Below are 72,089 nucleotides of genomic sequence, written 5' to 3'. Positions count from 1 at the left end.
TTGATGGCTACGTGTGAACTAACGTCGATTGGATCTACAGCCGGAACTCCATCGAGGCCAGCAGGGGGTACAATATTTCCTGGTGCAATGTTCTCATTTTTGTCGTGGTGGCTGAAATCATTGTCAATGTGTTTAGGTGTTGACTGAGAGTTTGACAATTTTAATCTTGTAATCAAAGACACTTCAAAGAACAAGTGTAAAATAATATGTGTTACGAAGATTTGTACCAGGTGATCATTATTATCCTTAGCCCCACAATGAACGCCAAACTGTTTACCCTTAAAATTGGATAACAATTAAATGTATAAGTGATTTTAAGGATATGTGATTTCACTTGACACAAACTGAGAAATATTGAATTAATATTAGAAATTAACTGTAAAATAAAGCAAACCAATATAAAGCACAGCTTGGCCCTCGAGCTAGATTACCTTCGAACTGAATGAACGTGTAATTGAAAAATATGAACTGAACAACAGAGCTTGAGAGAGAAAATGTAATATATTGCTTTGTTATACGTGAATATGATATTTACAAAATGATTAGAACTCCCTTCATATAGTAGAGGAGTTCTACTTATGGTACAATTCTAAATACAGAAGAAAATCCCATAATTGGGTAAATAACCGGTCTTGACTTGATACGCGCCGAGATTTCCGCCACGATCCTTGCCTGATCACGGATATCTCGGCCTTTTGTTATTCGACTTAGCAGACTTCCTTCGATCTCGCTCGATCTCTATCCTACTTCGGTCTCGATCATGGCTGGTCTCGATCTTGATCAGCCATTGATCCATGAGCTTAACAATCCATCTCCGTGCCATTGTTTGATACAACGCGAGGTCGAGCCTTGGTTTACCGCCCCGGGTTCGATTAACCATACAAAATTAGGCTAGCCCGATTTTGACCGTATACATGAGGTTAATGGTACACCATTAGTTGGATAAAAGAAATTGTTTATTTTCGAGTTTTTTTATGATCAAACCTAGTGGTGGCAAAATGGATAACAAAAACAATTATTCACCTATATTATCTACTGAAAAATAGGTTTGATAACGAACTTTTAAAAGTGGGTCAAATATGGATAAAAACCATATTATCCACTTAAAAAAAAATCAATGGATAACCATCGGGGTAACTTTTACCTTTGCAAAGACTCAAATTGGGATTTCCTCAAGTTTGACAGGCTAGTAATTCTCCCAAAAGTGATCATATTCAAGAAGCCATGGATAATATGAATATTCATATTATCCATCGGTTAACTCATTTTCTATCCATATTAAATATGGATCGCATAAGATATTTTATCTGTTTTTACATTACCCATTTTAATCCGTCCATATCCGATCTGATCTGCTCATATCTGAACCATTGAGTAAATTATGTAGGAGTAAATTTTATTTCTTCCTCGACATGTAATCTTTCTCTTTTTCCCTTTTTCTGACTAGTAACTTTCTGAAGTTCACAAGTATCTGTCATTTCCTAGCGAAAACCTGGAATACTTTTTAAAAAAAGGAAACGAAATATCCCAGATCTTAATACAAATAATTTTGAGAAATTCTACTGTACACTATTTAAGCCATTCAGCTTGTCATGGCACTGCAACAATACTAGGTATGGGAGCTAAATAAATACTCTCTCGGGGCTTTGACAGTTACAATTCCCCTTTCAATCTTTCATAGTATAAAGCTTCATTGCCCTTTTATTCTGGTTATCTTAATAATGACAGATGAATAAGTACATGCCACGTAGAGTCAGGGTCATGTGAGTCGCTATCAGTGGCAGAGTCAAGTATAAATTGATATTCTTTTGTCCAAATATTACACTGTATAATTAGGTGAAAAAAAATTATATATATACTACTATATTAACTTCTCTTGGTTTTTTACGAGTTTATTTTTTTATATTTTGATCTCTTTAATGAAAGTAATGACGACTCCACTGGTCACTATTGCGCCCTCTGATAAAAGCTGCTACATCTATCTCGGTTCACTAAGATACATAGACCCCGTGAAAATTCAGTAGCTATATTTTCAAGAAATTAATTTTCAAAATTTGCATATTATCCAAATTTCAAGTTCTTGGTTTTACTATCACCTTTCATCAATTAATTAGTGTCACAAATAATAAAAATGGACCCGTGACGAAAGATAACATTTCTAATTATAAATATCTTCATTTTAGGCCTAATTTTTTACCCGTATATTGGGTTTTTTCCTAAGCCTTTTCAATTTCTTTTATCACTATTTTATGGAATTTTTTAGATAAAACATGGCGGCAAATCTTTATTGTGTAGTATTTAACTTGTCCCCATTTGCTTTATTATTTACAAAGAGTAGCAATTTCTTAAAGGAAATGAATATGACATCAATGTCCAAGTGAAAACAACAACAAACGCCGTATAATCCCGGGGCGTACGTAGGAAATTTTGTAAACAGTGTCACAATTTATAGAAGAATAGAAATATAATTTTGTGTATCATATTTTTAAATAAGAAATAGTTTTAGTCTATTAGTTTTGTTGAGTCTTAAATTGGAAAAAATCCTGAGTTCAATTTTACTTCATCACAATTTTTAACCACGAAGGCTCTGTCAAATATTTGCAAAAGAAAAATGTGTTAGTTGAGGTTTGAACTTTGACCTCTTAGAGGAAAATCAAGCACCTATCCAACACACCAAGATACAATTTATATTAAGTGGTATTATTTTTTCCTACTTATCCATTTTCGTACAATATTAATACATATATTGAGTAAAATTTTCCGACGAAACAGTGTCGTGTGACACCGCTTCGACAAGCGTGCATCCACCCCTGATATGTAGAGTCTGGGGAGGTTAGTGTATGTGCAGATCTTACCCCTACCTTGTACAGGTAGAAAAATTATTTTCGATAGATTCTCGGTTCAGGCCAGCATAGTTGTAGTGTTTAAAGCAAAAGAAAAAAATAATATATATCTCCTATCCATCTATATATATATTAAAGCAAGAAAGTTACCATATATAATTGACATTATGGTTAAGTCAAGTGGCAAGCTAATAAATGTCAATAGTATATGGTAACTTTATTCTATATTTGACAATATTTTTAAATACAAACATAATATAACATAATATAATACTACATATATATATATACACATATATAATACTACATATATATACATATATAATACTATATATATATATATATATACACACACACACACGGAATTTGAATAGTATATTAAAAGATAATTAAAAGATAATTTTGAATTTATAGATAAAGTTCTAAAATTCGAATTTAAATTAAAAATAAAATTTATCTTTTTTATCATTTCATCATACTTAATTCGATTAATGATAATATGCAATCATGTAGGAACTTTTGTTTTTTTATAATTATTTAAATACTACTTCGCCTCTAGCAAAAAAAAAAACTACTCCATATAACTATAAACTCTTTCACATTTAAAATCTTATAAGTATAGTTCTTTGAAACACTGTAGCCATATTTGAATAAATTGAAATTCTTTTAAAATAAATGTAATATATAGAGTACACGTCTATGTTTATTTAAATAACAAAAAAGAGTTTACAAAACCAAATAAAAGTTTACTTACATATATAATAAAGTAAATATACATGCTGGAGAAAGAAACATAACAAAATCAGTCAATATTAAAAAAAAGTTAGTTTCTTTTTCCTTCTTGAAGAATATTTGTTTGAAGAGTCAATTTGCATAAATGGACATCAAACAAATAACAAAACTTTGGTTATACAATTGCTATCATTAATTTCAATTTAGCACATTCAAGGAATTGAAGGGTATAAGTTGAAACCCCTTCATTTAACTGTAGTCAAGCCAATATTGCAAGGGTATAATATTTATTTCGTTGAAGAATATTAGTTTTGAATCATTAGATTATGTGAAAGGTTTTTTTTTTCAAACTCAACAAAAAATAAATTGGTTTCTAATTGATGGTTTCTATAGCGACTTTTAAGTGTAACAAAGAGTATATATAAAAAAAATTGGTATGAAGTGAAATATTTTTTTATAAAAATGTAAACAAATTATTTCGAAAAAACTCTTTAATTTTTTTTTAATTCAAAGATAATAAAAAGATAAGATATTTTTTAACATTAGTAGAGAGATTTAAAATTATTATAATAGAAGTTATATCATGGATAAACTCAAAATATCAGAATCTTATGAAATATTTACATAATATCCGGCCATATTTATTATTTACTTTTTATAGCTAATATAAATAGATATACCGACAACATACGATTATACACATATTATATATGAATTATATATAAATTACACATCATTTAATTTTTTAATTTAAGTGGTCGGGTGAGCACCGATTTAGGCTGAGTAGATAAAGCCAAAAGAAAAACATGAAATAATTTCAAAACTCATCCTTTTATAGTGAAAAAAATATTTTTTTGTAACAAAAGAAATAATGACATAAAAATAAGATAAAAGAAAATAAATATTGAAAAAAATGTTAGAAAGATCTAAAAACGAGAAATAAAAGATGACAACAAATTTTTTCTTGTGTTTCATCATTGTTGAGTATAAAAAAATTTGAAAGTTAATCTCACCGATTTCAAATATTTTTTTTTCAACTCAAATACATAGATTATAAGATAAGGATGTCTTTGAATATTTTTTTTAATTTACATTATTTATCGTTTTAAAAAAATCACTATTACTAACAAACTGATATGATATTCGAATTTGAATTAGAATGCAATTTGAGTAGTTTGCATTGAGGTTAAGCCAAGTATGGTGTCGAAAAATAAACTACTTGATAATTTAAGATAATATATACAATGTTTTATAATAATAATCAACTAATTTAACATCTAATGATTCAAAGAACAGATTTTTTGTATATATAGGATATTAAAAATTCAAATTCTGGGGCTAGAGATATCGATAAACTTAAAGTGGAGTCATACTGAAATAAATCCGGCCAAAGAATCATTTAAATTTTTAGATAGCCGATAAAAGTGAATTTTAAATTAAGGATAATATCTTCACTTGCATCATTATAAAGATAATCGTTATTATAATATATATATATATATATATATATATATATATATATAATATTTTAGAAATTGAAATTTCAAAGTAGAAATATTTTTTTTAAAATAAAATCATACAAAATAAGAGTTCAAATCGTAGCATAAGAGTCACGTTGTAATCAAAGAATCATTTATATCGTGTCAACCTTTGTGTTTTGCCATAAATATGAATTACTATTTCACTTTGTGGTTATTTTTTAGTTCTAATGACACCTCTGAGAATAGTGCAAAAATAAAACTATCACTACGAGAATTGAGAAAATGTTAGTCTTTTTTCATGTAGTATTTCTTAATTAATATATGACGATTATCTATAATTATTTAGAAGGTTTAAATGTTAAAGTTATTTACATATAATTCAAAAAACTCAGATATTTAACATGGTTAGTGTCAAATATCAAAATGGAGTAAAAAAATTCACTAGCTAAAGAATTTTTTATATTTGTAGATAGTAACTAAAATGGTTTGAATTAAGAATAATATTTTCAATTACATTATTATAAAAATAATTATTATTGAAAAATAATATTTTAGAAACTGAAATTTTGAGAAAGAAATATTTTTAAGAGATATCAACACACCAAATAAGAGTTCAAGTAGTAGTAAAAGAGTTAAGTCTTATCCAAAAAGTCATTCATTGTCTCAACATCTGACTATTTTTAGGATCCAATGACACCGGCAAGAATGGTATCAAAAAAGAAAAATAGAAGAAATGATTAATATTTTTTCATGTAATTAATATCTAATGATTATCAATATTTACGAAGAAAGTGTAAATTTTAAAATTATTTACATACAATCCAAATAATTTAAATATTTGACATGATTAGTGTCCGCGCGTCCGCGCGGGTACTAATACTAGTAGTAATGAAAAGGTCACGAGAAAAACATTAACAACAACGGGATAACAAGGTCCAAGTGAAATACAGGTAAAATATGTCAATTTGGAATTCACAGAATTAGCAACGGATTGCCGGCCGTGCCGGCTTTCGGGCCCGGTAAAAACCTAAAACACCAAATGGAAAGGAATGAAAGAAAGAATTGGGTTTTGGGGCAGTCAAAAAATAATGGAGAAATTAAATAAGCTCACGAGTATTCCCCCATGTCCACTACTTAGCCAGCAACGCCATTAACTATTTATTTATTTTTAGGTATATGAAAGATGTGACTCTTTTAGAGGAAGGCAGGCCATGACTAGGCAAAAGCCAATAGTACCAACAACTAAAAGTGGGGAAAATATACCATAAAAAGTCAAAGTTGAGAGTGCAAGTATTTAAGACAAACATGAGAAAGTTGGGAGCATAACTTTTTATTCATTTTGATTACTAAGTCAATATTTAATGCGATAAGATTAGCTTTCACGTTAAATATTTTATTGGTAGTTTTTATTTTGTAGGCCAGACAATCTTAGTTTTGACTATTGTACAACAGTTTAAAGACAATCTAGTGTCATTATGGCAGTCTGCTTAGATTAATTATCCTTGATTTGTTTCTGTGTTTATTCCATTATAGTCGATAATCAACAGTATTGAGTTATAATTAAAAAAAACGATAGCCACAAAACTACAATTCATTAACCATTAACTTTTAACTATTAAAAATAAACAAGATCCACACTCATGAATACAAAACGAACAATATAGATGATGTTTGGCCAACAGAATTTTAAAAGAAGAATAGCCTATTCCTCTGTTATCAACTAGAATAGAGATCTGTAGACGAAAAAAATAGAGAAATTAAGAGTGGACACCTAGTAAAGTTATGACATTGAAGTCTGATTATCTGTTTAAATTCATATATGAAAGGTTTTTGGAGCTTATTCTCAATATTTAAAAAAAAAAGAAAAGGTATGCAATATTACGACCCTATCATTGACTTGGTATATTCTCACATTTTTTATTTGTTATCAGTAAAGACGGAAACGAATTCAAAATTTTAAGTTAATGGGTTCAGCCAAGGATTTGTTAAGACTCTCTTTGTTATCAATATTGAGTTGGAATGGCTATCTTTTAATTAAAGATTTGGTTCCACCATGTGCCTTTACTGAAAGCGTTTGTTAGGAGTTTTTATGATTTTGAGGAGAGGGCAACCAAAGACAAAAAGTGACTGTCTTTTCTTGTTTTTCACTTTTAGCTGAAGGGTGATGTCAACTCATTATGATTTAATCCTAATTTAATCAATTGTAATGATGATGCGTTATGACTCTGCTAAGCATTTTAACAAACAGTAATAGTGCATTAATTTCTCAAGAACATGGGGGAAGTTTAGTGTGCAAGCATGTTTATCCTCTCCGAAAATCCATCCTCAATCATTTCCATTTGGCATACAGAAATATTATCCAATTCATTCTACAAGGAATTGCATTCTCAGAATTGAAATGCAGCCCAAACCAAAGAAGAGGCGCAGCCCAAAACTAGGCAATGGATCTCTACTCTAGCAGTTCCTTTCACACTGTAATAGCAAAACAATCTTAGTTATGCTTTTGCTCTATCTTACCTGTCAAATCCTTCCTCAATTGCATAGTTAGAAGTAGAAGTAGAGGCGCCGTTTGCACCCCCACTTCAGAAAAAAGTAAAAAAGTATGGATGAAGTAAAAAAAGGTGCATAAGGAGGGAGAAAGAAAAACTGGTTATGAAACCGAAAAGCTAAGTCTCGTTACTATGATTGAAATCTCACCAAAGTGGTAGTTTTGTTTTACATATTACAGTATTATCACTCTCTGTCAATTATCCGAAACAATCTCTCTATCTTCACTATCTTCCCTAGTAGAGTTAAGCTCTGCATACACACTATCCTCTCACACCCACCTGTGGAATTATACTGGACTTATTGTTGTTGTGTCACTCTCCGTCAATTGTCATGTACATATATCAAGTATGTATCAATCTTTGATTTTAAAACGTTTGGCCTTGGATTTGAATTCATTTTATTCTGTCTGTAAGAAGACTGCAATATTACAAACAAATACCTCATCTACGAGCCTCAGCTCTTCCGTGGCACTTCTTTTTCTTACCATTACTTGCAATATGCTAATAATCCACTAGTAAGATGTGTGCTGTATATAATTAGGGGTTGTTTGGTACGCGGACTAAATTATCTCGAGATTATAGTCCTAGGATTATAATACCAGGACTAATTTATACCACATGAGAGATGGGATAAAATAATCCCACATTTGAGGGGATAACATGGGATATCCTTGATCAAGTCTGAGATTAAATTTATACCTCCAACCAACACGGTATAAATTTAATCCCACGTCTTATCTCACCTTATCCCTCTTACCAAACTACCCTTAAGGAATTCCAATGAAAATAGACTGCGCAATTCAAGCTCATCAAATCTTTTTCTGAGCACACGTATTAACTTCTTTTGGTTAGAATCAGAACTTATACAGCAACAAGATGAAAAACCAAATTCAAGCCTCTTGATTTTCTAACGAGTGCCATCTACGAGAAAGTGAGTCCACAACACTATATATCAAAACTATCAAACATGGAATCCACCACATCAATTCCGACAGACACTTCTACTTTTGGTGAAATCAGAATATATTCTAACAGAACACCAAAAGAAGAAGGGGAGCTTGGTGCAATGGTAAATATTTCAAGCTATAGAAATGGCTTTTTGCAAAAATACAAGGTAAGACTGCATAATGTCATCCAGCCTTCCCTAGACCCGTGCATAATAGAATCTTAGTGCACTGTGCTACTCCTTTTTTAAAACACAAAACAAATTCAAGATTCCACATTTTCCAATTATCCATTTATGGGAAGTGCTTCACAAAAGCTATCAAACCTGGAACTCACCACATCAATTGCTATGAATTGCAAATTACAAAATTAAAGAGGTGTGCTTGAATTAAAGAAATTTTGACTAGACAATTGAAGGATTTGGTATAGACAATTAAAGAGGTGTGCTGGACTCTTCACCATCTTCCTCGCTATAAATTGCAAATTGTTAAGCCACTCGTGAAAATGTAAGACACATCTAGCTCATCAAATCTTCAACAATGAGCACGCACATTCTCTTGTTTTGGTAAGAATGAAAATTTAAACTAACAAAGTGCAAAACCTTATCATTTTCTTTGCTATAATTGGCAACGTTGCTTGGTAAAAAGGGTGTGCTAGACACAATTAAAGAAATTCCAAAAAGAAAATGTAATAGTAGAAACACAGTTCAAGCTCATCAAAATCTTCTTATGAGCATACATATTCTCTAGTTTTGGTAAGAAAGAACACATACCAAAAAAAGGCAAAACCAAATTCATGATTCTTGATTTTCCAATGATTTCCATTTATGAGAAAGTGCATCCACAATACCATCAAAGCTACCAAAATTGGAACTCACCACATCAATCCCAACACCCAAACTCTCAGCACCAGCAGCTGTGACCGGGCCGTGCGCCGCCACCACCATTCTTGGACACCTCCTCCTCACCATTTCCCAATCCAATCCAAATTCCTTCAAGCTCTTCAACAAACCCTCCACTTCTCCAGTACTGGTAAACACAATCGCATCAAATCCACATTCCTCTTCACTCCTTGTCACCACCTCCACTGCACATTTCGCCCCCGCCCACCGTGTCTCATATGCATCTAATCTCACTGGAATCCAACCCTTTTTAGCTAAATCTTCAAGGAATTTTGGCACTACAGGTGGTTCATCCAACCCAATCACTAACGGAACTGGACATAACACTTTTCTTCCTTGGCCTAATCCTAGGGCATCCACTAGCCCAGATGGGGTTGCAATTGGAGGAACCAAGATTCTAATTCTCTCAGGATTTTCACACATTTTCCCAATGAAATCTTGATCCAGGAGCTCAGCATCCTTGCCCAAAGCTGCAATTGTGAGGATTTCTCCATGTGGGGTTAATGGGAGTGCGGAGTTAATAGATAAAGCTTCTGAAAAAGCAGTGATTCCAGTTCTTGAAGTGAATGCAAGAGCTGAAAAATCTTCAAGAAGTGAGTAGGGTTCATTGCTGGTAAAATTGAGGTAGTGGTTAATAGAAGAGATGGTTTGTTGGGTAGATTCAACAATGAGAGTAGGACACCAAAGAGGAGTCCAGCCTTTGAGTTGTATGAGCTCAGAGAGTCTACCTGCGTAGTTTTGAGGAGTGGTGAAAGCAATGACACAGTTTCTTTTACTGTTTTCAGGGCTTGGAATTGGAAAAGGATATATCGGAGGATGCTGCATCTTTTTAGAACCACCACTATCATTCCCTTATCATTTTGGGAGTTTTATCTATATTGGAGTAGTTCGCCGGGAGTTAAAATTCCTGTATGGTATAGAAAAACATTGCGATAAGATGTCTCTTTCTTTTTTTCCTATGAAAGGCGCGCGATGTGAAATTGTGATGACGATTGACGGGGATAAATAACGTCAATATTAGGAAAAGGATTTATTGTAAATTGTAAAAACCTAGTAATCCCATCAACCCGTGGTGTTGCCGTGTTGGTTGTACAAAATTTAGTAAGCGTTTAGGGCCCTTTTTGTACGAGGTATAAAAAGATAGTAATTAATTCTGAGATTAATTTATTTCATGTTTGTTTTAGATAAAATCGTGATATAACTAATCTCGAGATTGTAGCATTTTTTTATTCTTATGGGAATGTGGGATAATTAATCTTTCGGATAACTAATTTCGTGATAATTAATTGTGGGGGATAATTTATTTTTCAACCGAACAACCCCTTAAAGATTTAAACAATGTTAGGTTGAAATTGAGCGGAAAAAAAAGTATTTAGAATTGAAATTGGAAAAAATATCCGAAAGTTTATGTAACTGTGTTTGAATATAAACTCATTTAATTAAAAAATGAAGATTTGATACTGAAAACTGTTGCTCCTATCTTCTCTTGAAATATTCTTCAAGTAAGTTTTTCAACATTTCACCAAGACTTTAAATATTCTAGTTCTAGTTAATAGTTGAGCATTCTAATGGCTAAGGAAATTTTTTTAAAAAAATACTAAAATTCATATGTGCAAATACTTGACACTTCCTCACAGTGGCGGACCCAGGATTTTGTGCAAGCAGATTCAATCTTAGAAGTACATAACTTTAGTCGTAAAATCGTAGTTGTCATGTGGGTTCAAATAAAATATTTATACAAAATTTATGCTGCTTTGATCATAATTTATACATATACACAGTATTGTTTTTTGGTGAGTGCGTCCGCCAGTTCCTCAGTGAAGAATGATTCTTCCATATAATCTTTCAATAACTAGACATTCGAACTTTTTTCTTCAAACAGTTTTACTCCAAAAACTTCTCCCCAAAGGAATACTGTCCAAAACTAGTCTATTTATGTTCAATCTGGTTCTAGCGGTTGACAAAGGAATACTGCAACACATTATTACCATTCCTTGTACATAATCTGTTTCGCGTGCAGCCAAAGGAAGGAACAAGGCACTATAGCACCCAGTAAGTCCGCAAATACTTTTCCAGAATTGAAGTGATATCTTTCATTTTGACCAAATGATATTGGAAATCTCAAAATGCAAACATTACAGCTACAAGGATGATACCGTGATACTGAACCCAAAAATCTTATCCTGCATCCTCAATTAAGTGTCTAGCCTCAGACTATCAAAATCATTAAAAGAAAAACTACAATTGACTCAATACAATATGACCTTCAACACGGATGCACCTTACAGATTTCCTTTAACTGATCGGAAAGCACCAACTCTATTGCTTGGGCTTCATGTAAGATCTACTGAAACTCCTTAAGTTTTCCAAGGCAGTTCGAATTTGATCAGATATGGTCATGTACAGACATCTCTGTGCTGCCTCGTCCAGTCCACCAAGGATGGTTCTGGGCCACCGCCCACTGGAAGATGATGAATCCCGAGATTGAGATAGAGCCATCTCTCTCAGTTCAGGTAGGTTGAATTCCATTGGCTCACCAACAACTATTTTTATCTCCCGGTTCCATAAAGGAACTGGAGGTCTTCTCCCACAAGCATAATTCTCTGGCATAACCTGAAAATTGATCAAAGCAAAGAATGTCTAATCATCCCAAGGATCAACTTTAAAGTTAATCAAATAAAAAGCTGATTCAGAATCATAATCCACACTTAATTTGGAAACAAAAATATGTATCCCTGTCCATAGAAATACAAAGGATAGCTGACAGTAATGACCGTCATGACACTTAGGCCACTCTTATTCTCTTTTCTTACGTTGGAACAGGAGGGAAAGGAGAAAGCAACTATGGCATTGGTAAGGCATGTCACCTTGTTAGTGAAGTTGACAAAAGAGTCAATGGACAGTTTAACAACATTGAAGCAGTGCCACAAATCCATCAGATTTTGAAAAACACTGTTAATACTGCATTACCTCTAGTCCTCTAACCTACACTACATTTTTTCTACAATAAAATTAGCTCCACCGAAAAGCGGGGGAAATTTAGCAACCAATGAACAATATATAAATAAACAGGTATAGATTACAGAATCACAACAATCCGAACATCCCCAAGAAGGTCTGCTTCTTGTGCATAATGTATTACCACCAAAAGCAACTAAAACCCAATGGATCCATTGCTATTTTGCATTGTTCAATTCCCTGTGTATGAGCAGACTATGTCAAGAACCTACCTTTTCAAAACCATGATGGACAATAGGCAAGACAATTGGAGTCACAGGGGCACGAGCAATGAGACTGGCAGTTCCCCACTTCAATCGTCTTATTGGAGCATCTTCTTGACAGACCTTCCCTTCTGGAAATGTATGCAACTGCCCATTTGGAAATTAGTCTTTCACCGAGCAGTGGATCATTTCAAATGCAACATTTAATACTAGAATAACACGATATAACTTTTGGGGAGCGTGTATTCATTTTAGTGCAATACCAATTGGGTAAATGATAAAACCACCCTAATCAGATGCAAAAATTTGAATTGTACATAACCCCTCGAGTGTAACAAAAAATTCAATTGATTTAAGCAGAAATCTGCAGAATTCGACACCAACGTTCATAACCAAATGAAGGGTCCATGGTATGGGGTAAAAGAAGCATTACCCAGGCTCCGTCACTCAAACGATCAAGAGCTTCATTCATATGTTCTTGATAGATTCCACCCCCTCTTGTTATTGGTATACATTTCCCTGCACGTCTCCACACCGTGAGAAGCAAGCCACACTAAGAACGACGCCTTTTTTTAATTATATGATTCTTGTGAGTCTGCAAGTGAACCCCAAAACCTCAAAATCCCCTAAGGTCCACCAAATAAGAGTCCTCCACTACTTGCTTTAACAAGGGAAATATGAAATATTAAATTGACTATTATACATGTCAGTGGAGAATAAACCACACAAGCACACATCCAAATCTAAAATTATTCTCAATATGGATGCATGGGTGCAGATAGGAATAGCTGCTCAACATGGAAGCTTGTTGTACAGAAGCATGAGTGCAGATCCGAACAACTGCTCATTATGAAACTTAATATCCGTGTAAATGGCAAGAAACCACATTAGCATGCATGCAGATACAAAAAAGTGCTAATATGGAAGCTTCATATCCACGTAAATGGCACAGAAACCACATAAGCACGGTTGAAGATTTGAGCTAGTACTAAGATGCAAATTTTTTAAGTGAATGATCTCCAGATATTCTCAAAGTCCTTGATTGAACATCATTATGCAAAAGCATGCTCCATCCTTCCTAGAAGAACATAATTTTCTGCTGAAAATGCATGTCCACTGACAAAGCATTCATTTTCACTTTTGAGTTCTAGGGTAGTCTAATACAATATTTTCATAAGTAATAAAGTAAGGCATGAAAATACAAGAACAGAAGTGTACCAGACCAACAGATTACACACCAAGCCGGAAAAAATATGACAACGCTGTATTTTTAAAGCATATGTCTTCAGCTGCGAGTACCCATCTCGCCAGCTTCGCATCAGAAATTGGAAAACCTTTGAATCCCCACATAACTGGGTCATCCAACCTGCAGTTAGACACACAATAGAAATAAGAGACGGTAACTAAAAAAATCAAAGTATCCCGGAAAGTCACTAGACCAATGATCAAATCAATAATCAGCTATGCTTGAACCCCAAAATGGGGTTGGTTATATGGATCCTGTATATGCATTCCGTTATATGATGGCACATTTCATTCCAAAAATCAGCAAAGATTGAAATAAAAGGACGGGTAGTCTTATTATCCTCTCTCCCTTTAACTGACTGCACACAGACAAATTCTGTAAATCAATGTCCATTAACTGAGATTATAAGTAACCAGAAACCGGATTTCCCAAGCCAACTAAGAATGTCTACCTCAGTACCTAGGACGATAGTTAGATGTTATGACCATTTTGTGATCTCCACAGAATCTGAAACCTAAATGGCTAAAAGCATTCAAATGAATAATGGGTGTTCAACTCAGCAATCAATAACGAAGTAATCAATTTTCTCTACCAACTCTTGTATGCCCAGCAGCTTTGTAATGGCTATTTTATTCAACTTGAAGAAAAAAAAAACAAGTTTCTCAAGCAAATGTCTTAATGTAAGCATATATCAGAAACAAGGTTTTCTGAATTAAGAAGAGAATAAAGTGAAAGATTTATTAGGATGGAGAAGAGAGCAAGTGACTAACGTGGACATGTGATTGCTGACGGTGAGGAGAGGAACACCGGCAGGGCGGGATCGAACGAGCTGGAGGAGGGTGTCGCCGTTGTGGACAGTGGTGGTGTTGAGTAGATTCGCCACCGCCTTCGCGAACGAACCTACCGCCGTGATCACCATTTTCCTCGGAAGACCACCTAGGTGGCTTGCTCTCGCCGCCCACTCCATCGTCCGACCACCCACCATTTCTCTAACACTGATATTCAAGCCCGCCGGCATAAAACTTCTTTTGTTTGGGCACCAATTTGTCTATTTGCCAAGTGTTATGCGAAGAAAATGCCATGTGACTATTTTAGTTAAAATTAGGTAAAATTAGTTTATCTTTTTGAATTTGAATTTCAAAATACTGAAATATCTACCCTTTTACATTTTTTAAAAATTAATTTACCAACAACGATTAATTATGGAAAGTTACCAAGTAATAAAATTTGGGAACGATTGTGTGCAAATTCTAATGATGATAATTAGTTTATTTTTTAAATTTGAATATGAAAATACCAACAAGATCCAATAAAATATCTCTTCAACCTCTTTGTTGGTCATTTTGAGGAAATACAAGATCCGCAATTCAATATGTGTATTTTCAAATTTAGAACCTATGGCACCTGTCAAATCCACAAGAATTTGACAATACTGAACTCGTTGGTAATTAAATCTTTCTCATATTTTTTCAGTTTTAGTTTACTTTTCTTTATATGTTTTCTTATGATTGTGACATGAAAAAAAATCTCAATCTCAATATCTGATGTATCTAAAATTTTAGTCCTTGCGGATTAGTTTAATTAAAAAAATTAATTGTCAAATATTGATGAAGAATCAACTTTTATCATATCATCTTCTTCACTTTCTTATGCATTTTAAGCTTTTCATCTCATTATGGAACATACATTCCACCATTTTCATATTTATGAGTAGCTGGAAACATTTTCAACGGACAGGTTATAGTTTGAATACCAAGCTCATCTTATAATTAGGAGTAGTTGAAAATTAAGCTCCTAAACATGAGTTCCAGGAACTATGAATTTATGATCCAAATCACTCCAATTATAGTAAAAGTTGAAGTTTAATATTTAATTTGAATTTCTTTATTTTGTTAGTTGCATAACCATTTAGGTGGAATGTTAGTGTGACGACCCAAAGGGCCATCACTTATTTTCTTACCCATTATGTGCTTCTGAGGCCTTGAAAACCTCATTTAGAGTCGCTTCGATTTGCGTGCGCAGTCCAGGAGCGTAGCTGAAAAGCTTAAATACGAAATTCTGTGAAAAATGCTAAGTTTTGATATTAAAATGAATAAATTTGACTTCGGTCAATATTTTGGGTAAACGGACCCGGACCCGTGATTTGACGGTCTCGGAGGGTCCGTAGGAAAATATGGGACTTGGGCGTATGCCCGGAATCGGATTCCGAGGTCCCAAGCCCGAGAAATAAATTTTTGAGTGAAATTGCTTTCTTGAAATAATTAAGGAAATTATAAATGAAATTTGATTATAAGACTATGGTATCGGGCCCGTATTTTGGTTCCGGTGCCCGGTACAAGTCTTATATATGTTTTGAATCACTCCTGTAAAGTTTGGTAAACGGACGTCGTTTGACGTGATCCGGACCCTAATTGGGAAATTGATGTTTAAAAGGAAATCTGAGAAAAATTCATTGATCTTGAGGTTTAATTCGATGTTTTTATTTTGGCGAATTGATTACACGAATATGTTCGGATAATGTTTTTGAGATTGTGTAAATATTTGGGTTAGAGTTTCGAGGGCTCGGGTGAGTTTCGAGTAGGTTCCGAGATGCCTTAGGCTTAAAAAGATCAGATGTTGCAGGTTCAGAAAATATTGCAGGTCTCTGAACCCTCTTGCGTGGTCCGCGAGAAATCGCGTGCGGCCGTGGAAGGGCCAGCGCGGCCGTGGTCGCCTTTGAGCGGTCCGCAGTGGATGTTGTGCGGCCGCGGTCGGCTTTATGCGGTCCGCACGAGGCTATGATCTGCAGGTCTTCAGGGAGGCCTGTGCAGCCGCGGTCCTTTTTGTGCGGTCCGCACAGGGAGTTTTAGAGGAGTATAAATTCACGTGAATTTCAGTTATTTTTACACTTTTCAAAACTCCAAAACGTAAGAGGCGATTTTCTAAACAACTTTCCTTCTCCAAAACGATTGGTAAGTGATTCCTAACTCATTTTCTTCACTTCTTAACATCTTTTTACTTGATTTCAACTTCAAATCAAAGATTTTCATGGGGAAATTGGATGTTTTGGGTAGAACCTAGGTTTTCTAAAATTGGGGATTTGGACCTCAATTTGAGGTCTGATTTCAAAACAAACCATATATTTGGATTTGTAGGGGAATGGGTAACCGGGTTTTGGTCCGAATCTCAAGTTTCGACCAAATGGGCCCGGGGCATTTTTGACCTTTTTGGGCAAAACCTTGTAAAACTTATTTTCATGCATTGGGGTTGACTCATTAGCATTTATTGATGTAATTAAGTAACTTATGACTAGATTCGAGCGGATTGGTGGTGGAATCAAGAGGTAAAGCTATAATTGAGACTTGAGTGGTGTTCAAGACATCGAGGTAAGTGTTTGGTCTAACCTTAGCTTGAGGGATTAGGAGTGGAGTCATATTTGCTACTTGCTTCTTGTTGAGTACGACGTATAGGCATGGTGACGAGTATCTATACATTGGTGTCGAGCATGACCGTGAGTCTTAAATTGAAAGTGGTTGTGTCCTTAAATGACATTCCAGGTGCTTTAATTAATGATCTTCTATATTGCGCAAAGAATTGTTCTATCCTCGCAGATCTTATTTATGTTTGAGCATTGTCATTATTTGGGCTGAGTACAAGCTAAGTTAAGATTGGTTATAGCTGATTCACCCTTGCCGGGATGATTGTTTCGATATCTTTGTTCCCTTACCGGGAAACTATTATATTGCTTTTGTTCCCTCGCCAGGAGGTTATTATATCGCTTATGTTCCCTTGTCGGGATTTCTTTTAATTGTATAATGAAATGGGAGCGGGTGGTACGCCTACCACAAGATATTATGAAATGGGAGCGGGTGGTACGCCTACCACAAGATATAATGAAATGGGAATGGGTGGTACGCCTACCACGAGATATGAGAAATGGGATCGGGTTGCACACCTGCAATAAGATGAAACTGAAAGTGAAAGTTGCCTTTATTTTCTTCATTTGTGATAGAAGTTATATTGCTAACTTCCTTATTATTCCCTGTTATTTTCTTTTAATTGCTATCCCTGAAGCATGTTTCCCTTCCCCAGCTTTAACTGCTTATTACTTGTTTACTTTTCCGCCATATATTGTATAACTACACAGGTTTATCTGGAGTATAGTCCTAGCCTCGTCACTACCTCGCCGGGGTTAGGCTAGACACTTACCAGCACATGAGGTCGGTTGTGCTGATGCTACACTCTGTGCTCTTTTGCACAGATCCAGGTCTTGGACAGCAGCAGTAGTGCGGGAGCCAGCCTTCAGTCCAGTGAGACACCGAGGTAGCCCTGCAGGCGTCCGCATGCCCGGCGTCTCCTCGAGGTAGCCTTCATGTACTCGAGACAAACAATTTATATTTTCTTTCAAACGGTTGTATTTAGTACTCTTAGAAGTTCATGAGTAATGTGACACCAGTTCTTGGGTAGAGGCATATGTTGATTCTCGCATTATTGTTTCGTCTTCTTTAATTTAAGTCTTTCGCATAATTATTTAATTCTGTTGCTTCATGTTATCACTGATAACTGTTAAAAGAAGTAATTGTTAATGAAGTAAGCAGTTAAAGATTGGCTTGCCTAGCTCACATTAGTAGGCGCCATCACGACTCCCAATGATGGAAAATCCGGGTCGTGACAGCTAGATTTTGGTTGGAGCCTTATCTTATTCAATCTTTGAGAAATAAACAAAACTTAAAATGTCTCAAGCATCTTAAATATATCCTTCGTGAAGTAGAGTGTTTCAAAAATGCCCAATGAAATGTAACCATTAATCTATGATTCGTTATCTTCCTACTGTCTTATCAGCTATGTTGTTCGGACACTCCAAAAATATTGTCGCATCCGTGTCAGATCTTCCAAAAATACGCTAAATTTGGAGGATCTGACACGCACCCAACAACATTTTTGCGGAATCCGAATAACATAGCTTATCAGTACTCATTGAGAACTGAAGCAATCCCAATTATAGTAAAAGTTGAAGTTTCATATCAAATTTGAATTACTTTATTTTGTTAGTTAATTAATCATTTATGTGGAACGTTAGTTTTGCGGGCTTGAACCTTATCCTTCTTTCTTTCTTTCTTTTTGTGAGCCGTCGAATTCTCTTAATGTTTTATTAATGAAGCAACTTTTAAGGTGCTTAAAAAAATAGTATATCTGCAAGAGTGGATCTGTATATTTTTTGACTTAATTTTTTTATCATCTTATTAATAAAAACTGTATATTTTATTTATCTCTTTTATGTCTTATTTGTTTGGTATACCAATTGCTATATCTTATGTAGATTCTTCAGAAATTTATTAATTATTATACATTCTTGCTTTATACTAACTTCAATTTTTTCGTTGATTTTTTTTGTCAATATTGTTGTAGATGTTATTGGCGAAATTGTGAGTTATGGAGATGTACATTCTATCAAACAAGAAGATAGAATCTGTATGTTCATGAACGTACGTTGAGATACAGGATTATGAGTAAGCTACCCAATATTAATTAAACTAAATAAATATTTCAATAATTTGTTATTTTTATTCACGTGCTAACCTTATAGTAATTGTAGGAGCAATAATATTTCTGCAACTTTTTTGTTATGCTTACTGATGACGAGGATATTATAAACAAATACAATCCTTCTCCACGTGCAGAGATATTCAAAGTATGTTTCTCTACTGAAATATTTCTCAAACTTTGCTATTTGTGATTGAAGAAAATTTTAATTATGATATATATTTTTTATAGGGTCAGGATTTCAATAATAACCAAGTCATTCATGAAGATAACGAAATCATGGTGATTTTACAACTCACCATTAACATTTTTTTATATTGTTGATTCTTTTAATAAAATTATTTGCAGGTGTATACAATAATAAAACAATATGAATTATAGTTTCACTGTTGATTTTCACAACTTTTTATATTTTAAATATGTAGGATTCTATTGAAGATACTAACTTTATCGACGTTGCAAATACACCTGCCAATATGAGTATAACTAATGTCATATCAGTGGTTGAAGAAGATCTGTATGCTTAGTTGTCAGGAAATAAGATCAAGAAAGTTTTTAAGAAGAAGATATCATAAGGTGTTTACATATGTAACAAATGCAGAAACGAAGAATTATTTGATTAGTTAGTTTAGTAGTTTCGTTTGTTATGAAAAAGATATTTGAATCGTTTCCTGTTTTTTCTTGTATTTAACTTTTCCTGTTTCGTTAGTTTGGTAACTTCATCAGTTATGGACAACTTGTTTGAATATATCCACGCTTCATTCAATTTTTGAACTTCTCTTATTTAGATACATACAATAGTCCATACATTTTTAACTTAGTGGAAAGGCTACTTGAACGTGCCAGTGTTGGTTATTTTTAACTCATTTCACTGTTATATTGGTTCTCTATGTAGTCGAAAAAATTTCCTGGTTGATATATTTCTCATCAAGCTATCTAGAATTGATGTGAAACTGAAGCTTTATTGTATGACGGATAACCTTTAATTGATGTGAGGGTAAAGTTATCTCATTCGACTAAAGTAAATTGTCAATGAATTGAATGAGTATGGCGAATTTAAGCCATGCAGAGGATGGTGGAGTTGAGCTACTATTTTATTAAATCTCTCAATAGTTGATCTATTAGTTTGTTCACCAGAAAGTCTAGCATTGAATGCAATTTATTTTTGCACTAAGCCATTGATTAGACACTGATGGAGATGAGTTACAGGAGCTAACTTTTTTTTAAAGTAGTATTAATTATTTTGGCAAAACTTTATAGTACCATATTTTCTAAAATCAACTTAGAGTTGAGATACTCTTTTGATTATATTTTTTAATTTGTTGCAAAGCGTAGTTACTTTAAATTCATCTTTTCCTTCTTTACTATGAAAATTTTGATAATTTATGTCATTTATATTTACTGAAGCTTTCACCAAATGGGGTGACATACGAGAAGTGTGGAGCCTAGAATATTAGGGCCTAGAGGGTTGATCTTCTACTTCCAGCTGTTGAATTTGGTATTACTATGTTTCGATGAATTGAGTATCTAAAAAAAGGATAACAGATTGGTTAGTAAGAGGAAGCCAAAGGATTTGACTTACCAATTTTCGGGAGCTAGACTGTTATAGCGTAGAAAAATTATAGAAGATCAGTATAAGAATTGACAATCATGACTAATATAGAATGATCAACAGTCATCAATTTAATGTTATTGATGCACTTAAATTACTTTAAAATATAAATTATATAGTATTCTCTTTTCCTCTAAATAAAATATTAATTTATACTGGACTAGGACTATCTCAACTAATTGAGAAGCGTATCTTTAATTAGACGATGCACCTTTTCAATTGCGGTGATTAATTATGCTTCGGACGATGGGAATGGTATTAAATAAGTTGACGCAGAAACTTTTATTGTTCTTATTTTGTGAAGGAAATAAACTTCAATCACTCCAGAAAGAAATGTAAAACTACTCTTGATTATCTATATTGATTTTATTTTGGATTTGATATACGTTTTATCCTTGACCTTTGCATGAGTGCATAAATATTGGTGGTCCGTAGCATAGATACACTCCTATAAAATTCATATATTTATTTTTTGGTTTAATTTTTTTGAATGTGATCGCTAAATTTCGTCTGCAATATAGACATGTTTCTACAATATTATTTTTTTCCTTTGAAATTATCCGCGCATCGCGCGAGTACGTATACTAGTATTATATTAAAAATGGAAAGTCCAACAGTTAAAAGTTGAATTACTAAAATACTCTTTTTTAAAAACCCTAATTAGTCTATTAATATAAATAAATAAATAAATAAAAACCTTGCGCATATATATATTCCAAACCAACGCTTGGATACGAATGGATGCGTTCCTAGGAGAGGAATTCGATTAATTGCGTCAAATACTGGTGCTTCAATATAAACTGGAACAACATTAATTCCTTTGTCCAAAAGTTGCTTGGTTGCGAACTATATATTCTCCATAAAGAAATTTATATCTAAGCATAAGAAATTATAAAATAATTTGTTGTACAAATTGTATAAAATAAATTGTTGTACAATACTTGTACGTTGTCTTTCATGTACTCAAATTCTCACCTAAATTGATAATGTACATATTTTCCTGCACATACCAAAATTTTGCTTTTGATAATATTATTGCATTACAAGTCATGACTTGCGAAGCTAATGAGACTTAATTTGTTGCTTTCAAATCTAGAGTTAGTGTATATTTTCTAATGGTTTCTTTGTAGCTTAATTTCTACCTAATACTATTGCATAATAAGTCATGGCTCTAAGCTTATGATACTTTTAAATTTGTTGCGTTCAAGTCCAGCCTTGATGTACATTTTCTATTATAGTTACAGTTGTAGATTAATTGCTCCAGGGGAAATGGTCTTATTGTTTGCTTAGGAACACATATTTTAATTATAATTTGATATTAATATTATTTTATTATTTTACCAACAAAATTAATTATTTTATTCAACCATGTATTATATGACTTAATATACACGTGCAACGCACGTGCCGAGAGACTAGTTACCGATTAAGGGTGTGTTTGTTACGACGTAAAATAGTTTTCAGAAAATGTTAAAATATTTTTCTAGATATCACATTTTCCTGAAATTGGGAAAAATAATTTCTTTAGAAAAAGTTTAGAAATACATTTTCCAAAACCTCCTCTACCCTCGCATCTAACCCCAACCCCCTTCCCTTCTCTCCCCTACCCCATCTCTCCCACCCCTCTCTCTCCAAATTTTTTTTCTTAGTTTTTTTTTTCTGTCTCCACCCACCCTGCTAACCCCTCACCTCCCGATGCCCTCCTTATATTTTCAATTTTCTATAAAAAAATTCTATAGCACCATCACAAACCTCCCCCTCCCCCAACCCCAACTTCTTTTTGTATTTTTAATTTTTTGTTTTTTTCGTTTTTCTGTACCACCCACCCACCTCACCCCTCACCCCCTCAACCTACCTCCCCCCATCCCGGCACGGTAAATATTGTAAAATCTTACTCGGTACTCTCTTCTCTTAATCTGTAGACTCGTGCAATTTCTATTTTAATCAAATAATGGAACTGAACTTACCCCATATATAGTTTTATACTTTTTTTTAGAGTTCACTCTGTTCATCTCTTCTTGCCAATCTTTTACAGATCTAAATCTTTTTCTTAATATTTTTTTTTCTCTAACCACACCCTGGACACGACTAATTATATATACCCATTTTAACCACTTTCTGGTAATTTATTGGGTTTAACTTAACTGGTTTCTCCTAAGAATTTACAGATTAATCCATCAAAAATGTTAAGGAGTTGGAAAATTAACCATATACTTAGAGTGATTTTTTAGTTATTTACAAACTAAGTACTAAGATATTATACATAAAATGTAAAGCTAAATATAAACATAGGAATAAAACAAGGTAATATCTAGAAACTTAATTTCATTAAAACAGTAACTTACATGTTTACAGGAGAGAGGTTTCCCTTTCGGGAAACCCGAACGATTTTTACTGGACTTTGGGAATTAGAAAATAAACACACTGGAATATTAACCTTTATTTATTTTATAAGCTTGAGGTAAACTCTACTAAAGCATACATAAGGAATAAATTACAAGGTGTTTTGAGAAATGGTGGTCGAAAGTGTTTTAGGGAACGGTGGTAGAAAGATGTTTAGGTTTTCTGCAGAGGGTTTTCTTCTTTTCTTGTTGTTGTTTTTTTGTTCTTGTCTCTTCTCCTTTTTATAGCCAAGTTTTTGGAGTGGATTTTAATAACGGACTTCAAACATTTCCAAGAACCTTTCTTTTCGAGCTTTGTCGGGTACTTCATTGGCCCAATCGTCACATAGCTTGAGCAGAGATTTCTTTTTGTTTGTTATTTTGTAATTATTTTTTCCACTCAAATAGTCTTTCAGCACTACTTTGTGTCACTTTGTCTGTCGTTTTCTTCCTTTTTCACATGTCATCTACATTATTGTACTGATTTAACTGTATTGGTAGTAAAAAAGAGCTACACGTAAAAAATTAGACTGCTAACATGGCATAACACATAAGAGCAATAATATAGCGACACGTGACAGTCTTATTTGATAGAATAAGAAAAGGCACGGAAGGGAAACACCCACGAGATAGTACCGAGCCTAACAACTGGCAAAGATTGAATCAAGATAATAAAAGGGGAAGATTCATGAACCTTCAATTAATGAGGAGAGGAATCAGAATCGTAGAATCTCGTGAACAGTTACGATTACCAATTATAACGGATCGTTAATACCATTAAAGCTCGTAATGATTTAGCTATAAATGGAAAGAACTGTTATATGTGTAAACCTCTATATAAGAGGAGAGAATTTCACTTGTAAGGACATCTGAGACAATAATGAAATATATTCACTTTACTTTTCTGCTTTTCTCGAAATTCTCTATATTGATTTTGCAATCAATTATTTCCTTATTTATTCTTGTTATTTTCCTTTGATACCATTGAGAAAGTGAGGCAAAGCTTGGTTATCAGAAGCCTGTTTTCTTCTAAAATTAATCTTTTACCAAAAGATATATTTTTGGTTAAACAAATTGGTTCCGTTGTTGGGAATCTGATAATCTTCCCGCTTTCAAAATTCATTTTTTTGTCAAACAACCATGTCGACTGCCAACGATAACAACCAACAGAATCAACTGAACCAACAGAATCAACAAGAGGATGGAACTCCAATCCCTTCACCCCAAAACTCTCCCCAACACTCCCGAGAGGGTCACCTCAAAGATCAATATCATATACGAATAATCAACAAGGGGACGATCAAACTGCCGAAGACACATTAAAACAGCTAATTGCATAACACGTCAACAATGCCCTTCAAACTTTCGTTAGTGGATTGCCAACTGTACCACCAACTCCACCTCCAAACAACACTACAGCCATAGAAAAACCACGCTCGGAACTTGCTAATTCAGGCAGCGGAGGAACTTCTAGCGAATCTCGCGATGGAAGGTCAGGTACCCCAAATAATTTTGATTTACAAAGTTTAGTACTAACTTTGCAGAAGCAGCTCAAGGAGCAGAATGATCGCATAGAATAAATACTTGGTGTGCCACCCGTGATTAAAGGAGTGGATATCGACAAATATTCACAACAACCCTGGAAGCCAAGTGTCGCTCCCTTGCCAACTCCAAAAAAGTTTAAGATGCCCGATATTCCAAAGTATGATGGAACAACCGACCCACCAGATCATGTAACCGCATTTACAACTGGCGTGAAAGGCAATGATTGAACCAAGCAAGAAATTGAGTCGGCGTTGGTCAAAAAATTTGGCGAAACACTCACAAAAGGAGCACTAACATGGTATTCTCTTTTACCGGAAAATTTTATTGATTCTTTTGCTGAGCTTGCAGATTCATTTATAAAAGCACACTCGGGAGCTCAAAAAGTTGAGAAGAGTATGGAAGACATCTTCAAAATAAAACAAGGAGATACGGAGCTACTCAGGAATTTTGTGGATAGATTTCAGCATGAAAGAATGATATTACCGCGTGTATCTGATAACTGGGCGGCTATAGTGTGAAAAAAGCTCAGAAGCCATGAGGAGGATCAAGGAAAGCTTACGAGAATTCCCTACTACAACTTGGAATTATGTTTACAACAGGTATAGTACGAAGCTACGGATAGAGGAAGACACTATCACCTATCAATCATGAGGAAATGAAAGAACAAGTTCGAGGCAACCAGAAACTAAAAAAAGGTCCGGTAAGAATAGGTATGAACCTTACGTGGGACCAGCAGGACGAGATTCACGTTCTAAACAAGAAACCCGAGGTATGGTTCTAGATCAAGAGATAGAGATGCAGGTTCATCATCCAAGTTTGGGAAGGAGCGAGATACGCTGGATAGCAATGTTAATACGAAGGCAAAGATTGGTGATTACAGTTTCAATATTAGCACTTTTAAGTTGGTAGCTGTTTTAAGAAGTATGGGAGATAAGGTGCATTGGCCAAAAGAAATGAGATCGAACCCTCACAGAAGAAATCCAGATTTCTGGTGCGAGTTTCATAGTGACCACTGTCATAAAATAGCAGATTACAGATTGCTACAAGGTGAAATAGAGCATTTATTAAAATAAGGCTATTTAACCGATTTATTTAGTGAGAAGGGTAAGTAAACGTATATGAAGAATACACAAGAGCCACCAAAGACTCCGTCACCAAAAAGAACGGTTAATGTGATAAGCGTGGGAGAGGAGGTCAACAGTGTGATGTGTACGACTATAAAAAAATGTCAAAAGTCACGGTAACACACGGGAAGCGAGTTCGCCAAGTTTTGGAAGAAGACAACATAACGTTTGATGATGCAAACGCAGATGGCGTGATGATCCCTCACAACGATGCACTGGTAATATCTTTACTTGTACATGATACTAACGTGAAACGAGTTTTGATTGATCCAGTTAGCTCCGTAAATATCATTCTTTTAAAAGTGGTAAACGAGATGCAAGCTGATGACAAAATAGTGCCCAAAACACGTACCTTATTTGGATTCAACAATTCAAGCATTGTTACAAAAGGAGAAACAGTGCTTACCACATTTGTAGAAGGAGTTGTCAAAGATACTAAATTTTAAGTGATAGATACGGACATGGAATATAATATGATTCTCGGCAGACCTTTCGATTTATGATATAGATGATGTTCCGTCTACTTTACATCAGGTTATTAAGTTTCCTTCATAATGGGGGATTAGATAAATTCGTGGTGTTGATACCCAATTTTTTTCATAATATTTTTCAAAACTATGCCTGGGCATCAATTAGTATCTTTCATACAATTTATGCATTTTAAAACATTCTAACTAATTTCTCCCAATATTTATTTTATAAAAAAATCACTAATTGCATCACAAACAGTTTTATAATAATTTTTGTGGCTTAATTTTATTATTTGCATTTGTACCAAGTTTCAATTATTGCACAAATAGCCATATTTATATTTTTAGAATGTAATTGTAATTACTTTGTAGTTATAGCTTATGCATGCATTATTACATTATTTTATAGGAAAATAGCCTTTTATATTTATAAAATATTAAGTAATTATTTTAAAATATTTCCAGGCATAAAAATAATTTTTTACAGCCTATTAGTTATTTTTAAAAATGATTTTATCAATTAAATAGGATATTTAACAAATGGTCCCTTTATTTTCAAATTTAGCCTAAATACCTAGCCCAATTTTAACCCCAATTTCAAATTAAACCAGGCCCAAAATCTACCCAGCCCAAACCCCTTATCTACCCGACCCACTTCTTACTAAATCCTGGCCGTTGATCATTTTGATCAACGGTCCAGATTCTTTCTTACCTAAATTAAACCCCAATGACCCCCCTCCCACCCAGACCTCTCATTTCCTTTCCTCTCACCGCCATCATCTGATCCCCTCCTCTCTCAAGTGCTCTTAAATCCTAACCCTAACTCACCCTCATCGCCACCCATCTACTACCGTTCATTGTGGTTTCTCACCACCATCAGACCTCTAATGGCCTATCCTATGTTGGTGTTGTCATCTCTAATGTCCTCGAGGGACCGGGATCAGTCCACTTACACCTATGGCCCTTTCTTGCTTGTTTCAGGTTGTTCCGATTCGATTTCGAGTAAGATCTTCCTATTTCGCTTTAAACCTATGGATTTTTAAGCCTACTTCTTCATCTCTGTGTTGTTCTTCTCGAAACCCTAATTTCTTCCTTTGAACTTCTCAGATCTGTACAGATCTGAGATGGTTTGGACTTATTTCACCGAGTTTTTTATGAAAATCTTCTGGTTTTACGAATGACTTTCCATTTTTTTCTCAAACTAGGGTTTCTTGAAAATCATTTTATTCAAAACGTTTTGCTGACTTTAAGTATTTAATCTTCTATTTTTATGTGTTTTTGACTGATTTCGAAGAGTTTGCTTCAACCCTAACTGGCTTATACTAAAGCCCTAATTTTTCTTATATTTTTGCTTCGATTCTGAGTCTTCCCGTGCTACTTGTTACGTTGTTTGTTCTGTACTTTGACTTTCATGATCTCCCTTTTACTCTAAATTCAATGTCTTGTGATTTTTACCCTAGTTCATCTCTATTAGGATTTTTGATTCGATTTCTCGGCTAATTTCTGTACGTTCGTGAGATTTTATTTTAGCCTACTTTTCTATTTGTGGTAAACCTATATTTCTCTCCTTAAATCAGTGATTGATTTGAATTCTTGATTTACCAATTTGTTTCGTTAAGACCTATGTGTTGAGTCCTGACTATTCCTTTCTTGCCTTATTTGAATTGTCTGCGATACTTGCTGACTCTTTACATGATTTTCTCCTTAATTAAACCTTTGACTATTTTATTCTGAAGTTCTTTATTTTTAGTTTGATTTGAACCCCTTTCCTTAATAAGGCCTCTGATTCTTACTTCTTTACTCAGTCTGATTGTACCTCTTGCCTTAATTAGTTCCTGTCATTATCGTTGGCTAATTTTCCTTAATTAAAGGAGAAAACTATGTTGAATCTTTATGTGATTGATTCTGAAATTCCTTAATTGTTGATTATTGATTACTTTACCTAGTTAATATCACTAGAAAACTGTGTTAGTTAATATAACTAGAAAGCATGCCTATAGAATCCAAAATTGCCCGCTTTGAAATTGTTTACTGTTTTAATGCATTCCCGATCAATGATCAGATACCATGCTCATAGGATATCACTATCACACGCCTAGGCAAGCCTATAGGGTGACTAAAATTCTGCAAACTGTAAAGCTATGCTTTGTTATTCGTGATTGTTCATATTCAACAGGTCTAAAATCAGTAGGCAAACTGAATAGGTCTTTGACACTTTGGTCCAAATTCAATACTGCATATTCTCTACTCAACTAGATATCCTGTTCTAAGGCTTCTCTTAAATACTTGAAATTGTGTTTAAGACGTGCATTTACTTGCTCTTTTTGTGGAGGTAAAACTTGAGCCTTTGATTGTTCCATCTTTGGTCCAGTCCTAATTGTTTTGGTTGTCGCCTAGATTTTTCTCCTTTAAGTACCTTAGGATAGTCTAGAACTACCCAAATTAGATGTCCTAAATACTTCAGGGCCACAAGGAAGGGACGGGTAGTGCATGCATAGGATATCTTTTAAGGTTGCTAGATCGCTTTAGGTTATGACCAAGGGGAGGGAATTGGGTAGTAAGGATATGACGACTGCACGCTAATATCACGTGTAGCCCCTTATTGAGGAGTGATTACCGGGCATTGCGTGGGTATGATCCTGTAGGCTAACCAACCTAGGACTCCTCTTTCCCAATTCCTATGTGTTTAGATTCTATGAACTTCCTTTTCTTTACGTATATATATATATATATATATATATATATATATATATATATATATATATATATATATATATATATATATGCAAGATTGTTCAAACCTCCCCTTGCTTCCATGACTTGAATCATACATGTACTTAGAACGTCAAAACATGCCTTTATTTGCGAATATATATTAAAACTGTTTATTTATTAAAATGACTAATTTACATAGTTTAAGTTCGGTCGGGACCCACCGTTGCGGATCGCGAGGGGTGCCTAACACCTTCCCCTCAAGGTTATTTCGAGCCCTTACCCTAATCTCTAGTGATGTAAACTTGTAATATGAGTTAACCGCTCTAGGTGCCCTAACGCACCTTAATTTGTTAGGTGGCAACTCTTCAAATACCCAATTCCTAGAAGGAAACGAGTTATTCCCCCCAATGAATGTCGAAACCCGGACTTCCCCATAAAAAAGGGAAAAAAAGGAGCGCGACACGTGGTGATCAACAGGCTTCTAGAAATATCAGTTAAGTGGTGGATTCGATCATAAAGAACGATGTTGCAGACAAAAAATAGCAATTATAGAATTCAGTTGAGGATTTAGCAATACAAACCTCAACTAGAGATGGGAAAACGGATGTAGATTCAAGGCATGATATCATTCAAAATCCATAAGAGAATGAAAACATCAAAACAAAAATAGAAGAACTCGAAGCAGTGGTGTTGTTTATACATTGGCGGGGCAGAAAAGTTTACATCAAAACCAACCTAAGCGTAGAAATAAAAGGGAAGTTAATTGAATTCTTAAAAGCTAGCGCAGACTGCTTTGCTTGGTCGCATTCAAATATTACAGGTATACCACCGGAGGTGATGGCCCATAAGTTAAATGAAAATCCATCATATCCAACTGTCAAACAGAAGAAAAGGAACCAAGGATCCTTCAAAAATCAGGTGATTCAGGATGAGGTATAAAAACTTTTAAAAAACGAATCTATCTGAGAGGTACAATATCCTAATTGGCTAGCAAATACTGTAGTGGTAGAAAAAAAGAATGGGAAATGGCGTAATTTATGGTGTCCCAAGTCATCGATTTATTTTAAATCCCAAATCGAGGAAATTTGACTCTGTTTAAAAGTTTGCAAACACATAAGTCCGGGTAAGAAATTCTGTTAATCCGAGAGGAGGTGTTAGGCACTCCCGAATTATGTGGTTTTAGCACAGTCGCTTTAATCATACCTAACTTAATTAAATTGTTTAATTACTCATTTTAGAACATATGTACATTTATCTTTTACCACTTTTTTAATTATGGCATTTATGGAATTAATCTTGAAACGGATTACATGTGTGTAAACCCGTTTTATTTGGGGCGCTAAAACCATGTCACATGTACGTGTACACATTTATCGCGCTTTATTAATTTAAGATTGTTTGGCCGAAGTTGCGCGAACGCATACCTCGATTTAATTTTAGAAATCGTAATTATGTCACGCGAACATGTACACAATCACGATAATAAGTTAAGTCGCGCCTAAAAGTATATCTACGAGTATTTAGTTTAACAATCGTAATCGTGTCATGCGATCGTGTACATAATCACGATAATTTGATTAAATGCGTACTTAAAAGCCTTTCTACCAGTATTTATTTATTTTAGTTATTCCTAGAGTGGTTATATTATGGACAAACATTCCAAGGCAAAATGACAGTTTGAATCTCAAATGAAAATCAATTGTAATTGATTGGGTTCAGCTATTGATCAAACTACAATGTCATAAAATAGACAAATACGATATGTGGTTTTAGTGTTACGGCCGAGTGGAATTACTAATGATGATTGAATTGATGATCAAATTTCTGCCTAATTTACTACTAAAAAGATGGGCTAATAGCTATAATAGCATTGTGGGGTTAGTTGTATTTAAATAGTGGCATAGGATCTTTAATGGGCAAAAGCAAACTGCATTTAGATTTTGAGGTGAGGCTCAGATGTGCTAACCCCTCTTAAAAAAAATATCAGCACATAGAATGGGCTCGAAATTGATCCCAAGTAGATGGGAAAACTCCAATAGCCCACTGTAGATGGGATTCTTGGAACTCGCCAGACATGTGCCAACAAGATCGACACACACTGGAATTAAATAGAAGATAACAGACGGGCACTTTAAAAGAAGTGAATACACAAATATACGAATCTTGGAAATATACAGTGCCAATGTCTAGCGTCAAAGAATTTACAAGTTCTGAATCATAAATTCAATCAGTCTAATTATAATTCATGAATAATTACGTGGATCCTAAAAATAGAATAACAATGATAATTTAGACAAGAACTTTGGCGTGAGATCAACATTCCACACTGCACTGGAGTACACACGTCTCTAATGTTCCCTTCTTTACTTCAATACTTATTTATTTAGCCAAATAAGTTAGCAATTAAAACCTAAATTAGAGCTATGTGTGTAATCACCATTGATTCTTTCCAGCTATCATGCAGAACCAATAGTTACTAATTGATAAAATTTACAGCTTAAACGACCATATGATCAAACATTGGCTATCCAAAACCCATAACTCTAACTGGTAACAACATATAGACTTTATAGCTAAAGATCAAATCATGTAAATGATTAATTTCATACAAATCCACAAATAGCTTCAACTAAAAAGATTTCAATTATTGTTTAACATGATACGCATAGTAATTCAACTCATAACAAAAAACTGCATTCTAACAATAATCAAACAACACGCAACTTGATAAACACCAAATAATAGCCATAACAATGGAACTTGACAGGGCAACAAACACCTTCATACTTCAAGCAAAACTGAACTTTATATTATTTGATCAGGGGTAATACCTAAGTAGTAGCAAGAAGCAAAAAAAAAAACAGAAAATAAGTCTCCGAACTTGAGAATAAAAACAAGAAATAAAGCAGCAGTAGAAAACTAGCAAGAATAAATGAACATCAACAGATAAAACTAAAGAAAACCCAACTTCAAGAACCCCAGAAAGTTTTTCTACTTAGAGATGAATATGAATGGAGTGTAATTTCTGAAAATGTAGTCAATTTCTGTGTAAAACGGTCTCCAAAATGAAGAAAAAAGTGTAAATTTTCAGAGTGTATTTCGTGTGTGAAGTCTATCTAATTTTCAGAGTGTATTTCGTGTGTGAAGTCTATCCAATTCTGCAAAAAATGCCCCTCTTATATAGGATATGTGAGAGCCTTATGAGGGAATGAGATAGGGTACAAAAGAATCTGCTAGCCTTTGCTTAAATTCAGGGAAATGACATCTTTTGTACCAGAAAATGGACAGCTGTATCTAAATTCAACATATTTTCTAATAGATATTGGGAAAAATGCCCCTTTCTATAAGTTTCTTTTCATTTAATCTTTTAAACTTCTGAAAATTCAGTAGATGTTGGAGTCGATGAAGATGACAGACAAAAGTGAGGCCATTCGGTTTGGGCGTGAGGGTTTGAGCAGTTGGTATTTTAGGCCTTGGGCCTAATTGAGACTTGAGGTGGTATTTTGGGCCTTGGACCTAATTGGGACGTAAGGGTTTGAGATTGGGCCTTCTTCAGATTTGAAATCTTATAATCACCCTTCTTCAGCTATTGTAAGAACATAGTGCACAACACATGTCACTTTTGTATTTTAATTATTTTTCCCATACTCCCCATACCTTTGTATTTTAATTATTTGTTCTATCCTTGTATTTCTTTGATGTGCAATATAGTATGTTTCCCTAGAACATCCCTGTTGTATATAAAGTTGGGGCTTGTACACTTAATACAACACAATTTTTGGAATATACAAAAGCAGAAATATTCAATTCGTTCTTCATTTCTTTCATGGTATCAGAGCAGGTTTAATTCTGCTATCTTTTTCTGCTTTCTCAGTCATAAATCAGTTCTTTTTTCTTCTCTTAAGCTTATCTGCTATGAGTATTTCACCGGGGTCAGCTGATACTCTAGCCTCTGCTTCTGCTGCCACCACTAATGTTCCTGCACCTGCAGTTGCCATTGCTTCAGGAGTGATTGACTCTACTCATCCTTACTACCTTCATCCTTCTGACTATCCAGGGATGAACCTTATGTCCTCAGCTTTTGATGGAAAAGGATATGGAGGTTGGAGAAGGGCAGTTATCATTGCCTTGTCTACAAAGAACAAGCTGGGATTTATCGATGGTACTCTTATTATCCCTAAGGCTGATTCTGCAATCTAGCAGGCCTGGGGTAGATGTAATGATATGGTACTTTCATGGCTTCTCAAAGAGATAGCTGAGAGTGTGCTCTATTCACAGAGTGCAAAGGATTTATGGAGTGACCTGGAAGACAGATTTGGACAGGCAAATGGAGCAAAGCTGTTCCAATTACAAAAGGAATTAAGTTCAGTGATGCAAGGTAATTCAAGTGTATCAACTTACTTCACCAAAATGAAAAGCCTATGGGATGAACTAGATGCACTCAATACATTTTCTTCTTGTGTTTGTGAGTGTGAGTGTGGTGCAAAAGTCAAAAGCTTGAAAGCACACCAAGATGAGAGACTATTACAGTTCCTAATGGGACTAAATGACATATTTATTGGGGTAAGGAGTAACAATTTATTGTCATCACCTTTGCCTTCCATTGGACATGCATACTCTCTTGTGATTCAAGATGAGAAACAGAGGGAAATACATGCTACCCCTGCATACTCAGGGGAATCTGCCTCATTCATTGCTACAAGCCAACCAGGAAATTTCAGAAAATTTAATGAGAACAGGATACAGAAAACAAGTTTTGAATCTAAGAAGTATTTAGGAATTTGTTCCTATTGCAAAAAACCTGGACATAGCATACAGAAGTGATATAGAATTCATGGGTTTTCAGCTGATTTCAAGTTCACAAGGGAGAAAAGATTTCAAGGAAGTGCCCAGGCAAACAAAGCTTCTTTTTCAAATGAAGAAAATGAACAGGGAGCAGAAAATACATCAGGAGTTCAGAATCTCATCAAGGAAAATGTGGCTGAGCTGCTGCAGCTTCTTCAGCAAGTGAAAGTGGGACAAAACAGTGCAGGAACCTCTGATGTTGCAGCAAATGTGAGCTATGCTGGTATGAGCAATTTATTTGAAGACTTAGCCTGTTTAATTCAAATCAATAATGAGTCTTGGATATTGGATAGTGGAGCAACAGAACATATGTCTTTCAACAAAGATTTTTTTACAGATTTAAAAACCTTGGCTAAACCTCTCATGGTAAAACTCTCAAACTCTTACAAAGTTCAGGTCACTCATTCAAGAACTGTCCCTCTTTTGCCTAATCTGATTCTTCGAAATGTTCTTTACATTCCATCCTTTAAATATAATCTGTTGTATGTGCACAAGTTGTGCAGACAACTCAAGCAATATGTTTTATTCACACCATTTTCATGTTTTCTTCTACAGGGCCCTTCAGTGAAGAGCCCACTGGAGATTGGTAAACAGGAAGGGGGGCTCTACATTCTCAGATCCAGTTCACCTAAGTTTAGAAGTGTTTTTATTCCAAGAAGAAATTCTGTTTCCAATCATGGTTTGCGTACATGTTTTAGTTTTTCTGATTCAATTGTAAAAGAAAAGGTGTGGCACTACAGATTAGGCCATATGCCCTTTAGCAATATGAAAAATGTTTCATCAGTTTCTATATCCAAGTCTTCCAAATTCTTCACTCCATGTGTTATTTGTCCTATGGCAAGGCAGTCCAAACTTCCTTTTCCCTCTAGTTCTATTTCTACCAAGAAGGTGTTTGAGTTAATTCATGTGGATATCTGGGGACCATACAATAGTGCTACATATGATGGCTTTAGGTATTTTCTTACCATTGTTGATGACTTCAGTAGAGGCACATGGACCTACCTACTAACTAACAAATCCAATGCATTCACTATTCTAAAAGGTTTTTTAGCTATGGTAGAAAGACAGTTTAACAGCAAGGTGAAAACTATAAGGTCGGATAATGCTTTTGAATTAGGAAGTGGTAAAGTTTAATCAGAATTTTTTGAGTCACTAGGTATTATTCATCAAACCACTTGTGTGTCCATACCACAACAAAATGGAGTTGTGGAAAGAAAGCACAGACATCTTTTAGAGACATCCAGAGCCTTATTATACCAATCACACCTGCCTATATCATACTGGGGTGACTGCCTTCTTACAGCAACCTATTTGATCAATAGATTTCCTTCAAGTGTCTTAAAGCTTAAGACTCCTTATGAAGTTCTTTTTTCAAGCAAACTAAAGTACTCTAACCTTAGATGTTTTGGGTGTTTATGTTTTGTTCTACTGTCTCAAATCAAAGAACTAAGTTTGAACCAAGGGCTATGCCTTGTGTGTTCTTAGGTTATCCTCATGGAAAAAAGGGTTACAAAGTGTTGAATCTCGAGATTGAAGCCTTTCATTTCTAGAGATGTTGTATTTCATGAAGAGTTCTTTCCATTTTACTTCTATTAAGTCTAGTTCTTCTTCTGAGATTTCTTTACCCACTGCTCCAACTTCTGCAAGTCATCAGACTGAACCTTTCCCTTTTACTATCAGACCTCACACTAAAGCTTCCCAAGAGGCTACTGAATCATTAAGTGGCTTCTATTCTCCCCCCATTTCTTCAAATCATCCTATTACACCTAGTGCCTCTATCTCTCCTTCTAGTCTCTCTCCAGATTCTCCAGTAACATCTAGTCAACCACATACATCTGCACCAGTTTTTCCTTCTTTAGCTTCTGATTCTATGATGGATGTTCTTATTAGGAAATCTACCAGACCACACACAACTCCATCTTATCTCAAGGATTTTATCTGTAATGCACTCCAACTCACAGATGTTAGCAACTCTTGCTTTCTCACACTAGTTACGCCTACTTGTATATCCTTTAGTGGATTATCTTCTACCAATCAGCATATGCTAAACACATTGTCCAATATACAAGAACCTACAGACTATTTACATGCAACACATCACCCAGGGTGGCAAGAAGTAATGAATAAAGAGCTTGAGGCACTTGAACTTAATAAGACTTGGGAAGTGGTTGAATTACCACCCGGGAGGAAAGCTTTACCATGCAAATGGGTGTATAAAGTTAAACACCATTCAGATGGGAGTGTGGAAAGACTAAAGGCAAGATTTGGTCATTAGAGGAGACATACAAAAAGAGGGAATAGACTACAATGAAACTTTTTCACCTGTGGTGAAGATGACCACAATCAGATGCATACTAGCCACTGCTGTAAAGAAAGGTTGGGGTCTATACCAGCTCGATGTGAATAACGCTTTCCTACATGGAGATCTAAATGAAGAAGTGTACATGAAATTCCCATCCGGGGTTGTACCTACTTCACCTACTCATGCGTGCAAGTTAAAGAAATCAATTTATGGACTGCGACAAGCATCTCGTCAGTGGTATGCTAAACTTACCACTGCTTTGAATTTTAAGGGATTCACTCACTCATTCAACGACTATTCCCTGTTTTTAAAAGGTCAGCTTCCTCCATTTCTATAGTGGCTATCTACGTGGATGACATGCTCATGACAGGAAATGACAACACAGAACTACATGCTTTGAAAGAATTTCTCAATCAAGAATTCAAAATAAAAGATCTCGGGGACTTACATTTTTTTCTAGGCATGGAAGTTGTCCGAGAAACAGATGGACTCCTCCTTTCTCAACGCAAATTCACTTTAGACCTTCTCCAAGAATTTGATTCTCTCCATTTGTCACATGTTTCTTCTCCACTCGATTCATCTACTCGTTTGTCTGCTCACACAGGGGAACCAGTGCAGGATCCCACCTTATATCATCATCTGCTTGGCAAACTTAACTATCTCACTCACACCCGACCAGACTTATCATTCACTGTCCAGTACCTCAGCTAGTACATGCAGGACCCTCGACAACCACACCTAGATGCAGCACTCCGTGTGCTTCGCTATCTGCTCAAAGATCATGGGCTTGGGTTTTTTATGTCTGCTTCCTCCTCATTCAAGCTCCTAGCTTTTTGTGACTCCGATTGGGCCACCTGCCCGGACTCGAGGAAGTCGGTCAGTGGTTTTTACATTTCCCTTGGTACTTCTCCGATCTCTTGGAAATCCAAGAAGCAAACTTCCATCTCGCTCAGTTCAGCAGAAGCAGAATACAGATCTATGCGGCGAGTGGTTGCAGAGCTCACATGGTTGGTTCGTCTTTTTGGGGATTTGTCAATTCCTATTTCTCTTCCAGTCCCTCTTCACTCCGATAGCCAAGCAGCAATTCATATAGCAAAAAACCCTGTTTTTCACGAATGGACGAAGCACGTTGAAATCGATTGTCATTTTGTACGCGACCAATACATTGCTGGGCTGATTTCGTTATCCTTTGTTCGATCTTCTGCCCAGTTGGCAGATCTCTTCACCAAACCACTCAACGGACCTCTTCATCATCATCTTTTGGGCAAGTTGGGTGTGTTTTCTACCCCTCCAACTTGAAGGGGGGTGTTGAAGTCGATGATGGAGTCGATGAAGATGACAGACAAAAGTGAGGCCATTCGGTTTGGGCGTGAGGGTTTGAGCAGGTGGTATTTTGGGCCTTGGGCCTAATTGAGACTTGAGGTGGTATTTTGGGCCTTGGGCCTAATTAGGACGTGAGGGTTTGAGATTGGGCCTTCTTCAGATTTGAAATCTTATAATCACCCTTCTTCAGCTATTGTAAGAACATAGTGCACAACACATGTCACTTTTGTATTTTAATTATTTTTCCCATACTCCCCATACCTTTGTATTTTAATTATTTGTTCCATCCTTGTATTTCTTTGATGTGCAATATAGTATGTTTCCCTAGAACATCCCTGCTGTATATAAAGTTGGGGCTTGTACACTTAATACAACACAATTTTTGGAATATACAAAAGCAGAAATATTCAATTCGTTCTTCATTTCTTTCAGTGAGAGCCTTATGAGGGAATGAGATAGGGTACAAAAGAATCTGCCAGCCTTTGCTTAAATTCAGGGAAATGGCATCTTTTGTACCAGAAAATGGACAGTTGTATCTAAATTCAGTATATTTTCTAATAGATATTGGGAAAAATGTCCCTTTCTATAAGTTTCTTTTCATTTAATCTTTTAAACTTCTGAAAATTCACCTTTTTTCCAAAATCTGATTTAACTTAATTAAGTTATTGCACTTTAATCCCTCATTTAGTAGTTTCCTATATCACTACCCTAGATTCCCTAATTTTGATTTCCAATTAACCCTTAAAGTTTTTGTGATTACCCTTTCAACCCCTTAATTTCGATTGACATTCAAGCATCAAAATTGACCAATTAAGACCAATATCAAAGAACAAATAAAACAGAAATAAACTAACTAATTAAACTTGGCTAGATTACTAAATTAAACAAACTTGATTCAATTAGCCTAAAACAACATGCGATTAAACTAGTGACCATACAATTAACTAAACAAGTGAATCAATTTAACAAAACAATCAAATTAAAACCTAACTGATAATTTCAAAACAGAAAAAGTATCAAAGGAACAAGAGAGTAGAGGTATACTGATTTTGGGCTAGAAGATGAGTTGACGACTAAGGCGAATCAACGAGCGATGATGGCGACGAAGCTTTGGCCGGTTAATGGTGAGTTGGGAAGAATCCGGTGAGATTCAAAATGAACCAAACTAACTCATGTAAGTTTGAGCCAAAATGTGCTTGAAATTTCCAGAAAAACCATATTTAGGTTTTCTGATTTTCTTATATTTGAAATTAGCCGGATTTGAGAAGGTTTTTGGAACAATTGATTGTGAATTTATTTTGAGCATGAAGAGAGGAGTGTAGGGTATAATTTTGGGATAGTTTGAGGTGACGCCGCCGTCGTGGGCAATTTTCGGCGACGACAGATAGTAAATATGAGAGAGAGGTGAGGCTTCTAGAAGTATCAATTAAGTGGTGGATTCGATCATAAAGAACGATGTTGCAGACACAGAAAAGTAATTACAGAATTTAGTTGAGGATTTAGCAATATAAACCTCAACTGGAGATGGGCAAACAGATGTAGATTCAAGGCATGATATCATTCAAAAGCCATAAGAAGATGAAAACATCAAAACAACAATAGAAGAACTCGAACCAGTGGTGTTGTTTATACATTGGCGGGACAGAAAAGTTTACGTTGGAACCAACCTAAGCGCATAAATAAAATGTAAGTTAATCGAATTCTTAAAAGCTAGCGCAGATTGATTTGCTTGGTCGCATTTAGATATTACAGGTATACCACCGGAGGTGATGTCCCATAAGCTAAATGAAGATCCATCATATCCACCTGTCAAACCGAAGAAAAGGAAGCAAGGATCCTTCAAAAATCAGGTGATTCAGGATGAGGTACAAAAACTTTTAAAAATCGGATCTATCCGAGAGGTAAAATATCCTAATTGGCTAGCTAATACTGTAGTGGTACCAAAAAAGAATGGGAAATGGCGTAATTTATGGTGTCCCAAGTCACCGGTTTATTTTAATCCCAGATCAAGGAAATTTGACTCTGTTTAAAAGTCTGCAAACATATAAGTCCGGGTAAGGAATTCTGTTAATCCGGGAGGAGGTGTTAGGCACTCCCGAATTATGTGATTTTAGCACAGTCGCTTTATCATGCCTAGCTTAATTAAATTATTTAATTACTCATTTTAGAACCTATGTACATTTACCTTTTACCGCTTTTTTAATTATGGCGTTTATGGAATTAATCTTGAAATGGATTACATGTGTGTAAACCCGTTTTATTTGGGACGCTAACATCATGTCACGTGTACGTGTACACAATTTATCACAATTTATTAATTTAAGATTGTTTGGCCGAAGTTGCGCGAACGCATACCTCGATTTAATTTTGGAAATCGAAATTATGTCACGCGAACATGTACACAATCATGATAATAAGTTAAGCTGCGCCTAAAAGTATTTCTACGAGTATTTAGTTTAACAATCGTAGTCGTGTCACGCGAACGTGTATATAATCACGATAATTTGATTAAATGCGTACCTAAATGACTTTCTACGAATATTATTTATTTTAGTTATTCCCATAGTGGTTATATTATGGACAAACATTCCAAGGCAAAATGACAGTTTGCATCTCAAATGAAAATCAATTGTAATTGATTGGGTTCAGCTATAGATCAAACTACAATGTCATAAAATAGACTAATACGATATGTGGTTTTAGTGTAACGGCCGAGTGGAATTACTAATGATGACTGAATTGATGATCAAATTTCTGCCTAATTTACTACTAAAAAGATAGGCTAATAGCTATAATAGCATTGTGGGCTTAGTTGTATTTAAATAGTGGCATAGGATCTTTCATGGGCAAAAGCAAACTGCATATGGATTTTGAGGTGAGGCTCAGATGTGCTAACCCCTCTTAAAAAAAACATCAGCACATAGAATGGGCTCGAAATTGATCCCAAGTAGATGGGAAAACTCCAATAGCCCACTGTAGATGGGATTCTTGGAACTCGCCAGACATATGCCAACAAGATCGACACACACCGAAATTAAATAAAAGATAACAGACGGGCACTTTAAAAGAAGTGAATACACAAATATACGAATCTTGGAAATATACAGTGCCAATGTCTAGCGTCAAAGAATTTACAAGTTCTGAATCATAAATTCAATCAGTCTAATTATAATTCATGAATAATTACGTGGATCCTAAAAATAGAATAACAATGACAATTTAGACAAGAAATTTGGCATGAGATCAACATTCCACTGCATTGGAATACACACGTCTCTAATGTTCCCTTCTTTGCTTCAATACTTATTGATTTAGCCAAATAAGTTAGCAATTGAAACCTGAATTAGAGCTATGTGTGGAATCACCATTGAGGCTTTCCAGATATCATGCAGAACCAATAATTTCTAATTGATAAAATTTACAGCTTAAACAACCATATGATCAAACATTGGCTATCCAAAACCCATAACTCTAACTGATAACAACATATAGACTTTATAGCTAAAGATCAAATCATGTAAATGATTAATTTCATACAAATCCACAAATAGCTTCAACTAAAAAGATTTCAATTATTGTTTAACATGATACGCATAGTAATTCAACTCATAACGCAAAACTGCATTCTAACAATAATCAAACAACACGCAACTTGATAAACACCAAACAATAGCCATAACAATGAAACTTGACAGCGCAACAAACACATTCATATTTCAAGCAAAACTGAAATTTACATTATTTGATCAGGGGCAATACCTCAGTAGCAGCAAGAAGCAAAAGAAACAGAAAATAAGTCTCTGAACTTGAGAATAACAACAAGAAATAAAGCAGCAACAGAAAACCAGCAAGAATAAAGGAACATCAGCAGATAAAGCTAAAGAAAATCCAACTTCAAGAACCCAGAAAATTTTTCTACTTAGAGATGAATATGAATAGAGTGTAGTTTCTGAAAATGTAGTCAATTTCTATGTAAAACAGTCTCCAAAATAAAGAAAAAATGTGTAAATTTTCAGAGTGTATTTCCTGTGTGAAGTTTATCCAATTCTGTAGAAAATGCCCCTCTTATATAGGATATGTTAGAGCCTTATGAGGGAATGAGATAAGGTACAAAAGAATCTGCCAGCCTTTGCTTAAATTAAGGGAAATGACATCTTTTGTACCAGAAAATGGACAACTGTATCTAAATTCAGCATATTTTCTAATAGATATTGGGACAAATGTCCCTTTCCATAAGTTTCTTTTCATTTAATCTTTTAAACTTCTGGAAATTCACCTTTTTCCAAAATCTGATTTAACTTAATCAAGTTATTTCACTTTAATCTCTCATTTAGCAGTTTTCCTATATCACTACCCTAGATTCCCTAATTTTGATTTCCAATTAACCCTTAAAGTTTCTGTGATTACCCTTTCAACCCCTTAATTTCGATTGACATTCAAGCATCACAATTGACCAATTAAGACCAATATCAAAGAACAAATAAAACAGAAACAAACTAACTAATTAAACCTGGTTAGATTACTAGATTAAATAAACTTGATTCAATTAGCCTAAAACAACACACGATTAAACTAGTGATCATACAATTAACTAAACAAGTGAATCAATTAAACAAAACAATCAAAAATTAAAACCTAACTGATAATTTCAAAACATAAAAAGAATCAAAGGAACAAGAGAAGAGGGGTATACTGATTTTGGGCCAGAAGATAAGTTGACGACTAAGGCGAATCAACGAACGATGATGGCGACGAAGCCTTGGCCGGTCAGTGGTGAGTTGGCTGGAATTCGATGAGTTTTGAAATGAACCAAACTAACATGAATTGATTGCTCATGTCAAGAGCATTCAACTCATGTAAGTTTGAGCCAAAATGTGCTTGAAATTTCTAGAAAAACCATATGTAGGTTTTCTGATTTTCTTATATTTGAAATTGGCCGGATTTGGGAAGGTTTTTGGAACAATTGATTGTGAATTTATGTTGAGGATGAAGAGAGGAGTGTAGAGTGTAATTTTGGGAGAGTTTGGAGTGTCTCCGCCGCCGTGGGCGATTTCTAGCGGCGACAGATAGTAAATATGAGAGAGAGACGAGGGAGATGAACTGTTGGGGGGGGAGGGTCTCTAGGGCTTGGGCTCATTCGGACAGATTTATGGGACTTGAGATTTTAGTTCCCAACTGTTAAATCATAATTGATCAACGACTGGGATTACTGAGGGGAAAAACGGGGTCGTTTGGTTTAAAATAGGACTGGACCGGATTTTGGTAAAGATTGGGCTGGGGGAGGGGGTTGAGCGAATTTTTAATTCATTTGGGCTTTTAGGAATTGACCCAGCTTTTATGAACAAGACCAAATATTTCCTTTGTGACGACCCAAAGGGGTCATCACCGGTTTCTAATTGAATTCTGTGTCTCTGAGGCCTTGAAAACCTCATTTAGGGTTGCCTCGATTTACGTGCGCAGTTCGAGCACGTAGTCGGAAAGCTTAAATATGAAATTCTGTGAAAAGCTAAGTTTTGATATTAAAATAAAATTTTTTTTTGACTTCGGTCAACATTTTAGGTAAACGAACCCAGACCCGTGATTTGATGGTCTTGGAGGGTCCGTAGGAAAATATAGGACTTGGGCGTATGCCCGGAATCGGATTCCGAGGTCCCAAGCCCGAGGAATGTATTTTTGAGTGAAATTGTTTTCTTGAAGTAATTAAGGAAATTGGAAATAAAATTTGGTTAGAAGACTATGGTATTGGGCCCGTATTTTGGTTTCGGCGCCCAGTACACGTCTTATAGATATTTGAAATCACTCCTGTAAAGTTTGGTTAGAAACGGACGTCGTTTGACGCGATCCGGACCCAAATTGGGAAATTGATGTTTAAAAGGAAAATCTGAGAAATTCCATTGATCTTGAGGCTCGATTCGATGTTCATGATGTTATATTGATGATTTGACCACACGAATATGTTCGTAGAGTGTTTTTTAAGTAGTGTGCATACTTGGGTTAGAGCTTTGAGGGCTCGGGTGAGTTTCGAGTAGGTTTCGGGATGCCGTAGGCTTAAAAGATCAAATGTTGCAGGTTCAGGAAAATATTGCAGGCTTCTGAACCCTTTAGCGCGACCCGCGAGGAATCGCGTGCGGCCGCGGTCGCCTTTGCGCGGTCCGCGGTGGGTGCTGTGCGGCCGCGGTCGGCTTAGCGCGGTCCGCGCGAGGCAAAGGTCCGCAGGTCTTCAGGAAGGGCCAGCGCGACCGCGGTCAGCTTTGCGTGGTCCGCGGTGGGTGCTGTGCGGCCGCGGTCGGCTTAGCACGGTCCGCACAGGGGGCTTCAGAAGAGTATAAATACACGTGAATTTCAGTTATTTTTACACTTTTCAAACCCCCAAAACATAAGAGGCGATTTTCTAAATAACTTTTCTTCTCCAAAACGACTAGTAAGTGATTTCTAACTCATTTTCTTCACTCCTTAACATCTTTTAACATGATTTCAACTTAAAATCAAAGATTTTCATGGGGAAAAATGGGTGTTTTGGGTAGAACCTAGGTTTTTCTAAAAATTGGGGATTTGGACCTTAATTTGGGGTCCGATTTCAAAACAAATTATACATTTGGATTCGTGGGGGAATGGGTAAACGAGTTTTAGTCCGAACCTCGGGTTTCGACCACGTGGGCCCGGGGGTGATTTTGACTTTTTGGAATAAAACTTTGGGAAAACTCATTTTCATGCATTGGGGTTGATTCATTTAGCACTTATTGATGTAATTAAGTAACTTGTGACTATATTCGAGCGGATTGGTGGTGGAATCAAGGGGTAAAGCTATAATTGAGGCTTGAGTGGTGTTCAAAGCTTCGAGGTAAGTGTTTGGTCTAACCTTAGCTTTAGAAATTAGGAGTTGAGTCTTATTTGCTACGTGATAATTGTCGAGTACGACGTATAGGCATGGTGACGAGTATCTATAGGTTGGTGTCTAGTATGACCGTGAGTCCTTATATTGAGGATATTCTGATTTTGTTGTATCTTCCATGCCTTAATGATGATTTTCTATATATTGTAACAAGCATGTGAAAGAAAATTTGATCCCTGCACTTCGAGGAGTGTTGCTCGAGTTATAATACGAATTGTAAAAGTGTACGAGATGATTGAACCCCTATGTAGCATTGGCTCAGGTGGTAAAGTGAGATGAGAAGTGAAAGTGAAAGAAAGAGAAAGAATTATTAAATTGCTCCCTTGCCGGGATGTTTGTTGTTTTGTTGATTATCTCCCTTGTCGGGAAGCTGAGAATATTGATATTGTTCCCTTGCCGGGATTTAACTGCTTAATTGTGTTCCCTTGCCGGTATTTAACTGCTTAATTGTGTTCCCTTGCCGGAATTTAGCTGCTTAATTATATTCCCTTGCCGAGATTTCTATCATTCTTTGTCTACTCCCTTTCCCCTTTGTTTGTGATTGTTGTTTGGGTGAGGAAGAGTGTTAAAGCACGAAGGGTGATGCCGTGCATTATTTGCTATCGTGAGGAAAGAGTGTAAAGCACGAAGGGTGATGCCGTGCATTGTTTGCTATTATGAGGAAAGAGTGTAAAGCACGAAGGGTGATGCCGTGCCGCATGATATACCATTCCATGCCGATTTTATTGATTATATGGTGAGGAAAGAGAGTAAAAGCACGAAGGGTGATGCTGTGCATATTTTTATTATATGATTGTTTTGGGTGAGGACGAGAGTAAAAGCACGAAGGATGATGTCGTGCATTTGTTGATTCCTGATTCCTTGTTGATATCCGAGTTATGTTGTTTCTTTCATTACTTGTTGTTATTTGATTTACTTCGAGGTTATAAATTCCCTTACCCTATTTGCCTTGTGATTGTTTTTTGGGCGAGGAAGAGCGTAAAGCACGAAGGGTGATGCCGTGCAAATTGTTGACTTTTGATTCTTGTTGATATTCTGGCTTTGCTGCTTCTTTCTGTTATTGCGGATTTCTATTTGAAACTGTTACCTCCCCACAACATGTTTCCCCCTCCCACATTGACTGGTTATTTCTGTATCTCTTTTTCGTTGTATATATATATATGTATATGAACCGCATATGTCTATTTGGAGTCTGGTCCTAGCCTTGTCACTACTTCGCCGAGGTTAGGCTGGACACTTGCCAGCACATGGGGTTGTGCTGATACTACACTCTGTGCTCTTTTGCGCAGATCCAGGTCTTGGACAGCAGCAGTAGCGCGGGGTCAGCCTTCAGTCCAGTGAGACACCGAGATAGCCTTGCAGGCGTCCGCAGGCCCGACGTCTCCTCTATCTTTTATTCCAGTATGTTATCTCTTGTATTTCGAGACAAACATCTTATATATTTTTTTCTTTCAAACTGTTGTATTTAGTACTCTTAGAAGTTCGTGAGTAATGTGACACCAATTCTTGGGTAAAGGCATATGTTGATTCTCGCATTATGGTTTCGTATTCTTTAATTTAAGTCTTCCACATAATCATTTAAATTCCGTTGCTTTCATGTTATCACTGATAATTGTTAAAAGAAGAAATTGTTAATGAAGTAAGCAGTTAAGGATTGGCTTGCCTAGCTCGCATTAGTAGGCGCCATCACGACTCCCGAGGGTAGGAAATCCGGGTCGTGACATCTTTATTTCCCTTTCTGTGTTTCTTTTTTCTTTACTTTTAATTTAAATCCTAACCTAATTATTAAAAACCTAGATTAGGTCCTAAATCAAAATTTTATTTGTGAAATAAATCTAATTAACTATTTCTAACATTTGAACAATTAATTTAGCTTAAATAATAACGAAAGGAAATTATTAGTTTAAAACTAAAAATTACAAATGTAAAAGTGACCAATATTTTTGTGATTTTTATTCAATAATGTAATTAATAAACAACTTAAATCCTAAAAATGCAAATAAAAATCAAAATGCAATGCATGAAATTTTTGTAGTATTTTCTTATAATTTTAAAAATATTAAATATGTAACTAAATGCAAACAACAATTAACAAGAAATTCCTAAAAAATTCTATAAAAATAAAAATAATTAAAACAAATCTATTTTTTGTGAATTTATAGGAGTATTTTTACCGGGCAAAAATCACGTGGTTACACTAACTATCCTCTGTTATAACTCTCGAAGATATTGATAAGATTTTCCCACATAATATCTCTTGCACGAAGATTAGTACCAGCATATACAGTGCTTGACAACCAAGAAAAGCGAAGGACAGTACCTCTATCATTGCATGTATCTCTTGAACTCTCTCCTCGTTTATGCTTTCTTCAATAATCCATTTGAAAGGGTTTTCGATTTTTAGAGAGTGATAGAATAGTGAAATAAATATTTTTTGCAAATATTTTTCGATAAAATATTTTTCTTCAAACAAAATACATTCTAGAAGAGAGTAAGGACTTTTTAAACCTATATCAATGCTTGTTATAGAAAAATGTCATTTTAGAAATAGACGCAAAATTTATGAATAATTCTTTAAAAATGTTTATTTATACTTTAAACATATTTCAAATTATAATAAGATAAAAGTTTCATTGATACCTATCAAAATTTAAAAAAATCCTTATATAAAATAAAGAATGAAAAGATTGAAACTTAAATATAATTTTGATACACATATATTAAGTAACAATTATAAACAAAGGTATATTTTACAACAACTTTGAATTCAGATTGCTTTGTTTTTCAAATGCAAATTATTTTGAAGAATTTTCTCAAGGGTAGGGGAAGCCAACACATTTTTTTGGGTGATGAAATATAGTTAGATGCTTCGATTTGACCGAAGTCATTAAAAGGGGTGGGGACAAACATAAGGGGAGAATTAACTACCCTGTCTGTCTGAACAATACTTCTCTTCTCCAAAAGTCCAACGCTCTAAATTCAACTAACCACTCAACTCAACACTTCAACTTCCCCCATTTCCCAAATGTGAAGTCTTTCACTTTCTCTCTTACTAAAACCCTACCCACCCATATCCGCAATGCCCAACTTCACACTGAAATCATTCTAGGTTTTGCTAAAAGAGAGAATAAGTGATGGGTGTTAAGCTTCTGATGCATTTACAGTTCCCTTTACTTCTATTTTCTTGTTTTCTGCTTCAGCTCTCTGCTTCCACTTCTGTAAGTAATAACCCACATATTTATTTCCTTTTATATTGCAAAATATTCCTGTAGATTATTTTAAGTTCAAGAAAAGGGTATCTGAATTTGTTATTGGAATTCATGTAGCTAGTAATGTGAATTTGGAGCAAGTTTTGATTTTTTTTTTTTTTTAAATTCGCAGGTCTCTAATAAGACAGTTGATGCACAAGCAGCTCCTTCTGAGAATCAAAGTCATGATGATGGTAATCATTTTGATTTAATTTGCGACTATTATTCTCCAGTCATTTTATTTGGAACTAACAGATTGGCTGTTGCTAATATGATTAGGCTCTGACTTCTTTCAGAATTTATAATTGAGTTAAATCTATAATTATAGATATACTTTTTATAATCTTTCCTTATATATGACTTTAGGCATCCCGTCCATAAAATATTACTTGTCCCCAACACTAAAGTACCGGGCTTTTAAGGGGACTAGTCTGCTTTATCTACTCCACTAGTAAAACTGAAGTTTACACAATGTCATCATCAAACCAAAGCTGAGCTCGAGTCACACAATTCATAACACAGAGGCCAAATAACAGCTTCCATCTATCAGATTCACAGGACATATGGGTGGAGGCAGGGGAAATAACTGAACTTATAGTTGTTGTAATTGTCAATGGCCAGGTGGAGCACAGTTCTTAGGCTTTCTTAAGCTTAGTTTGAGATGGCAGTGTTAGCCAATTCTGCTTAATGTTTCAGTCTCCGGATCTTGGAAACCTTATCCCAAATGAATTCTTTGAGGCTGATATGCTAGCACAATCATATAAATCAAGCACAATTCGTTTGGCTGTCCATTCACTGTCAAAGCATAGTGGCTCCCGTATCTAAGTACGAAGGTACAGACACTTCCAGAGTGAAAATTCATCTTTAGTTGTGGTATTAGATATAAACAAGTTAATAATACCCAAGTTTCATGGTCCATCATGAGTTTAAGATCTAATGCCTTTTGAACATCTCTTTTGGCTTCTGTTTGCTTGCAAAAATAAGCTTCTTTTTTAAGCACCCAAGTGTATGGCCTAATAGTTTATGAAGTGGTTTTGAGAACCTAAGGTCTCAGGTTCAAATTCAGTGGAGACAAAAACACTAGGTGATTTTTTTCCATTTGTCCAAGCTTTGGTGGACAGAGTTACCTGTTACCCGTTGCTGATGGGAGATCTCAGGTATTTGTCACGACCCTAAACCCGAACCCGATCGTGATGGCGCCTCTCGTGAAGACAAGGCCAGCCGACACATTTCCAATCCAGTTTTAAGCAATTTAACAATAGGCATTTAGTCTTAAACATGCTATAAATCCAAAAGTAAGCAGTGACAATACAAACAATTTGCGGAATACAACCCAACACAGCCCGATACCGTGGTGTCACTAGTCATGAGCATCTAAAAATCCGGAATAAGACAGGAAAGTCTACAGAGTTCAATACAAATCTAAAACAAAGAGAAATAAGATAAGGGAAGAAGCTCTGTGCCGCGAACGCCGACAGCTACCTAAAGAATCTTCGGATCTGCCCGAGCTGGAAAGATCAACACTCGCTAGCGGGATCAACAACGCCTGAATCTGCACACGGGGTTATCTCGTGGCATCATCACTAGGCCCTCGGCCTCATATCAACAAGCCACCTCGTGGCGTACATATCTCAGGCCCTCGGCCTCATAATCATAATCAGTGTTTCCTCACAACATAGGCCCTCGGCCCTACTCAGTTAGAATCTCACAGCCACTCGGGCAACAGTAAAATATAGTGCTCAGCCCAAAATATCATTTAAAATGTCATTTAAGTGTTAAAGCAGAGTAAACATGGTTGAGTTATGAAAAACAGTAGAATATAGCATGACTGAGTTCAAGTATAAAGTCAAAACAATGAGGAAATATCAATAAAAATCCCCTAAGGGTTCAAATAGTTGGCACGAATCCCAAATATGACATTCAGCCCAAAACATGATGATAGCAAATAGTTTTCAGTCAAATAAGCGGTAAAACAATCATTCGAGACGGACTAAGTCACAATTCCCAACAGTGCACGACCCCACGCTCGTCATCTAGCGTGTGCGTCACCTCAATATAGCACAACGATGTGCAATCTTGGGTTTCATACCCTCGGGACATCATTTACAATCATTACTCACCTCAATCCGGTCCAAACTCAAGCCCGCAACGCCTTTGCCCCTCGAATCGGCCTCCACTCGCGTCGAATCTATCCAAAATCAGAATCACGGCGTCAAAATATGCTAAGGGGACGAAGCCCAAGCGAAAATAATCAATATACAACACAAATCCCGAAATTACCAAAACCTAACCCCCGGGCCCACGTCTCGGAATTCGATAAAATTCACATCAATAGATTCCTCATCTCCCCACGAGTTCACACATGTCAAAAGTACCAAAATCCGACCACAAATGGTCCCTCGAATCCTCAAGTTTAGGTCTCCAATACCAAGCCCTAGTTTCCCCAATTTTAACCCTTAAATTCCATTAATTATAGCTCTAATCCGTGAAATAATACCATGAGAACGAGTTTTAGGTCCAAAATCCTTACCTCAATGAAGTTCCCTTGAAATCCTTCTTCAAAATCGTCCAAAAAGCTCCAAAGCCGACTTAAAAATGGTGGAATAGCTTAAAAAGTCGCGAAGGAAACAATTTATACATTCTGACCCAGGCATTTTCGCATCTGCGGTACCGCTTTTGCGGTCAAGGCCACCGCATCTGCGGTCCTCACTTAAGTCCCAGCTTTCCGCATCTGCGATCCACTATTCGCACCTGCGCCATCGCAAGTGCGGTTCTCCAATCGCTTCTGCGGTTTCTGACTCCCTAGCTCCTTTCCGCTTCTGCGGCCCCGTTCATCGCATCTGCGACATCGCACCTGCGGTCCCCAATCCGCAGGTGCGGAAATACCAGAAGCAGAAAATCTGCAGCTTCATCAAAATCTCAAACTCTCCGTCAACCATCCGAAATCACCCCGAGGCCCCCCGGGACCTCAACCAAAAGAACCAACATATCGCAAAACCTTATTCAAACTTATACAAATCTTCAAAACACCTCAAACAACATCAGATCAACCAACACTCATCAGATTCAAGTCTAAGTTCCCAAAATCTTCCGAATTCCGCTTTTAATCAAAAACCCAACCAAACTACGTCTGAATGACCTGAAATTTTGCACACACATTCCAAATGACACAACGAACTACTGCAACTCTTGGAATTCCATTTTGACCCCTATATCAAAATCTCACCTATCAACCGGAAAACGCCAAAAATTCAATTTCGCCAATTCAAGCCTAAATCTACTCCGGACCTCCAAAACACATTCCGATCACGCTCCTAAGTCCCAAATCACCTCCCGAAGCTATCTGAATCACCGGAACTCACATCCGAGCCCTCTAACATTTAAGTCAACATCCGGTTGACTTTTCCAACTTAAGCTTCCTCAAAAAAGATTAAGTGTCTCAAACCTTACCAAATCCTTTCCGAACCCGAGCCAACCAACCCGATCACATATATAACCGATAGACAAAGCAATAAGAAGCAGAAATGGGGGAAACGGAGCGGTAACTCATGAGACGACTGACCGGGTCGTCACAGTATCCCATAGAATTAGTCGAGTTGCGTGTAAGCTGGCCCAGACACCATGGTTATAAAAAAAAAAGCTTCTTTCATGTAAATATTAGTCACGTTTTTGAATTTGATTTGCAGTACTTTTTTCTGCTTGTTTTACCATTTACCCCATCCCTTGTCCCAGAAAAGTGGGCAGAGATAGAAGAATGTTATCGTGGGAAAGCAACATAGGAGCTTTTCACTCAATAGAATTTCCAAAAATTAGAAGAAGCCGTTGAGTCAGTTGGTAGTACCTTGTTCTAGTTCTAGTTCAATTTAAGGAAAGAGGGAAGAGACAAAATACACTAGGTAATTTCTTCTCATCTACCTAAGTTTTGGTGGGCAGAGTTACGCGGTACCTGTACTAGTGAGAGGTAGATTGCACGCTAGCTAGCCTGGACACCACTGTTATAAAAAAAATTAAAAAAAGAGCAAAAGAAAGTTAAGTAGGAAAAATGTATGAGTGACTATCTAGGGGAAAGTCTGGATAAGTTTTGAGTATTATTTTTCCGCTCGCTAATAAATAAAAAAAAGTTTTAGTATTATTTTTTTCTTTCTAGATAAATCAAGAAGTTAGAATAAGTATAATTATAGCACTAGTGTAACTGAAACTTATTTTGATCTGTCAAAATGATTTTTCTTAGTGTAATTTGTGATTTTTAACTACTCTAGTTATTATGTCTCATCTGTTTGACACTATTGTCTACTGTTTTGCAAGCAGAAAGATGTGATCCTGGTTGGTTTAGCAGCCCAAATGGGAAAAAGTGTTTCAAATATAATGCAACCTCTTTGCAATGGGATGAATCAGAGATTTACTGCAACGGTTTTGGAGGAAACCTTGCTGCCATAACATCTTCAGAAGAACTGAACTTTGTCCAAAAGCTCTGTGGCAATGATAGTAACGGATGCTGGGTTGGTGGAAAGAGCATTAATACTACTGCTGGTTTTGGTTGGAAATGGTCTGACAATGAAGCTAGCTGGAATGAGAGTCTTGATCTTAAGTCAACTTTTAACTCAAGTTGCAAAAATTTCTCATGCTATGGCTTTAAGTCAGTGGATTTGTGTACATCGATAACCAATGGCAGTACACCCCTTATAGCTGAGAGATGCAATACAACTCATGCTTCTTTATGCATGCTTGATGCTGGTAAGTGATTGCAGAACAACTTATTTCTAATTGCTTTTCTTCACCAAGTGTAATTTTGAAAAGTGGGAGCAAACTCTTTTCCTAATATAATATGGTGATGATATGTGACTAACAACTCTGTAGTTCCCTTTTAATTTTTCCATAAGCAGTACATTTTAGATAACAGTAATCCAATCTACGTGCCTTAATTAGATATTGAATAATCTTCTTATGTTTTTGATACATTAGGGAGCAAGTGTCGCCATATGCGCTGCCACAGGGAATATCTCATAATCCTTGCAGTTGTGAGTGGGTTGATTCTTTGCACTACTTTGGCTGTTGTGATATGGCTTCTTGTTTATAGGCGAAGTAAAAGACGGAGAAGATCTCGTGCATCATTAGCATTAGTTCCGCCATCTTGGAAAATCTTCAATCGTGACGAAGTAAAGTCCATGACAAAGAATTTCAGTGAAGTAAATCGTCTCCTTGGGGATGCCAAAACAGGTGGTACCTATAGTGGGCTTTTACCTGACGGTTCAAGGGTGGCTGTGAAAAGATTGAAGAGGTCTGGCTTTCAGAGGAAGAAGGAGTTCTACTCTGAGATTGGAAGGGTTGCAAGACTTCATCATCCAAATCTGGTCTCCATCAAAGGATGTTGTTATCATCATGGTGACCGCTATATCCTGTACGAGTTTATTATCAATGGACCCCTGGATAGGTGGCTACACCATATTCCTAGAGGAGGTAGGAGTTTGGACTGGAGCATGAGAATGAAAGTCGCCACCACCCTTGCTCAAGGAATTGCGTAAGTAGCGTTAATATTATCTTCATCTCCATTGTAGATTAGGAATAAATATTTTAATTTATCCTTGAGATGGATTATTTTAGTTAGAAATGTGCGTTTATTCTTTAAATCTTGTCATACATCCCTTTTTTGGACACGAGTATGAACTCATATATACATGTTTGGCTTCATGTCAATTGGAGGATGTTATCGGGAAGTGATACAAGGGTAAATATAGATGGTTCGAATACATGATTTATACAATTGAAAAAAGAAAAAGAAGAAGAATGCATGATCTCTCTTGCAATATTTCCCTTCTTACTCCTTTGACATGGAAATGCTGGTGAATAAAATTTCCAGAGGCTTATGAGACCACTCACCGCCCAATCCCCAACAAGAAATATGTATGGAAGAATTTTTGGAAGGTACAAGAGGAAGCCTATATATTAATTCCAATTATTCATGATGATATAAGATAGACCAATCCACGGGCTTATCTAGCATCATCAGATTTAATTAATATGATGAATAATGTATGGTCCCTGGTGGTTTAACTTTTCATGGACTTCTTTGATCAGATTGTATTACTTTCCATAATTTATTTGGTATAAATTGAAAAATATAGGTCACTTGAGTAAGCTAGGCTCTACTTCCTCAGGGAAGGGGTAAGGTCTGCGTATACACTACCCTCCCCGGACCCCACATGTGGGATTATATTGGTTATGTTGTTGTTGCTGTTGTTGTGCTTGAGTAAGCTGGGGTCATTTCGTACTTTTAGAAATCTAGAAAGTTTGCAAGTAGGTCTTTGTAATTCTTTTATGCTAAAAAGAATTCAAACAGAAACGAGATAGAAGAGATAAAATACTTAAGGAAATGGATGCCAGTGACATCTCAGTTATAAACAAAACCTTCAAATTATATAGGATAGTTACATATTACTGTTCTTTTGTGTTCATGTGTTTCCGTTTTGAGTGTCTTACATTGTTCTCGGGAGGATGTATACAGAAAGCAAAGAAGTCATTCTAAGTACAAAGTAAAGAAGTTGTGCATATCTACGAGTTATATGGAGGTCGCTGTCATACGCAAAGCAACTAAGATGCCTAGTTCTCGCTATCGATGGATAGGTACCTTAAAACCAGTCACGTCTATGGTATATTTATTAAAAAAGAAAAATAGAATAAGACAATGCAGGGTCTATTACTAAATTATGTTATTCTCTGTTAATAAATTATGTTACTATCTATTACTACTAAATTAGTTTATTACCTAATTAATTTCTGAATTGAGGGATCTAGCTGGCTAAGGTGAGAATGACTGGTCTGGTTGTGTTGTTGTATGGAGGTAGTTGTTGAAAACTCTCGGTTTTGTCATACTGTTTCAGCTAGTGCACAAGAGATGCTGACTCAAGAGCATGGCATTATTTGCTTGCAAACCTCTGTAATGGCAATTCTTTGCTTGTACATAGTTTTGTGCTTATTTCATCAAATTTGACAGGTTTCTTCATGACAAAGTGAAGCCACAAGTTGTGCATAGGGATATTCGTGCAAGCAATGTACTTCTTGACGAAGATTTTGGCGCACATCTAATGGGAGTTGGTCTGTCTAAGTTTGTACCGTGGGAAGTTATGCATGAGAGGAGAGTCATGGCAGGTGGTACTCATGGGTATCTTGCTCCGGAGTTTGTTTACAGAAATGAGCTTACTACAAAGAGTGACGTGTATAGCTTTGGAGTTCTCCTGCTTGAAATTATGAGCGGTCGGAGACCAGCACAAGCAGTTGATTCTGTTGGTTGGCAGAGTATATTTGAATGGGCCACGCCTCTGGTGCAGGCTCATCGCTATGTAGAGCTCTTGGATCCTGTCATATCATCTTCTTCCTCTTCTCATATTCCTGAAGTTGGAGTTATCCAAAAGGTTGTTGACCTTGTTTATTCTTGTACACAACATGTGCCGTCAATGCGTCCTAGGATGTCCCACGTTGTCCACCAGCTGCAACAATTAGCTCAACCTCCTAGTGTAAAGTAAGTGGAGAAGAATTACAGATCTGCAGTTCTTTTAACAGAAACTAGTTACACGATGTTTCTAACCTATTTGCAAGGGCCACAACTGTTTTAGGATTTTATTGTCACCTTGCTGATGGACATGCAATGCCTTGAAACAGTCCATAATGGTTAAAATGTAGCTACAGTTACTAATCTGTACGTGTAAGACCAGTTGATTTTCACTTGATATCACCAAAGCCAGCATGCATTTCATCTTGTGGGTGCTTTATATTATATAATTTAGTACCACTATCGTCAAAGTTCATTTCTAATTTCCTGTGTTAAATTGTCATTATGCGTAACAACCTATTCAAGATATGTCCACGGATTCTTTTTGAAATATTGTCAAAAGAATTCCAGAAACATGTTTGTTCCAAAAACATGTTTGTTTAAATTCTTTCAAGAAACTTCTGCAAAAAAAGGTTCGTGAAGAAGTGTTTTGATGGTTTGTAAATAGTTCTTCCATTTACAAAACACACACAACTTAAAAAAAAAAAACACTTTTCGAACATGCTTTCTTTTTGCACAAGTTGTCTTCTCATTTTTCAAAAGTTAAAAGGATTTAAAGCAACTTAGGCTAAACTTGGTCGGACGGTAGATATCTGTTCTGCAAGGATGTCGCTTCAAAAATTTCAAAGAGATTATTGCTTTTGTATATTCGCTCGTTTATTCGAATCATGCTCAAGCAAGAGTTTGATCAAACGTCGGTTCACTATGAACAGGCGAAATTGCTATTTGCAAATATACATTTTCATTATTGCAACTACAGAAGTTTGAATCGATGTATATACATAATATGATTACGAATGGAAAACTAGATTGCATTGCAGAATGCCGGTAATTACAAGAGGGTCTCCAAAAATGTAAGTACTGCCATTCCAGCTGCCCAAATATCATCATCTAATACATGCTCCGCAGGAGAATGGCTGATGCCTCCACGACAACGCACAAATAGCATTCCCACCTATCGAAAAATAGTGAATCTTTAATACAAACAAGAAAGAAAATCACGTTCATAGTGTCAATGAAGTGGGTAAAACCATGGGAGACATAGGCATTCCTATTTGCCTAAGTGGATAGAGCTACCTAGTACCTGTACTCTAAGAGGTAGCAAGTGCTTGGTGAAATATTCGAGTCTCGCAAGTGGCCCTTACACCACCATTATCAAAAGAAAGAAAGAAAATCACGTCCAAGTCGAAAAATACAAGGTTTTGAGTATAGCTCACCTTGGTTAGATGAGACATGGCCATTGCATCATGACCTGCTCCACTCATCAGTACTGGAACATCACCTGGATCCTCACCAGTAATTCTCTTCAAAGCAGCATGAGATGCAGATTTCAGCTCTGTGCTTAGGCCAGGATCGCAAACGACAGCATTTGCATCATGCTAAACCAATAAGAGAAGTGTTAGTCATAGAATATGCAGCAGGTAATGCCACAAATAATTAGGTATCTCTCACCTTTCGCTCAACGTTACAAAAGACGGAACGTCGATCACACATATGATAAAGTTTATTGGAGAATTCGTAAATTATAGCTTCTCGTCCCGTGTCATCCATTGCACGTACATCTACAGTGAATGTCACCTGTGAAAAATGCATATATATAGTAATAAGCATCCCAGAGATTCTTTCCCTGAATATTGGATGACGAACAATGAAACGGTATGTGAGTTGTACGCCAGAAGTTTTAAGGAGTGCTTGCCTGGCCTGGAATGACATTACTTGCACTTGGCCAACTTGATATCTCTCCAACAGTACAGACCAGAGATCCTGCAAGAGATTCCACTGTTGAAGAAGCGCATTGACCATCATAGGACAGATAATAGTCAGGTTGTTTACAAAGGCTTTCCAGAAATACAATTAGTTCAGCAGCTGCAACCATAGGATCCTGTCGCATATTCATAGGCACTGTTCCTGCATGTCCTTGTGTGCCTCTCACTGTCACCTGCAGTGCTTAATTCAAAGGTCTGGTCAAGCTAGCATTACTTCAACCAAAATTATATGGGACAATATATACCAAAAGGAGATGAGTGGTAGCAACTAGAAGTGAGTCAAGCTGTAGATTGTGCATAGAACAGATTTCCCGGACAAATCATTTTCTCACATACTTTAAGTACTTTTCCCCTTTGTAATATCATATCATCACAAAGATCAGAACTGCCTTTTACTTAACAAAACTAGATAGACTGAATAGATATAACAGCCAATCAGACATTCTTATTTCTTCATTGCACGTTATATACCAGAAGGGATGACATAACATGATCCAACATCTTACAAGGAGGGATGAAACAAACCGTGGAAATCAAAAACTAGAAAAAGGTGGTTTCGCTACAGGAAAGGAAAAAATGGAGTTGAACATGGACGATAAGTTTTTAGTTAGAATAAAAGCGGATGACAGCCAAGAGGCGGTAGGATAAGAATACACACCTTCAACCTTGTCTGCCCTGCAATGCCTTTTACTAAACCAAGAGGGAGACCAACATTCTCCAGTACGGGTCCTTGTTCAATGTGAACCTGCGAAAGACCATTTGAATAAGATCCACCATCAGCAACTATATTACCAGAGATCTTATGAAGTAGTTTGTAATTTCAATATGGCATATTGAAAACTTTTATTGACCTCAACATAGCCCCAAACTGATTCTGGTTCATATTTGAGCTGCAAAAGGTTTTCTTCTGTAGTTTCTATAGAACTTGCTCTGAGAGCACCTTGCACTGTCAGACCACTGAAAACAGTTGCACATTAATGTTTGAGAAAAAAAAGCCATACAAACAAAGACAAGCTTTTAGGTTAGCCATACAAACTTCTTATCATGTATTTGCAATGCTGAAACTGGCAATAAGCCAGCAATAGCTGCACTTCCTAAGAAGGTCGACTGGAACCTCACTCCCTCCTCATCACTAAATGCAATTACCTGCAAAACAGTACATAAGATATTTGCAAAGCAGGAGAAACTAAAATAATATTTGATATGATATTAACTGAAAATAAAAGTTGTAAAATAGAAAGAATACAAAAGAGAAGTCAGATTGGCAGCAACAACACATTAGGCAACTAGCACTATTATTAGTGCTGTAACACTTTCTACAACTGCTCAAGGATGTAAACGCAAAATTTTGACTGTCCAAGGATATAATGTTCAAAGAGGGGAAAATATACTTTTTGAGCTATGGTTAGAGGGCCAAGAGAGGAAAATTACACAGCTCGGTAGTGAGTTCACACACTTAAAAGATGAAAGACAAGGAGATAAGGACTTTCCCAAAGAAGAAGAAAGATGCAATAAGAAGGAGAAGGAAAACCAGGGAACGCTAAACTTAACAAATACTCTCACACTCTTACAGATGGATTTGAACTTGTCCTCTTGAAGTTTAGTACTATACATCAGCAAGCATCACTCAGAAGTTATGAAAACTACTACACGCTATGACAGGAACTTTGGCTAGTACAGAGTCTACAGACATATTCAGCAAAGCAGATTCCATTAGTAGGGAAAGACAGAGAGCTAACAAGTATTAACCAATTTTCCACTTCAAGGCATCATATGCAATTCGCATCTTTCGCGACCACAAACATTAGCTTGCAACTTAGCAACCACAAACATTAGCTTCCAAGCGTTTTAAATGTAAACCTCAAAGACAGATTGACAGAATCTGAAACATAGCAGTTGAAACCAGAACAAAGCCCAAACCTCAAAGATCATTTGTGGGAAATCTTATGGCTAGCAACTCACAACTAGTACTTGAACTATAGGATCCTCATCAATCTAGCAACTGAAATGTGATAGTTACGTTAAAGAAAAAATTACTTTCTGTAATTCAGATTGAGCACTTCCCCTAACAGTTGTCTTTAGGAAATGAGAGGTCAAAAATAACGTTGCAGTCCCCCCCTTGGATATAGCTGATAACTTTTAAAAAATGCATTTGATATACCCTTGCGGTTACAACAAAGAATAACAGAACAGAAAACAGAAAAGATGATAATATTCCAGGGTAACATGTTTACTGATATTTTTGTGTCTCACCTCAACCGGCCGCCTGAGTTTATCCAACCTCCCAGTGGCATTCAATGCCTTCAACGCAGATATTGCACATACTATGCCCAATGAGCCATCAAAGTATCCAGCATCGATAACTGTATCCTGTTGCAACACAAAACATTCAATTTCAGGTTCTTATGCAACATCTTAAACTAGTGATGCTGGGAAGTAAAACAAATACACTAAAAGAAATGATGTAAGGAAATCAATGGTTCACCAAATGAGAGCCAATTAACAAAGCTTTTTCACTTGGATTAATCCCTTCAGCCCGACCATGGACATTGCCCATTTGGTCCACCCACCTGGAATCAGGAGTTCTCTCAATTAAGCTTTCTGAAGCATTAAAATACAATATGATAAGTTGAAAACTTACGTCTTCAAGCCCGCATCTTCCATCCATGCACGAAGAAGATTTCCTGCTCTGATCGATCCTGGGCTCTGGAATGTCCTTTCAAGGTAGTCACTCGCATCACTTACCTGCCACACAACACAAAACTTGTTACTTCAACTCATCCACTGACGAAAAGTTGGATAAGAGATATATAGCAGCCGTGAAATGGACTAACAGATTTTTAAAATTTGAAAACTTTCATTGGTACATATTGTATTGTATGTATTCCAAGAAAAAGAAAACTCTGGCAAGACACAAGAAAAAAACATTCCTCACAGGAAATTTGACTTCCACTAGTAATGATATAAATAGTTTGCCTTGCTTTAGTTAATACCTTTCCAAGCTCATTAAGTCTTGCAACAGCTTCCTCCTTGAGGATTTCAGGAAACAGATCATACTTCATGCCTTCTATATTTTCACCTAATGGCCACAAAAGAGCACCACATTATTACAACTTTGAAGTTGTTTATTATAAAAAGAGCAATTTTTGCTTTTTTTATATTAAAAAAAAACGAATCTTGCCCTATCAGATTGAAAGGAAACAGTTCTGCATTATGATAAATACAACTTTTTGGATTTGGAAAGAACCAATTTTTAGAGATATTCAATATTACGATTTAGAAAAGATGACTTTTTTTTTTTACAGAAATGACTATTCATGGAGACAGATGCAGAGAGTTATTAACCTGGAAAATAATCAAACTAATAAAAGAAACAGAATCATACTTTTGTACTCTGTCTGATGTTATGATTCGAGACGTAATGAATTGAAGAGGGGCACGAATATACAAACATGAAGATATAGGGACTAATTTTTCCAGTAGCTAGAGAACCATGACTTATACTCTATTAGATAAAATTAATTGCTAAGCCTGAAACTAAAATGTAAAACAACCCAATATAGTTTCTTCAGATGATAAGGACAACTGTCTAAGCAAAACGGTCCCCAAAAACTTGCAAAAGCATCATGAGAAAAAGGACTAAGATACGCATTAAAAGAATGAGGAATATTTGAAGAATAAACAAAAAGGTCACAACTTTTTATCATCCCATTAACAAATCATTCCCAAATATCCTATATCTAAATTACCAACAACGTCGTCAACAACAAAACCAAATAAAAGGACCTTAACCATACATTTCGAGCTTCAGATATTGAAGGGTTCATTTATAATCCAAAATGGTCTAAAAACGACAACTTGTCATGTACAAAAAGAAAAAACACAAATAAATGAATACTCGAAATTACCAAAGAATGTGTTAGCAGAAGTAGCCATGGTGAAAGAAGGATAAAGAACCAGAAAGAAACATAAGATCGAAACGAAGTTCTTCGTCATTGCATGGGAAATTGGAAATGACGTTTGGATGGTTGGATTAGAAGAGTGAAGAGAAGGAGCCGCCATGGCTACTTGCTGCAAGCTTATGGAGGAAACAACAAAAGCAAGCAAACAAGGCCACGGCTCTCTCTCTCTCTCAAAATGAGAAAGATAAGTGACTTTTAGATTATAGGAATCCACTACACACCACTACTCCTATAATAATATACATACACCCACCTCGTTATTTGTTCTCAGCTAATACTCGTGGCTCGTGACTCCTGAAGGCTCTACCTGTTTTTTTCTTTTTTCGGGTTTATGGGTCCCAAAATGGTCTCGGACCCAAAGCAAGATGCTGTGGGTTCCACCAAATATTTATTCTTGTATAAATAAATTCATTTCTTTTATAGTAATTCTATTTTATTCCTCCCTTTTTCGTCATTTCTCTTTTCTTTTTCTGGAGTCCAGTGTTCAGCACTATATTACCAAACACGGATCCAAAATGTAAAATTTATGGGTTCAATTTTAAATTTGTTAATATTGAATTTATTAAATTCTTAAAGTTATGGTTCGTATCTATTATTTTTATAATTTTAATAAATTTTTATTTCGCATCAAAAGTTATGAGTTCAATTGAACCCGGTTATACTGTACTACATCCGCCACTTATGTTACTTCCTCTATTTCAGTTTAAATGACCTATTTTTCTTATTAATTCGTTTAAAAGAGAATGACATATTTTTATATTTAGATAGTATAATTTAACTTTAAATTTTTTATTTTACTCATTTTACTTTTAATGAAGAGCTATAATAGCCAGTGGCGGATGTAGTGTAGTCTTAACGGGTTCAACTGAACCCATAACTTTTGATGTGGAGTAAAATTTAATGTAAAAATTTATTAAAATTATAAAAATAGTAGATATGAACCCATAACTTTAAAGATATAATTTTTTTAATGCTAAAATTTTAAAAGTTGAACCCATAGAATTTAAATCCTGGATCCGCCTTTGCTTATAGCCATACAAATACATAACCTCGTAAATTTTTTATCCCTTAAACTTTTAGGATCATATATTTTAAAAATCTTCTTTTATTTTTTAAATTTTATATCAAATCAAATTAGAGCATACTCTATTGTTTGGCACTAGCAAGGAGTGGAGAAAGCGATTACGTCTCCCAATTGAAATATTTGATAATTTGATACTCATTGCTCATCTTACACAGTTTCAAATAGAATAAGATTGAATATTACGTTATCCTTTTTGTCTGTTTTGGACGAATTAAATATTAAAGATACGGCCACATCCAACAGGGGACAAAGATATCATAAAGAAAACAAAACCTTTGTTTTTTCTATGGTTAAATTTCGTTTTAGATTTACCAACTCCTTTGTTACATCTATAACAAAAGAATTCTTAGTTTATCTATTTCCATTGTGATATATGAAGCCTTTTTGTTTCTCTTCGAATATATAATTGGTGTGATTGAAAACTCTCTTTTAAAAGGCAGAATTGAAGCTCGTATGGGGCTCGCTTTGAATGGAGCACTCGTAAAATGCTCCTGAACTTATGCATGAGGCTTAGTTCTGTGAGACTTACGCCTCGACCGTCGGGACTTACGCCCAACGCCCAACGTACTGGACTCGCTTAATAAAATTTTATGCGATTGTGCTCCTCAAATTTTCTTAATAAATTATTGACTATTCAAAATTATTTTTTTCTTAATCATAAATCATTAAGTTGAGAGTATTTTATGTCATAATTAAAATAAAAATTATTACATATTACCCACTAAGATTGCTATGATAGTAGATTTTAAACAAAAATCTTTCATTTAAAAGTATTTATTTATTAACTATTATTATGTCTTTATTATATTAGTCCATATTTTTTTAATAATTATTTCTTAAATATTTTTTTTTCATGTTTACGAGATACAATACTTATTAACTTAATAGCTCAGTATTAGCTAGTAACTATTTACAGATAATTAGTTATCATGATATAGTATGGTGAATTATGTGTCACTTTATTAACTTGTTGAAACTTAAAAATAAATGATGCTAGAAAATCATATTTAAATTGTGAATTATATTTTTATATAAATTCTCTTTCAAATAGAAAACATATTAAATAAAAGAAGTATTTTAAAAAAAATCAAATTATAATATCGAAATTCTTTCAAGATTCATTATACCTTAAGAGATACATATAAGATTTCACATCGAATACATTACTTTTGATGTTTGAGTTGTAACGACGTTGCAGCTAATTTGCATATTATGATATATGTCATACCTTTTGTATTATTCATAGTTGGATTATAATTTATAAATACTTTAAATAGATTATTTGGTATAATTTAGTAATTTTAATATAATTTTTATAATTATTTTTTATTTTATACTATCTTAAAATTCTTAAAATTAGTAAAATTTAAAGATTTGTGGGACTTACGCCCCATGTCTCAGGGCTTACACCTCGCCTCGTCAGAGGTAAAACGCGTCACTTCACGCCCCCGCCTTTTAAAACATTGTTTGAAAATGTTTTTTTTCCAAAAAGAACCTTTTTGAAATTAGTTTCTAATGTTTGCTAACTTGAATTGAGGAAAGAAAATTTACTCAAAACAATTTCACCAATGAAGAAAAATGACTTATCACACTTACGAGTATATATCATTTTCCTTTTTACTAATATTCCAGCTTTCAGATATTGTTAACAACTCTAATAGTTAAAAATAGAAAGAATTACAAGATAATATACATGAATTCACACCGTAACAAAAATGGGTCATGTTTTTAAGTTTTACCTGGTCTAGCCCATATTACACATATTTTGAAAAGAGTAGCTCTTGCAAATTAAAAATCCGTGTTCTACAATCATTGCTTCTAAAAGCTATGGAGTTAAATATGTGTTATCACAACCATTGCTTTCACTCTCTCTTCTTCTCACATCTTTTACATATGCTTTAAGGGGCCGTCCGCCATTACTGTTTTCCTCCTATGTCATCTGGTTGCAATGTAAAAAATTGAAGAGTAGAAGTCCACCATTGAAGGCCATCAAAGCTTTTGCTTTGAAAATAGGACTTTTTCACTTTGTTAGTTGTTTGGATTGAGTGTTGTTCCAATTGATTGAAAATATTAAAAGGAGTTCAAAATTTAAATTTGAAGTGATTTGGAGTAGATTTGAACAGATTTGAGTTAAATTTCAGAAAAGACGCAAGGAAGAAGACTAAGTTAGTTTTTTGTATAATTTTGTATAATAGTGTATATGAGTGTATAAACACATTTTATACACTATTATACGCTTTTATACACCTTTATACAAGCGTCTGTAAACGAACTTCTTCCACGATTTTCAGTTGCAATTCTTGTCAAAACTAGTCTAAATCTTCATTAAATGACTTCAAATTTTATATACAACCTCCCGGGAGCTCTCAACCCTCACGAGCAGGATCAGCAATGCCTGAATTTGCACACGGAGTGCAGGGAGTAAAGTGAATACTACAACGCAGTAAGTAATAATCATAAATAAAGACTGAGAAATATGAAATCGCGTAAGGCACATATCAGGCTATAAGGAAGCAGTAAAAGCCAGTAGAAACAGTGAAGCAGTAAATAGGTGTAAAGTATTGAGTTCAGTTTAAACTTCATAAAAATGCCTTTTAACAATTTAAGCAAGTAAATGACATGCAAATAAGAAATATAAACACATAAAGGATTGCCCCTCGGGCACAATGTCAACAAATCTACCCCTCGAGCAAAATCTCAGAACAATACCAGCCCCTCGGGCTATATCTCACATCACAGTGGGTACTCGCGCTTACTGGGGGTGTGCAGACTTCTGGAGGGGCACCTTACGGCCTGAGCACAATATCGAGCCATCTCATGGCATCATCACTAGACTCTCGACCTCATATCAACAAGCCACCATGTGGCGTACCAATCTCAAGCCCTCGGCCTCATAATCATAATCAGTGTTTCCTCACAACATAGGCCATCAACCTTACTAAGTCAGAATCTCATAGCCACTCGGGCAACAGTAAGACATAGTGCTCAGCTTAAAATATCATTTAAGTGTTAAAGCGAAGTAAACATGGTCGAGTTATGAAAATAGTAGAATGTAGCATGACTAAGTTCAAGTATAAAGTCAAAATATTGAGGAAATATCAATAAAAAGCCCCTAAGAGTTCAAATAGTTGGCACGAGGCCCAAATATGGCATTCAGCCCAAAATATGATGATAACAAATAATTTTCAGTCAAATACACGGTAAAATAATCATTCGGGACGGACTAAGTCACAATCCCCAACAATGTACGACCCCACGCTCATCATCTAGCGTGTGCGTCACCTCAATATAGCACAACGATGTGCAAATCCGAGGTTTCATACCCTCAGGACATCATTTACAATCATAATTCACCTCTACCTGGTCCAAATCTCTAGCTCGCGATGCCTTTGCTTCTCGAATCGGCCTCCGGATGCTCCAAATCTAACCAAAATCAGTGCAAAACCATCAAAATATGCTAAGGGAATAAAGCCCACTCAAAAGAAATTAATTTACAACACAAATCCCGAAATTGACCAAACCCAACCCCCGGGCCCACATCTCGGATTTCGATAAAATTTACATCAATGGACTCCTTATCACTCCCCGAGTTCATTCATACCAAAAGCATCAAAATCCAACCACAAGCGACCCCTTAAATCCCAAATTTTAGGTCTCCAATTTCAAGCCCTAGTTCTTCAATTTTAGGCTTAATTTCCATGATTAATTAGGTAGATTTCATATTAGAATTAAGTATTACGTCCATGAATCTTACCTCCAAGTGTTCCCATTGAATCCCTCTTCAAAAAGCTCCAAAATCGCTCAAAAATGGTGGAAATAAACCTCAAAATCGCGGACAAGACGACTATTTAAACATTCTGCCCAAGCCTCAATTCCTTCTTCGCGAATGCGGTCAACGCCTCACGTTCGCAAAGCACAAAATTACTTTGACCAAAAATCCTATTATGCGAACGCGACATGCCCATCGCGAATGCGATGGTTTCTCAGACTAACTCTTCGCAAACGCACTCCCTCTCTCTCTCATGAACGCGATGAACAACTCAACCTCAAACCCAACTGACCAATTTCCTCTAAGTGAACGCAACTCCACCTCGCGAATGCGATGAATCACCTCCCAGCCCCTTCGCGAATGCAGATCTTTCCTTGCGAACGCGAAGGCAAATCTTAGCCTCCTCAACTAACCTTTCGCGAGCGCGAAGGTCAAATTCTGTGCAACACTTCAGTAATTTTTCTGCAATTCCCAATAACATGAAATGGTCCGATTGACCACCCGAAACTCACCCGAGGGCCCCAGGACCTCAACCAAACATGCCAACATATCCTATAACCTCATTCAAACTTGTTCCAACCTTCGAAACGCTCAAAATAACATCAAAATACCCAATTCGCATCGGATTCAAGCCTAAGAATTCCAAAATCTTCTACATTACGCTTTTGATAAAAAACCCAAACAAATCACGTCGGAATGACCTAAAATTTTGTGTACACATCCCAAATAATACAACAGAACTACTGCAACTCCCGGAATTCCATTCCAACCCTTATATCAAAATCTCACCTATCAACAGGAAATAGCCAAAATACCAACTTCGCCAATTCAAGCCTAAATCCACTCCGGACCTCCAAAACACATTCCGATCACGCTCCTAAGTCCCAAATCACCTCCCAAAGCTTCTGAACCATCATAATTCACATCTGAGCCCTCTAACACATAAGTCAATATCCGGTTTACTTTTCCAACTTAAGCTCCCTCAAAAGAGACTAAGTGTCTCAAGCCTTACCAAATCCTTTCCGAACCCGAGCCAACCAACCCGGTCACATATAGAATCGATAGACAAAGCAATAAGAAGTAAAAATGGGGGAAATGGAGCTGTAACTCATGAGACAACTGGCCAGATCGTCACATTCTCCTCCTCTTAAACAAACGTTCGTCCTCGAACGAGTCAAGAAACATACTTGAAGCCTCAAACAGGCGAGGATATCTGCTCCGCATCTCCCGCTCGGTCTCCCAGGTAGCCTCCTCTACGGGCCGACCTCTCCACTGCACTTTCATCGAAGCTATATCCTTTGATCTCAACTTTTGAACCTCACGACCCAAAATAGCTATTGGCTCCACATCATAGGTCAAATCATCATCTAACTGATTCGCACTGAAATCCAAAACATGAGATGGATCCCCAATATACTTCCGAAGCATAGAAACATGAAATACCGGATGCACACTCGACAAGCTGGGTGGAAACTCAAGCTCATAAGCCACCTCCCCAATCCTCCGGAGCACCTCAAAAAGCCTAATGAACTGAGGACTTAACTTACCTTTCTTCCCAAATCTCATAACACCCTTCATGGGTGAAACCTTCAACAGAACCTTCTCGCCAACCATGTAGGACACATCTTGAACCTTTCTGTCAGCATAACTCTTTTGCCTCGACTACGCTATACGAAGCCTCTCCTGAATTACCTTCACCTTTTCTAAAGCATCCTACACCAAGTCTATCCCCAATAGTCTAGCCTCACCCGGCTCAAACCAACCAACTGGAGATCTACACCGCCTCCCATACAATGCCTCATATGGAGCCATCTGAATACTTGACTGGTAGTTGTTGTTGTAAGCAAACTCTGCAAGCGATAAAAACTGATCCCATGATCCTCCAAAATCAATGACACAAGCACGTAACATGTCCTCCAATATCTGAATAGTGCGCTCGGATTGTCCGTCCATCTGAGGGTGAAAAGCTATGCTCAACTCAACCTGAGTACCCAACTCTCGCTGCACCAACCTCCAAAACTGTGAAGTAAACTTAGTGCCCCTATCTGAAATGATGGAAACTAGGACACCATGCAAATGAACAATCTCTCGGATATAGAACTCTGCCAACCGCTCAGAAGAATAGGTAGTACACACAGGAATGAAGTGCGAGGACTTGGTCAGCCGATCCACAATCACCTAAATAGCATCGAACTTCTTCAAAGTCCGTGGAAGCCCAACTATAAAGTCCATGGTGATTCGTTCCCACTTCCACTCTATAATGTACATCCGTTGAAGCAAACCACCCGGTCTCTGATGCTCATATTTCACCTGCTGACAATTTAGACACTGAGCCACAAATCCCACAATGTCTTTCTTCCTTCTCCTCCATCAGTAATGCTGCCTCAAATCCTGATATATCTTCGCGGCACCCGGATGAATGGAATACCGTGAGATATGGGCCTCATCCAGAATCAACTCCCGAAGCCCATCTACATTGGGCACACATATTCGGCCTTGCATCCTCAACACCCCATCCTTACAATGGTCACATCTCTGGCATCATCGTATTGAACTCTATCCTTAAGGACAAGCAAATGCAGATCATCATATTGGCGCTCTCTAATGCGATCATATAAGGACGACCAAGAAACCACACAAGCCAATACCCGACTGGGCTCCGAAATATCTAACCTCATAAACCAATTGGCCAAGTCCTGAACATCAACTACAAGAAGTCTCTCCCCAACTAGAATATATGCCAAACTCCCACACTCACCGTCTTTCGGTTCAAAGCATCGGCCACCACATTGGCCTTTCCCAGATGGTACAATATAGTGATATCATAATCCTTTAGCAACTCCAACCACCTCTGCTATCTCAAATTAAGATCCTTCTACTTGAACAAGTGCTGGAGACTATGATGATCAGTAAACACCTCACATGACACACCATATAAGTAATGCCTCCAAATTTTCAACGCATGAACTATGGCAACCAACTCTAAATCATGAACGAGGTAGTTCTTCTTATGGGGATTCATTTGGTGAGAAGCATAAGCAATAACTCTACCCTTATGAATCAATACACAACCAATACCAACTCTCGAAGCATCACAATACACGGTATATGAACCTGAAGCTGATGGAAAAAATAACACTGGAGTTGTGGTCAAGGCTATCTTGACCTACTGAATGCTCTCCTTACACTCCTCCGACCATACAAATGAAGCAATCTTTTGAGTCAACTTGGTCAAGGGAGACGCGATAGATGAGAATCCCTGAACAAATCGGCGATAATAGCCTGCCAACCCAAGAACGTTGCGAATCTATATGGCTGAAGACGGTCTGGGCCAACTCTGAACTGTCTCTATCCTCTTCGGATCAACCTGAATACCCTCGCTAGACACTACGTGCCTCAAGAAAGCCACTGAACTGACCCAAAACTCACACTTGGAGAATTTTTCATAAAGATTATCCTCCCTCAATCTCTGCAACACAACTCTTAAATGCTCTATGTGCTCCTCCTGATTGCGTGAATATACCAGAATATCATCAATGAAGACTATGACAAACGAGTCGAGATAAGGCCGGAACACGCTGTTCATCAAATGCATGAACGCTAATAGGGCATTGGTCAGCCCAAAAGACATCACTAAGAACTCATAATGACCATATCGGGTCCTGAAAGCCATCTTAAGAATATCCGAGTCCCTGATCTTTAGCTGGTGATAACGCAAATGGAGATCAATTGCCTATAATCAATGCACATCTCATAGTGCCATCCTTCTTCTTCATAAATAAAATCGGCGCACCCAAGTGATACACTAGTCCGAATGAAACCCTTATCAAGGAGTTCCCGAAGCTTCTCCTTTAACTCCTTCAACTCCGCTGGTCCCATACGATACAGCAGAATGGAAATGGGCTGTGTGCCTAGCACCAGGTTAATACCAAAATCAATATCCCTGTCCGGTGGCATGCCCGACAGGTCTGCAGGAAACACATTGGGAAAATCCCTCACAACTGGAACAGAATCAATAGTGGGAGCCTCTGCACTGATATCCCTCACAAAGGCTAGATATGAAAGACAACCCTTCCCAACCATACGTTGGGCCTTCAAGAATGAGATTACCCTACTAGGAACATAGTCAGTCACACCTCGCCACTCAATACGTGGCACACTCAGTATAGCTAATGTGACTGTCTTGGCATGACAGTCCAAAACAGCACGATATGGAGATAGCCAATCCATGCCCAAAATGACACCGAAATCCACCATACACAATAATAAAAGGTCCACTCGGGTCTTCAGACCCCCAATAGTCATCACACACGATCGGTAGACACAGTCTACAATAACAGTATTGCCCACCGGGGTAAATACATGAACAGGTAAAGCAAGAGACTCACGGGGCGTGCCTAAATAACGAGCAAAGTATGATGACACATAAGAAAGGTGGAACCAGGATCAAATAATACAGAGGCATCTCTGTGGCAGACCGAAACAATACCTGTAATAACAGCATTGGAAGAAATAGCATTGGGTCTAGCTGGAAATGCATAGAAATGGGCCTAACTGCCATATGATCGACCTCCCCCTCTAGGGCGACCCCTAGCTAACTGACTTCCATCCCTAGCTGATTGAGCGGGTGGTGGTGAAGTGACTGGCGCTGAAGCCGATGACTGATCCCTCTACTGAGATAAACCCGCAAGACGACGAGGACACTACCTCCACATATGGCCCACCTCTCCATACTCATAACAACTCCTAGGTACTAAAGAATGGGACTGAAGGGACCCTTTGCATCGGAGTGACTAGAAGATGCACCTCGCATAGAAGAGCCCTAAACTGATGGAGCACGGGACGAACTCTGAGCTAGAAATGCACTAAGTGATGATTGGCCCTGATGAGAACTGTGAGAACCATGACCCGATGACGCCCCACGATAACCTAGACGAGCTGGCTGAGCATGCCTGAATGGACGGCCTCTACCGTGCTAAAATTAACCTCTCGAAGGAGCACCACTATAACTACCAGATCCTCGAGGCCTCTGGCCCTCCCTCTCCTCTCGCTCCGAGCGATGAACAAACTCAATCTCACGAGAAATGTCCACAACCTTCTTGAAAGTAGCACCTGTGACGACCCGACCAGTCGTCTTATGAGTCACTGCTCCGTTTTCCGCATTTTTACTTTTGTATGCTTTGTTATTCGTGTTTTGTGGTATCGAGTTGGTCGGATCGAGTCCGAAATGATTTTATTATAAGGTTTGAGACACTTAGTCTATTTTAAGAAGGTTTGAGTTGGAAAAGTTAACCGGATATTTACTTATGTGTTAGAGAGCTCGGATGAGAGTTTCGATGGTTTTGTTAGCTTCGAGAGGTTATTTGTGACATAAGAGTGTGATCAGAATGGGTTTTGGAGGCCCGGAGTGGAATTAGGCTTGAATTGGCGAAGTTGATATTTTGGCGATTTTCGGTTGGTAGGTGAGATTTTGATCTGAGGGTCGGAATAGAATTCCGAGAGTTGCAGTAGCTTCATTGTATCATTTAAGATGTGTGTGTAAAATTTCAGGTCATTCGGACGTGGTTTGGTTGGGTTTTTGATCAAAAGCATATTTTAGGAGATTTTGGGATTTTTAGGCTTGAATCCGATGCAAATTGGATGTTTTGATGTTGTTTTGAATGTTCCGAAGATTGGAACAAGTTTGAACGATGTTATGGGATATGTTGGCATGTTTTGTTGAGGTCCTGAGGGCCTCGGGTGAGTTTTGGATGGTCAATCGAACCATTTCGTGCCTTAAAAGATTGTAGAAAAATCTGATCAGGTGTTGCAGAGATTTATCTCTTCGCATTTGCGAAAGGAGCCTTGCGTTCGCGAAGAAGGAATTGAGGGAGGCCAAGATTTAGCCTTCGCATTTGCGGGATGGGCTATGCGTTCGCGGAAGGCCGGGATTCAGTGAATCGCATTCGCGAGAGGGCTCTCGCGATCGCGTAGAGTAATTTGGGATCGAGGTCTGTTATGCATTGCTTTCGCATTATGGGTGTCGCGTTCGCGAAGAGTAATCAGAGGAAGGTGGAAGTTAGCC

The 72,089-nt window shown here is 36.4% G+C and overlaps 4 protein-coding genes across 5 annotated transcripts; 1 reads left to right on the top strand and 3 right to left on the bottom strand.

The window, feature by feature from the left end:
- Nucleotides 1-9,343: 9,343 nt before the first annotated feature.
- LOC104224520 (uncharacterized) lies at nucleotides 9,344-10,276 on the bottom strand. The gene has a single exon (XM_009776200.1). The coding sequence runs from the start codon at nucleotides 10,274-10,276 to the stop codon at nucleotides 9,344-9,346; it is 933 nt and encodes a 310-aa protein (XP_009774502.1).
- Nucleotides 10,277-11,519: 1,243 nt separating this feature from the next.
- Nucleotides 11,520-14,978, bottom strand: LOC104224516 (N-acylphosphatidylethanolamine synthase). The gene is made up of 5 exons (XM_009776195.2): nucleotides 14,689-14,978; nucleotides 13,911-14,038; nucleotides 13,106-13,191; nucleotides 12,682-12,819; nucleotides 11,520-12,064 (listed from the first exon to the last, which is right to left on the bottom strand). Exons 1-5 carry the CDS (start codon nucleotides 14,934-14,936, stop codon nucleotides 11,771-11,773), a joined length of 894 nt encoding a protein of 297 aa, XP_009774497.1. The 5' UTR covers nucleotides 14,937-14,978; the 3' UTR covers nucleotides 11,520-11,770.
- Nucleotides 14,979-47,625: 32,647 nt separating this feature from the next.
- LOC104224518 (C-type lectin receptor-like tyrosine-protein kinase At1g52310) lies at nucleotides 47,626-55,648 on the top strand. 2 transcript variants are annotated; one of them, XM_009776197.2, is made up of 5 exons: nucleotides 47,626-47,868; nucleotides 48,032-48,092; nucleotides 52,207-52,632; nucleotides 52,861-53,416; nucleotides 54,890-55,648. In XM_009776197.2, exons 1-5 carry the CDS (start codon nucleotides 47,785-47,787, stop codon nucleotides 55,416-55,418), a joined length of 1,656 nt encoding a protein of 551 aa, XP_009774499.1. In that variant the 5' UTR covers nucleotides 47,626-47,784; the 3' UTR covers nucleotides 55,419-55,648. The 2 variants fall into 2 exon arrangements, with proteins under 2 accessions (XP_009774499.1, XP_009774498.1); XM_009776196.2 differs by having other exon boundaries at nucleotides 47,640-47,868; nucleotides 52,204-52,632.
- Nucleotides 55,649-56,127: 479 nt separating this feature from the next.
- On the bottom strand, nucleotides 56,128-61,382 carry LOC104224519 (allantoate deiminase 2). Its single transcript, XM_009776198.2, has 12 exons — nucleotides 61,119-61,382; nucleotides 60,204-60,289; nucleotides 59,852-59,955; nucleotides 59,696-59,780; nucleotides 59,464-59,580; nucleotides 58,247-58,356; nucleotides 58,062-58,167; nucleotides 57,869-57,955; nucleotides 57,141-57,383; nucleotides 56,897-57,022; nucleotides 56,662-56,823; nucleotides 56,128-56,399 (listed from the first exon to the last, which is right to left on the bottom strand). The coding sequence occupies exons 1-12, from the start codon at nucleotides 61,270-61,272 to the stop codon at nucleotides 56,277-56,279; spliced, it is 1,503 nt and encodes a 500-aa protein (XP_009774500.1). The 5' UTR covers nucleotides 61,273-61,382; the 3' UTR covers nucleotides 56,128-56,276.
- Between the last annotated feature and the right edge of the window lie 10,707 nt (nucleotides 61,383-72,089).

This window comes from Nicotiana sylvestris, chromosome 2 (genome assembly GCF_000393655.2).
Source record: "Nicotiana sylvestris chromosome 2, ASM39365v2, whole genome shotgun sequence".
Classification (NCBI taxonomy): Eukaryota; Viridiplantae; Streptophyta; class Magnoliopsida; order Solanales; family Solanaceae; genus Nicotiana; species Nicotiana sylvestris.
The sequence above is the reverse complement of the archived record's forward strand: the minus strand, read 5'-3'. Positions and strand labels throughout refer to the sequence as shown.

Coding starts and splice junctions, on each gene's coding strand:
- LOC104224518 (XM_009776196.2), top strand. CDS start 47,785: ATGGGTGTTAAGCTTCTGATGCATTTACAGTTCCCTTTACTTCTATTT. Junction 47,869..48,031: donor AGCTCTCTGCTTCCACTTCT/GTAAGTAATAAC, acceptor TTAAATTCGCAG/GTCTCTAATAAGACAGTTGA. Junction 52,633..52,860: donor TTTATGCATGCTTGATGCTG/GTAAGTGATTGC, acceptor TTGATACATTAG/GGAGCAAGTGTCGCCATATG.
- LOC104224519 (XM_009776198.2), bottom strand. CDS start 61,272: ATGGCGGCTCCTTCTCTTCACTCTTCTAATCCAACCATCCAAACGTCA. Junction 59,781..59,851: donor GAAGATGCGGGCTTGAAGAC/GTAAGTTTTCAA, acceptor TCCTGATTCCAG/GTGGGTGGACCAAATGGGCA. Junction 58,168..58,246: donor TTGCAAATACATGATAAGAA/GTTTGTATGGCT, acceptor AACTGTTTTCAG/TGGTCTGACAGTGCAAGGTG.
- LOC104224520 (XM_009776200.1), bottom strand. CDS start 10,276: ATGCAGCATCCTCCGATATATCCTTTTCCAATTCCAAGCCCTGAAAAC.
- LOC104224516 (XM_009776195.2), bottom strand. CDS start 14,936: ATGCCGGCGGGCTTGAATATCAGTGTTAGAGAAATGGTGGGTGGTCGG. Junction 13,192..13,910: donor GTCATATTTTTTCCGGCTTG/GTGTGTAATCTG, acceptor GGAGACGTGCAG/GGAAATGTATACCAATAACA. Junction 12,065..12,681: donor TCCATCATGGTTTTGAAAAG/GTAGGTTCTTGA, acceptor ATCAATTTTCAG/GTTATGCCAGAGAATTATGC.